General features: G+C 40.8%; 2 protein-coding genes across 2 annotated transcripts; one reads left to right on the forward strand and one right to left on the reverse strand.

The window, feature by feature from the left end:
• Positions 1-307: 307 nt before the first annotated feature.
• LOC124280464 (protein sel-1 homolog 1-like) lies at positions 308-37,070 on the reverse strand. The gene is given in 20 exon segments (XM_046716400.1): positions 308-547; positions 1,210-1,335; positions 2,049-2,221; positions 2,642-2,716; positions 3,499-3,664; positions 4,066-4,214; positions 5,991-6,078; positions 6,464-6,526; positions 9,377-9,454; positions 10,635-10,703; positions 11,275-11,331; positions 11,625-11,779; positions 12,304-12,385; positions 13,831-13,890; positions 14,966-15,022; positions 16,086-16,248; positions 16,479-16,542; positions 17,223-17,294; positions 31,360-32,213; positions 36,821-37,070. Coding segments are annotated over 19 exon segments (2,634 nt in total). The 5' UTR covers positions 32,165-32,213; positions 36,821-37,070; the 3' UTR covers positions 308-415.
• A 5,770-nt stretch (positions 37,071-42,840) lies between these two features.
• LOC124280442 lies at positions 42,841-52,324 on the forward strand. The gene is made up of 3 exons (XM_046716381.1): positions 42,841-43,692; positions 48,142-48,319; positions 50,646-52,324. Exons 1-3 carry the CDS (start codon positions 43,513-43,515, stop codon positions 51,521-51,523), a joined length of 1,236 nt encoding a protein of 411 aa, XP_046572337.1. The 5' UTR covers positions 42,841-43,512; the 3' UTR covers positions 51,524-52,324.
• The last annotated feature ends 19,765 nt before the right edge of the window (positions 52,325-72,089 follow it).

Genomic DNA, 72,089 nt, shown 5'->3' on the forward strand with positions numbered 1-72,089 from the left:
GTAGATCACCAGCATGATCAGGTGCCCGATCCATAAATCAATCTGTGTTTGTCTTCGCTTTACAATTTCCTAGGAATGTTATCTTTTGATATTTCAGGTTACTTGCAGCATAAATGTTCCTTCATTGACTATAACAAATACAGTAACTTTCTACTTTAAAAAGAACAGTGTAGAAAAATTGTAATCAGATTATATTTTTCTGAATAATTTAAGGCAATATTTTAGGACACATTAAGCAAGATGTGGAATAAAGTGCACCTAATTTCACAAAGAAATAAAATCTCTCTCCACATAGCAAATCTTGTACAACAATAAAATCTGTAATTCATTTTCATGTCAGTATTTACATGTATTTACAATGTACAAAAATGCAAATTTACAGTTATCAGCGCCAATGTATTGCTTCCTATCTGTGCTACCTAGCACGTCGCAGTAAAATGAGAAGTCCAAGTACCAGAGATAGAAGCGTAATGATGTAGAGATCCCAGTTGGGTCCCAGGTACAGCCGTGGATCCAGGTGTTGAAATATACCTTGGTAATACTCAATCTAAAACATAAACATCTCACAGTAAAGCACGGCCAAACATGATATCATTCAGTGGCATTTAGAGGGAGTGAGTGAGTGAGTTTGTGAGTTTAGTTTTACGCCGCACTCAGCAATATTCCAGCTATATGGCAGCGGTCTGTAAATAATCGAGTCTGGACCAGACAATCCAGTGATCAACAGCAGGAGCATCGATCTGCGCAATTGGGAACCAATGACATGTGTCAACCAAGTCAGCGAGCCTGACTACCCGATCCTGTTAGTCGCCTTTTACGACGAGCATAGTCGCCTTTTATGACAAGAATGGGTTGCTGAAGATCTATTCTACCCTGGATCTTCACGGGTCAGTGGCATTTAGAAGATGGATGTGTAGATAATGACAATTTGAGCGAATGAGTATGGCCTTATGCCACTTCTAGCATAATCCAGCAATATCATGGCAGAGAACACCAGAAATATCAAATGTGGGAAATATCAAACCCGGGGCTTCGGTGTGACGAGAAAATGCTTTAACCACTAGGCTACCCCAGCTAATAATAGAAATGAGTGAGTGAGTTTGCTTTTACCCTGATAACAGAAGGAATGTAACCAAATGTATATCACATAAATCTTGATGTTCATAAACCCTAGTGAATTAATGGATTCAATCCACACGGTATTCTCACCTCTTTGTTGAACACATCAAAGCCATAGAAGAGTCCAAGTTTGACCAGTGCCAGGGTTACTGGAACCTGGGCGTCCATGCTCGTCTCTGCTGCCAGGTCATAGAAGCGTTTTGCCAAATGTACATCCTGAAGTACAATCAATCAACCATTGGCAACATTATATTTCAATTGTTCTGGTGGCGTACAGTCAAACATTGTTTATCCAGACATTTGCATTACCTCACCTACCCAAATTCTGCAATGTGAAACCTCATAGTACCTCGATGTAGAGTGACTTCCCTTGGTATTTAAAAGTAGTGCTTTCATTTTGCTTCACATACCATTACCTGGATTTATGAACCACATACATTTAACTGTTAAGAGAGTGCAGTGCCTTGTGTATTGAGACCTGTCATATATTGCTGCAGCCACCTGTCTCACTCTTATGACTAAAAACCTAATCCTGTGTGTGTTATTATTAGTCAGTTGTACATTTATCTTGTACAGCTATTATACTCATTATTTCTGTACATACTGACTTCCTGCTTTGCCTTTGCATTTCAACTTTGGAATCAATACATTACAATAAATATGTGTACCATACGAAAAGCACACAGCTGTAACAAATCAGTCGGCGAATCTTTACCAACATATCTTTACCACCTAGGCTCCTGTGAGAGTTTTCTGTAAGATTCCAGTAAAACACTTGGATATCCAGACCATGACTTAATCTGTATTTCAGAGAGATCATACATGAAATCTGAACATGTATGCTGTACATATACCAGTAATTGATATGAACCTTTCCATCTGTCAAGTGTCTAATGTTTCCTCAAGATGGACACTGAAGGGTACAGTACCTGGCGGAGTCCAAGGCCTCTCTCGTGCATGTAGCCCAGGTTGAACATGGCCTGTGCATTGTGCTGTTGCTCCGAGGCCATGCGGTAGTGGTTGGCTGCCGACTCATAGTCGATGTCTGTCCCAAACCCATAGTAGTGGTAGTCCCCCATCTTCACCCGCGCCCATGTGGAACCTGCAAGACAGACGCTATGGTTTCAGTCTGTGTTCTTAGATAAATCCAGCAGTTTGGGGCATATAGAATACAGATTGAAATTATCAGTCAGGGGCAATGCATTCAGCCACTGGAAGGGAGATAACCCTGCGATTACTGACTACAGTATTTAACAAGTCCGAACCACATTTTTCAAAGTATGAAATATTACACTTATCTTAAGGTGTTTTATTGAAGAGCAGAATAGGTTTGGGCAATTTAAGACTTTCCATGCCTGCACAAGCCCAAGCAATACACCAGCTATATCATAACAGCCTGTCATTTCAGTGTCAATATTACAAACAAGATAAATATGTCCAGACAAACTGTAGTCTCTAACAGATCACTAAAAGACCTCAAAAGCAGCAAGCATTTGTCAAGATACACTGATGACCGCACTACCTTGAGATGCTGCCCGTGTGTACTGCAACAGCGCCCTCTGGTGCACCTCGAAATCCTCGAACAGCTTACTCTCACCTGGAAACAACATCCCTTGAGTACAGGCAGTGGAAGAAGCACAATAGTAAAGACAGGAATGCTAGTGTACACTTAAGTCAGCTTTACTGCAGCGGCAGAGAATTACATAGTGGTTATCCATCCATGTAATAATTGCCTCCAGAAATCATTCATGCACAACTAAAGGTTCCAATCCCATGGGTTTTGTCATTTGTGTCACGTGCAGTACAATTATATCCTGCAAAAACTACAACCAATACACTGGATACTACAATGGTGCTTGAGCTGCATGTACTCCCAAATTTCACAGTCCTTCAGTAGAAAGTGAAAATTGTACAAACTGTTCTCTTCATATACATGTGCTGGTTATGTTTTGTGCTGTGCTCTCAGACAGATGCAGCTTGTTGTAATACTACTACATCAGGAGTAACAGGACCTAACATCCCAACAACATACTCTCCCTTGTTCTGTTGCTTGTTAATCACTGTTATATCCAGGATGGGAAAAACACCATTTTTTAGACAATTAACAAGTTACCTTGTGTCAGTCAATCAAGTATGGCTTTGTTCACTTGCTGACCTGAGTTGTAAGCACCCATGACCCGACCCACTCCTTGAAACAACTCTTTCCCTGAACTCCCCTCCCCTTTTAAAATTAAGGAATCCAGTTCTGCATCTGATCACCTCATTGGTTGGTTATAACATAAGCATGACATTGCTGAAAAGTAAACTCCACCCAGAGACTAAGAGTTGTTGAGCCAATTTACCAATTAAACAATAAAATGTCTTATATTTTCCACTTACCATTATCGAGAATGTAAGCGACATTGGACTGTGCTACTTCATATCCGAGTTCTGCGAGGAAGGTGTATTTAATGAGAGCAGCATCTACTTGTCCTTCCTTGTACATGCGATGAGCATCCATCAACATCTCCGACCATCGGCCTCTCTCAGCAACATTCTTAAACAGCTGCAATCATACATGCATTCCCCTTAATGTCACATACCACATGTTCCACAGAGGTAATGATCAATATATCAATAACTTATCTGCTTAGATACCATCTAAATCCTGGGTCAGTAGAGTAAGTCTGTATTCTATGATCTTGTTTGTTTGTATATTTACTGTTTAACGAGCACTCAGCAATATTCCAGCTATATGGTGGCAGTCCGTTAATAATCGAGTCTGGACCAGACAATCCAGTGAACAATAGCATGAGCTTCGATCGCATAATTGGGATACGATGACATGTGTCAGCCATATCAGCGAGCCTGACCACCCGATAACGTTAGTCGTCCCTTACAACAAGCATGGGTTGCTGAAGACCAATTCTGTCCCGGATCTTCACAGGTCAGCATTCTAAGACTCACCTCTACAGCTGTGTGGCAGTTCCGCAGTACTCCTGTTCCTGTAGCATGCATCTGTGCCAGGTTGTAGTAAGCCAGCACATGGCCACCTTGTGATGCCAGGTTGAAATACTTCACGGCCAGCTTGTAGTCTCGTCTCACTCCCAAACCACCTGCAAACACACAGACAGCCATGAAATACTTCACAGCCAGCTTGTAGACTCGTCTCACTCCCAAACCACCTGCAAATTTTCTAAGGTCCATGTCAAATGATTAGGAATAGATTTTTATAGAGTGTTCTAGGACTTCACTGTGCCTAAAGCACATTCTTTAGAAACAACATAAAATGTATGTGTGTATTCCACAGTAATCTCCCTTTGATCATGCCACATGTGAGTGAGTGAGTATAGTTTTACGCCGCTTTTAGCAATATTCCAGCAACATCACGGCGGGGGACACCGGAAATGGGCTTCACACATTGTACCAATGTTGGGAATCGAACCCGGTCTTCGGTGTGATGAGCAAACGCTTTAACCACTAAGCTACCCCAACGCCCCGTCATGCCACATGTACGTTTCCTCATGAGGCCCCTGTTACTCAGTTGAGTGAATGTTTGTGCTGTACATATAGCATGTACATCACAGCAGAGTGGCCACAATTACTAGTACTTTTGCAAGTGCAGTCTAACCCGCTATCTTGTCAGTCAAACCATTGGTCTACAGACTTAACAATAATCCTTGCTCTTGTATATGATGACGAATATACAGTGTCATAGAGTCAGATATTGATTCTCTTCAGTTTACCAATAACATTGAAATACCATTCTTTTATTGACAACAGAGTTTTTATGCACATTTCAAGGTTCTTCAAGTCAAGTCAAGTGAGTGACATGTTGCCAGCCTGGGACCCAGGTGTTAATGTCCCAAGCCCTAAATGTATTACAGAGAGGTGAGGTGAGGTGAGGTGAAATTGGATTTAACGCCGTGCTTGAGAATATTTTGCTCATATGACGATGTGCATGCGTGTGTGTGTGTGTATGTGCGGCTGCTTGTACTAGCCCAGACTTAAGCTGGTTTTATAGTGCTAGCCCACTGAGATACCATGCCGCAGTGAAGCATGGATACCCTACTCAGACACATTATACTGACTCCGAGCCGACCAGTCCTTGTTGCACCCATTAATGCGGAGCGCCAGGCAGGGACCAACAAGTACCATATGTTAACATCTTTCGGTATGACGCGGTCGGGGATCGTATTACAGAGAGTAATCTGGACAACCCTGCTCACTGTGACCTAACAACAAGTCTGGAGCACTGGGGATATTGTATGCTCCACACAGGCCCCATTGTTAAAGTCCCACCCCCTAAATGTATTACAGAAGGTCCTCTGAGTATCCCTGCTCACTGTGACCTAACAACAAGTCTGGAGCACTGGGGATGTTGTATGCTCCACACAGGCCCCATTGTTAAAGTCCCACCCCCTAAATGTATTACAGAAGGTCCTCTGAGTATCCCTGCTCACTGTGACCTAACAACAAGTCTGGAGCACTGGGGATGTTGTATGCTCCACACAGGCCCCATTGTTAAAGTCCCACCCCCTAAATGTATTACAGAAGGTCCTCTGAGTATCCCTGCTCACTGTGACCTAACAACAAGTCTGGAGCACTGGGGATGTTGTATGCTCCACACAGGCCCCATTGTTAAAGTCCCACCCCCTAAATGTATTACAGAAGGTCCTCTGAGTATCCCTGCTCACTGTGACCTAACAACAAGTCTGGAGCACTGGGGATGTTGTATGCTGTATGCTCCACACAGGCCCCATTGTTAAAGTCCCACCCCCTAAATGTATTACAGAAGGTCCTCTGAGTATCCCTGCTCACTGTGACCTCACACAACAAAACTTTGGCACAGAGGACCTATTGTGCCCCACTATGGGGTGTCATCAACTTACTGAAGTGCATAATCCCTAGCTGCAGCTGTCCATCCACCCAGCCCTGGTCAGCTGCCATGGTGAAGAATCTCACGGCCTTTGTCAAGTCCTGCAGAAGACTCACACTTGTCAAATACTGTCTGTCAAGGCTTCTTTATATATAACATGTAATGTTATTACAAACATTTCATCTAAGATTTCAAAATCATACAATGAGTAGGTTTTGTTGACCTGAAGAACTAAAAATAATTTAGTACAATCCCAAACATCTGTATCCAAAATTAACATAAAGGGTTGTCCTTGGGACAATGAGGTCTTCTATCATATCAACCCCCTAAACTTTCATAGCTGATTTAAAAAATAAACATCAATAAAATGTATCCTAACATGCTTTCATAAAACATATCAGCTGATCCACATGATTCATAATCCAGTCAGTATTAGGGGGATCAGAATCAACCAGCTAGCACTAGGTTAGGAGAGCTGTCTCTTACCTTGTCCACTCCCATGCCATTCATGTACATCATCCCAAGGCCAGTCTGCCCTACTGGGTTACCCTGTAAAACAAATAGCTCCAGTGAATGTTCAGCATTAACTCCAACAGAACTCCTCTCCCACAACCTGGTACATGTGTTTGTTTGTTCATTGTCGTTAAATGCCACAGTGTTCAAACTATGAGATGGATGCCTGCAGGTACTGATTCCTGGACCAAGCAATCCAGTGACCAACATTGTGAGTAGTGATCCACACCATCATGGTAAACTTACATGCAATCAACCAAGTCAACTAAAGTCTAAACACCCGGTCCATATGGACCCATCCCCCAACCAGCATAGGTAGCTGTGGACCTATTGGGTTTTCAAACCCATGACCCCCATGAGAGACATGTCGATATGTAAAGATCATGAGAGACATGTCGATATGTAAAGATCATGAGAGACATGTCGATATGTAAAGATCATGAGAGACATGTCATATGTAAAGATCATGAGAGACATGTCAATATGCAAAGATCATGAGAGACATGTCAATATCAAAGATATGCAATGCAGATCATGAGAGACATGTCAATATGCAAAGATCATGAGTGACATGTCAATGATCATGAGAGACATGTCAATGTAAAGATCATGAGAGACATGTCAATATGTAAAGATCATGAGAGACATGACATAAAGATCAAGAGACATGTCATTATGTAAAGATCATGAGAGACATGTCGATATGTAAAGATCATGAGAGACATGTCGATATGTAAAGATCATGAGAGACATGTCAATATGCAAAGATCATGAGAGACATGTCAATATGTAAAGATCATGAGTGACATGTCGATATGTAAAGATCATGAGAGACATGTTGATATGTAAAGATCATGAGTGACATGTCGATATGTAAAGATCATGAGTGACATGTCAATATGTAAAGATCATGAGTGACATGTCAATATGTAAAGATCATGAGAGACATGTCGATATGTAAAGATCATGAGTGACATGTCGATATGTAAAGATCATGAGAGACATGTCAATATGCAAAGATCATGAGAGACATGTCAATATGCAAAGATCATGAGAGACATGTCAATATGTAAAGATCATGAGTTGAGGTGAGGTGAAATTGGGGTTTACATCGTGCTTGAGAATATTTTGCTCATATGACGACGTGCATGCGTGTGTATGTGTATGTCTGTGCGGCTGCTTGTACTAGCCCAGACTTAAACTGGTTTTATAGTGCTAGCCCACTGAGATACCATGCCGCAGTGAAGCATGAATACCCCACTCAGACACAGTATACTGACTCCGAGCCGACCAGTCCTTGTTGTACCCATTAATGCCGAGCGCCAGGCAGGGACCAACAAGTACCATATTTTAACGTCTTTTGGTATGACGTGGTCGGGGATCGAACCCGCTTCCTTCCGCTCTCCAGGCGGACATTAAAGATCTTGAGAGACATGTCAATATGTAAAGATCAAGTCAATGATTTGATTTCATCAATTCTGTATAACATTTTTGACATGCTTGGAATATACATGTTTTTTTGTCATAAAATTTAACAGATTCTGTACAGTGCACGTGTTTACTTTACATTTCATATGAAGTGGGCCCATGGGTAATGAAACTAGTGGGACATTTGCCTTTGTAGGTGGGTCATCAGAAAAAAAGGGAGACAATTTATTCACTCAGTAATTTCAATGAGTTTATCATTCAAATTACAGCTGTTCAGTTGTATTATATAACTGTTAATCCAAACACTGTTAATTTAATGAGATGACCCTCAAAGTTATTATGTTGTAACTTTATATCTCAGTGGCAGTCTGTTTTCATTTTTATTCGTAGACTTATTTTGACTTTCACGGAACAAAAGCCACAGATATAAACCTTGCCATTTTGTTTGGTCAGAACATGACTGGGATGTCTTGCTCTCAGTTTCAACATCCACTACGCGTACAGTGATTGTGTCATTGACATTCAATGTTTTCGTTGCAATTTCTGAATTACAGCTGCCACCATTTGACCCCACAACTGTTCCCTAATCTTCTCTGTCACTTTTTGATCTTTTTGTTTGGAAAAACTCAAGTATTCGCGACTGTCGCTTCACAACAACAGACGATTTTGCCCATGGCATTTTGATTCAAATAATTACCTTCAAATTCAGTTACCGCCCTTCGATACAGGAATTGAAGTCTAAGGGGTATAACTCTTATGTATAGACACACAACATGACTTGAATAAGCTACGTATAAGCTCCATGCATTGATTTAGGCGCCGCACTGGATGTTGGAAAGCGCGCATATTATAACGAATGCTGATTGAACGCTAGAAAATGTGAAAACAAGTTAAAAATATTGGCTATGCAGGCTTATGCATGATTGTTACGAGTCGTTTTATTTTTATGGTGCGCCAACCGGACCCACCAAGTCAAGGAATTCTGCGTCATTTTTTACTAACATGCGTCAATGGCGCAATGGCGAAGTCTAAAATAGACTCTGCATGTACATTTGTCAACATAGAATGCACGCCATTGTTTACTACTGCATTATGAATCTAATTATAAGTTAGAAACCTTAATAATTATCCGAAAGATCGATCATATCTAAATGAATGTGGAAGGAGTGAAAACCTTATTAGTTACTGTTAATCATGAAATAAATGTCACCATATTATTTGTAAATGCCACAGCAACTTGTAAATAATCAAGACTTGCGCAAAAATAACAGTGGTATATATTCTGAACAATGCCACTCCACTGTTACTAAATGACATGTAATCAAACAGTCATCATATGATCCAATTTGTCATCTCAAGAAGACAAAGTGATAGCAAGGGGAAACCCAATGGCTTGTTCTGTTGACAATATGTTTGGGTATTTCATTGTGTTTATAACAAATTCTAATCAGGCATTACCTTGTCTGCAGCGTTCTTGAAGTAGTGGAAGGCTGTCATGTTGTTCTGTGTCACCACCGGGCTCCCTTCTGTGTACATCTGTGGAACACGACAAGGATCATATACAAGTACTGGGATCACATACTGCCTACTACTAAACAACAATGGCTCAAACAATTTCAATACTGGGGTCATATACTACTACTGGGATCACATACTGTCTACTACTTATCAACAATGGCTCAAATGGCTCTACTACTGGGATCACATACTGTTCTACTTATCATCAATGAAAAGTCGAACAATTTCAATACTGGGCTCATATACTAGTATTGGGATCACATACTGTCTACTACTTGTCATCAATGGCTCGAACAATTTCAATACTGGGGTCATATACTACTACTGGGATCACATACTGTCTACTACTTATCAACAATGGCTCGAACAATTTCAATACTGGGCTCATATACTACTACTGGGATCACATACTGTCTAGGACAAGTCAACAATAATTCAATATCCCAGTACTGGGATCACATACTGTCTAGTGCTTATCATCAATGGCTCGAACAATTTCAATACTGGGCTCATATACTACTACTGGGATCACATACTGTCTAGTTCAAGTCAACAATAGTTCAATATCCCAGTACTGTGATCACATACTGTCAAGTACTTGTCAACAATAGCTCAATACCCCTCCACAGGGAATATATGCTACTACTGGGATTACATACTGTCTGGTATTACCAGAGTACACACAATACCAAACACTCATCAACAATGGCTTAATACCCTCAAACTGTGATCTCATGATATGAAGAACTTGTCAACAATGGCAGAGATGACAAACCTAACTCGAACTATGGAGTAACCAGTGGGGTAAAAAACACTTTGTGAATTAAAACCATAGCTCTCATTTCTCAAGAATTCTGCATGTCAGTGGTACATAACTATTTGATCTCCATGATATTGTATGTGTAATATAAATTGAGCAAAATATTACAAATATTACGATTACAGTTGCAAGATTACAAAAATTACAAGGGTGCCGGACAAGCATCCAAGCATTATCACATTCTCAAAAAACCCAACTATTACAACATCATAATGTTTTGCAAGTCTGCAATGGCTAGAACTTACTCAGAGTAATTGGATGAATATCTTATCATTTATATCTTATAAACTGCAAACTCCCATAACAGAGTGGAACAAGTGATTCTTTCAGTCTTTAACAATTCCACTATAAAGGACAAGTGTTTGTTGGTTGACATACCTTGCCCAGGTAGGCTAGAGCGTTGGCATTCCCAGACTCAGCAGCCATCAGGAAATACTGGAGGGCTTGCTGCGGAGACAGAGATAGAGATGTGAATATAACCATAGATGGCAGGGCTCCAGATAAGGGACGTATCGGCGTATGTACGGATGAACAATTTGCACGATACGGTAGGAAATAATTTATTAAACGTAGCAGATACGCACCACGGCAATGGTGTACGGTCTTAGAATCATTTACAGACGTATTTATCTGAAAAAAGTATTGTTTTATTGTATATTGACCTGTTTACACAAGACTAGCAATGTCGTGGTGCATATATGAAACGAAACACAAGGTTACTGATACTCCATTAAATTCCATTCAGTACTCTAAATGTAGGCTTAAGGTTTTCGAGTACTCCTATATTGAAAAAATAAGGACTACGTACTCCTGGTGTTCAAAAATTATCTGGAGCCCTGGATGGGACATACTGAGCTACTTACTCGGGGTAGGATGCTGTCTTACTGAATTGTGACAGCCTGTTTTCAGGAAATTTGATTTGGTAAAATCCTGAAGAAATTATGGTGCATGACAAAGCAGACAAATCCACATAACTGTACTATGTGATGCAACTATGAAAACTGTTGGATTGGCTTACCTCATGGTTGATGGCCACTCCTCGACCTCCCTGGTAGTACAGCTGTCCTAGAACCACCTGAAATAAGTACAGCATTGTACAGATGGTGTACGACATAGGGATGCTACAATACTGTACAGATAGTGTATACCATGAGGATGTTACAGTACAGTAAAAAACAGCACAGGGACACTACACTGCAATGACAATAACATATAATTCCTGTCAGCTTTAAAAAAATATACGACAATTCTTGATACCTCAGAAACCCCATAGCATATTTGCAACTAAAGACAGACGAAGAACTCAGGCTCTATGTACTTGAGATCTGTTCCAGGGTCCCCCAGGAGTATTTAGGACTAAAGACTGACCTGTGCCTGGACGTCCCCCTTGTCAGCCAGGAAGTGGTAGTACTGCAAGAGGTCATCATCCAGGAGGGGGCTGTTGCCTGTCTGACTCTCACTCTCCTCCTGGAGACGGACACGCTGCACTGTGGGGCCGCCCGACAGGGACACACTGTCGGCCACTGTCAACACAACAAAACAGGATCAGTTTCTTCATCGTTAAACTCTGCACTCAAAAACATGTCAGCTATTTGATGGAGGACTATACATGAATAATATATTGATTGATCTTATGATAAACAATCCATGGGGGAAGAGTACATGGAATGAAGGCCAGGAAATACTGTATTTGTTTTGTGCATAGTAAAACTGCTATTTGGTGTATTGAGTGAGTGAGTGAGTTTAGTTTTACGCCGCTTTTAGCAATATTTCAGCAATATCAGAGTGGGGGAACACCAGAAATGGGCTTCACACATAGTACCCATGTGGGGAATCGAACCCGGGTTTTCAGCATGACGAGCGAACGCTTTAACCACTAAGCTACCCCACCGGCACTTTCTCGTGTATGGTGCCAAGTCAACAAATATGTTGTATAGTAGGAGGTAAAGAAACAAGAGACACATTGTATCAATATTTGTCAAATTACGTGTATTTCCAAGAAATAAATGAGCAAACATTCTTTCTTAGGCAATATGCTGGGACTCACCTGTGCCGGCTACCTTCTTGTAGTGGGTGAGGGCTGACTCACATTTGGCCTCCACTCCAACACCTGCCCAGTAGCGATAACCCTGCACATATAAACACACATCAATACACATGAACACACATCGATATACATTAACATCACATCAAACCAAGCCATTATACAGTTTATCAAAGTTACTCTAAAATGGTAATGTAAATAATACCTAAATTTGATTAACTCTAAAAAGGAGCGAGCAATTAGAGTTTCATGATACATTTTGCGATGTTCCAATATCATATCCTGGACACAAGACATCAGCTTCACACATTTTACCCATGTTATGAAACAAATCTGGATCTTTGGTGAGATAAGCAAAATACTTTAAACATTTTGACAAGGACACTATTGATTCCATTAACTTGTTCATATGCTAAGTGTTTAGGACATATCAGACCAAAATTCCACTGCCGCAAATTATCAAATCAAACTTAAAAAGTAATGAAAGTTTATTAAGATGAAGTTAAATGTCAACAAAAACATGACCAGTCAACCTCACTTGATATCTTGATCTATATTTTTCAAGACTGACTTTGACCTTGACATGAATGTCATAGTGTATGAAATATGCAAAAATGGTACTAAAGAAATTGCTTATTGAAAAAAATTCAAGGGAAGTCTTGAAAGCCTATGAAGAAAATCCAGTGACATCAGGTTAACATGCTGAAATCTTCAAAGTGCCCCAGTGACCTTGAAAATTATGTGAAGGTCACCAAAATCAACTGGGCCTTGCACTTTCCCTAGATGAAGCTTGGTGTCAAATATGAAGAAAGTCCAGTCAATGGTTCTCGAGATATCTTGCTGACCATCTTAACATGCAGGTTAACACACTGAAATCTTCAAAGCGTCACTGTGACCTTGAAAATTAAGTGAAGGTCACCAAAATCAACTGGGCCCTGTGCATTCCCTGGATGAAGCTTGGTGTCACATATGAAGAAAATCAAGTGAATGGTTCTAAAGGGTATCTTGCTGACAAGCATAACATGTAGGTTAATATGCTGAAATCTTCAAAGTGTCGCCATGACCGTGAAAATTAAATGAAGGTCACCAAAATCAACTGGGCCCTGCACCTTCCCTAGATAAAGCTTGGTGTTTAATATGAAGAAAATCTAGTGAATCTTGAGATATCTCGCTGACAAGGGTAAAACGTTAAAGTCCCCTTGTGACCTTGAAATTAAGGTCAAAGTCACCAAATTAAGGTCACCAAACCTGATTGGGACCTTTCTTATACTGTGATGAACCTAGGTACCAATTATGAAAAGAATCTAGCCATTGATTCTTAACATATTCCAAGCCTAATACTATATCCCCCGCTTCGCACTAAATGTGTGGCGGGGGATAATAATAAAATGACAGACAAAGTATGGAAGGTGGAATAAGTAAAGCCTTAAGTGGGATCATTTCCATAAAATTATTCCATGGTCCAAAACCTGCTAAATAAATTGAAAACACAAAGTGAAATGATGTAAGATCATGAGCGGATCATCTCACCATTGCCATCTGTGCCATTGGGTCCCCTCCAAGAGCTCCGAAAGTAAAGTAGATCAGCGACTGAATAAGCAAGAAGACTGATATTAAATCCAGCTCCAGTCTGTACCAAGTGCTTTCAATCAACTAAGAATCTAAATCATTAACATGGTGAAAATACATAATAAATGTAAGAAATTGCCCCCTATGTATCAACAGACATCTAATTTTAAAGATACTGCTAATTGTTTTATCACCTGCAGGAACTCAATAACAGACCTCTTTTAATTATCACAGTCATATTCAAAACTGAATGCTGTCAAGTTTAGGTTTCTGACGTTAAGGTGATAAGCACGGTTTCTCACGAAAAGCTGATAATTTATGTCAAGTTAAATGAAATCACACGTTATCAAATTTCAAAATGAACAGATCATGGATATCTTTCAGTGTCGCTTAGCAACAAGACATACAACAAGATATATCAACTAGTCGAGAGACATTTCAGACAAGTGACTCATGCCAAGCAATAAAGTTTGGAGGGGGAAAAAGTGCAGTTGCCATTATAGATGCCAATGGCACCCAGAGACTTCACAAAGGGGGATAAAATTGTTGTCTGAGATCAAGCAATACAAACAAATGCTCTGCCTGCAAACATTGCAAACATATTCATCTCAATGTTGTTCAATGACCACATTTAGAGCAGGAGTTCACTGCAGTAAATATGGTAGCACTTGCTGATTTCCACTAAACTACCCCACTAAAGTACAGACTGATCCCCGACCGCGTCAAACCAAAAGACGTTAAAATATGGTACTTGTTGGTCCCTGTCTGGCGCTCGGCATTAATGGGTACAACAAGGACTGGTCGGCTCGGAGTCAGTATAATGTGTCTGAGTGGGGTATTCATGCTTCACTGCGGCATGGTATCTCAGTGGGCTAGCACTATAAAACCAGCTAAAGTCTGGGCTAGTACAAGCAGCCGCACATACACATACATACACACGCATGCACGTCGTCATATGAGCAAAATATTCTCAAGCACGACCTAAAACCCAATTTCACCTCACCTCACCTCACAGACTGATCCCCACCAGTAATGTAGAGCTCATCTTCTCATGGACTACCAGATTTTTATGTATCTGTATGCATTGTCTGTACACCTACCCTCGCTGAGTCGAATTGACACCAAGTCCCGAACTGTACATGAATCCAAGACCCTGAAGGAGCAGATTGGAAAAGAAGTGTCAAATATGATGGACAGCATGTGGAACATTTAGTTTGTTGTTCAACATTTCAGTATCCCATCAGTCTCATCTAGTTTCCTCATTCTAGGTTGTAATTAATCAAAACAGTGAGTGAGTGAGTGAATGAGTTTAGTTTTACGCCGCATTCAGCAATATTCCAGCTATATGGCGGCGGTCTGTAAATAATCGAGTCTGGACCAGACAATCCAGTGATCAACAGAATGAGCATCGATCTGCGCAATTGGGAACCGATGACATGTGTCAACCAAGTCAGCGAGCCTGACCACCCGATCCCATTAGTCGCCTCATACGACAAGCATAGTCGCCTTTTGTGGCAAGCATGGGTTGCTGAAGACCTACTCTACCCCGGATCTTCACGGGTCATTAATCAAAACAAACTATAGCAGAGTGAGTGAAGTGTTATTATCACAAACAAACACAGAGGCTACGAATGAGAAAACATTTAGCAAAAGAAAACTGCAATGTGTTCCTATATTTCTTGCTACTAGTATATGCAATAAACTCATATCAAGGTGTCTAAATTAGATATATACTATTATTATTTATTACTATAGGATATTTCTATAGCGCACATATCCACTCTCAAACACGCAAACTAGTACTTTGTCCAAGTTTACTGCACACTGCTGTACCCACAACTAGGTGTTTACACATATTCATGTGGCCACCATCTGGTCATATACCAACGGATTTGTGGGTTCTTTTAAGTGCACAAGCTTGTGTACTGTACACTAGGGGTTTTGACAACACTGAAAGAGTCTGCACACAAAGTTGACTCTAAGGTTTTTACACTCAGTCACAGGTGGGCTCGGTCCCGACAACTCAAGCTCACTGGATCACTAGCCTGGCGCCTTAGATTCCTTGCCCACCACGCCCCACATATACCAATGTATGTGTATAGTCTGACTTGAATAGTCCTTTTTTCAGGACATAAATAATATATTAATGTTACAGACAGAAACATCAACATTTCCCAGAGGAACACAAATCCTCTGTGGAGACCACCTCGACATACCAGTTGTCCCGTAGGAGACCCCCTCTTAGACAGGTCTTCGAATATCTCCTTGGATCGGGACAGATTGTGAGGCAGGTAGTCCCCAAACAGATGGCCAAAGGCGACCTGCTCCAGTGACTTGGTGTGGTTTTTCTCAGCAGCTTTCAGGAAATGGATGTATGCTCTGAAATCAGATTTGTCAGGTCAGGGAAATTGTTTGAAGATTATCTTTTCATAAGCCTACCCTAGGATTTGACAGTATATTAGTGTCATTACAATCAGTTTATGACGCCCATGTACAAGGATGCACAAGATATATGGACAAAAAACATCTGGTTTGGAGCCCAAATCCCACAACAATAATGTAGCAAGACTTGTGTATCATAATTTATGGATGCTGAAGCATTATCTCACCTTGTGTAGTCTTTTGAGAATGTGCCGTTGATCAAAGCTTGCCCTTGTCTGTATATTTCGTCCGCTGAACAAATACAAGAGGAAGTTTTATGTATATGTCTTTAATATTTATCTTGAGTTCAATTTCATGCCACAACTAAATGCTGAAGCATAAAATAGTCTGCTATCACAGTTGTCTGCAAAATGTGTAGTCAGATTCCAAGAAATAAAACTGATTTGGAGAGAAATCATAAAGCATGATCACCTGGCTTACAAGCACAGCTAACCAGACAGTTCTACCCCGGATGATCAACAGATCGTTGGTGTGGTAAACACACTGTTATATAACACATGCATGACAGGGAAAAAACAGACATGTAGACATATACTCATGGAAACAAATAAAGGAACACACTGAAGTGCAAGTGTTCCCATACTCTTTTCCGAGTTTCTTATGCTCTATATTGCACTGTGGGTAATAATCTGGAAAAAAATAAAGGATAGGATATTTATATATATAGCGCACATATCCATGCAACTAGTGCATGTTCAAGGCGCAGGTATTTTTTCCCTCGATCATTGGATGTCAATCTCAACAGCACATCGTATTATCAATCTCAACTCCCTGGGGAGTATACAACTCTTGCTGCCACTAGGCACACCGAGTTATTGTGGCTTTCTCATCCTAACGAGGAACACTTGTACTTTCATGTTTTCCCTTATTCGTTTCAATGAGTATATATACAAACAGTTACTTCCCCTTACCTTCTTTCTCCTCTGGTGTGAGTTCAATTTCCTCTAAAGGCTCCTCTACAGACAGATCCTCATCTTCCTCATCTGCCAACACAAGTAATTTGATTTTTCCATTAATTGTAATCTTACAATATCACCATCATGTACAGATGGGTCAATTACTGTGTCACAGTTGCCCACTGTCTGTGCCTAGACGCTGGCAATCAATAAACTGTTGGCAAACAAAAGCCTACTTTAATAACACCTTCCTTGTCTTGCTGGTGTACTAGGTGTACATTCGGTACTAGGTCAATATTGTGGACAAATCAAGCAATCTGCCAGACGTTCTTGGTTACCATGGAATCAAGAAACATTATAGAGTGCAATCAAGAGCCAATGATTGGTTATCTGGTACAGCTAAACAACATCTGGCTTACATGTACATGATAATTCAGTGTAATTAGTCCTTGAGCTTAACCTTCAATAAGTACTTAAAATACGACTCTTACATGTTTTACTGAAATCTCAAAATTCATTGCTGTAACATGATGAAACGACATACCAAATAGAAATAATTATTTCTGAATTTTCAAAATAGGAGAGATTGTGATCAAGTGAGGAATACTGTAAAAGTAATAAATCCCCTGCCCATGGAAACATCACACTGGTTAAAGTTGTTAAAAAAAAGTGGGAGGTTGAAAGGGTATCAGATATGTTGGAGAGATGCTGTGCTCAACTGGTAGGAAGAAAAAAGGTACCAATGATGATGTTTTCATTCAATTTTCTGACAGATTTATGTAGATCATTTCACAAATCGATACATTATGAGAAATCATGCACTTGTGAATTTGATTTTGGGGGGCATTTTCTGTTTTGGGGTTAGTTTGTTTTTGTTTTTTCCACTTCAATCTTTGTAATAGGACATCACTGACTGAGTACGGTTTTACACCGTTTTAGCAATATTCCAGCAATATCACAGCGGGGGACACCAGAAATGGGCTTCATACTAGGACATCAAGAGAACCAAGCTGCTGTCATCATGTATGACAGAGAGGATGACATATTTGGAGCCAGGTGACGTAGTAAAATGTCCCGGCATAAGCTGTACTGGCCGATGACCAGCTAGCTGACTACCAATACAGTGTGTGACATTTGCAGAACACTTACACTTGTGGAAGTTTGATATGGCTGAGGATATAACAAAATGTGCAGCAGCAAAGGCCTGTAACAGTCTTCCTGCTATGTCAACAAGAATACACTGAATACATAACAGGTGCATATCCTGTAGCAAATAGGGGCCACAATAAAGTCAGTTGACCTTAATTAGTGTCATTAAGCAAGAAGGTCTGCCATCAAGCAAGGATGTCTGTGGACAAACCAGCAGAGCCTGGAGAAGCGACTTGGATCCTGATTCACGACTGACTGACCGACTGAGTTTGGTTTTACGCCGCTTTTAGCAATATTCCAGCAACATCACGGCGGGGGACACCAGAAATGGGCTTCACACATTGTACCCATGTGGGGATTCGAACCCCGGGTCTTCGGCATGGCGAGCCAATGCTTTAACCACTAGGCCCCTGATTCACGAAGCGCTTGTAACATAACAACATTCGTATGTCTATGATAGTGTATGTGGTTACAACAGGTTGTAACGTTATCCCAAATTAAAAATATGTTGTGGTTCTGATTACACCTCTTTAAAATTGAGGGTAGATAGGTAGGATTTTATATATTTTTTAACATTTTTTTTAGAAGTAAAGTACAAACTAAAAACACAAATTAACAATTTTTAATTGTTTATTCAATCAAGCTTGCGGCCATCAGAATGGCCAATGTCCATTGGTGCCAAAAACAATGGTATCTGAAAGCTTATTTTATTCATACCGCTTAAAAAAATAGGGTCGGCACCAGAATTCAAGGGTTGGTCGGGTAATCAGAACCACAACGGGTTTTTTAGGCCTTACGAACACTTTGTGGGATTAAATTAACACCAATCATTTACTTATTCTTAATGTCACACAAAGTGGTAGTCACATCAGCAACACATGGTACTGAATGTTTGTGAAATAATTAATATTAAGGTTTCATAAATATAGGCTAATACATGATATACATGTGTAGGTATCAATCTCAGTACTTCAAATATGTTTAATTTGATTACAATTCTATGTTAAATGAATGATACATTTGTGCATGAGTGAGAGAGATGAATAAAATACTGAGGAAATGTACTGTTTTAATAAAATACAAGAAAGGACAACTTTATAAAAAATAGCACTGAAACATGGAAATGGGGAAAACATTGTGTGCAACAGACACAGCCCAGGGATCAGGAAAAACAGCATTACAATGCCATAACAAGGCCATAACAACACAGGTAACAGACCCACAGATGCACCATCCAAAATACAGGTAACACTGTGTAACACTGCATTACACATATGCACTGGTGTTAAGGGCAAACACAGCAAAACACTGCAACATGTACACAGGTGTGGGATGGGGGTAAAAGTGAGGCATTTCCATAGTCACAGTGTCTGACGCTTCACACTGTCAAGCAGGCATCTGAAAGTGGTAATGCATTGTCAGTTACCAGCATGACTTGTTACCATGGTTACAACATCTATGCTTGACAGTGTTTGAAGTTAAGTCTAAATCCCTGTCACAGATTTCACATTAAAACAGGAATGAGCGAGTGAGTGGGATTTCATAACATTTGTAGCAAATATTCCAGCAATATCATACTGGAGGAAATCAGAAATGGGCTTCATACATTGTACCCATGTTGGGAATGGAACTCAAGCCTTGACTGACTTAACCACTTGGCGACCCCTTATTAAAACATGAAGATTAAGATATTCCTCGACTGGATTAAATCATAATTCTACAGAAGAAAACGTGAAGGACCCAAGAACCTTAATTTCAAACACTGTCAAATATATATTACAAAGAGATGTAAAGAACACCTGATTATGTTTTTTCGTGTGACTACAATTAATCGGTCATGGTTGGTTGCTATGGCAACCAACAGCCTTTAACTTGTTTTGAGTAGTATATTAGCAGTGGAAGAGTTTAGGGATTCATGCAAACTAATTGAGTTACTTAGTGGTTTAGTCCTTTATTATTTCTATCATTAATACCTCACTGTATAGTTTCTACTGTGTGATACTTACGCAACTTTCTGTAACAATAGACAAGTGCCGCGGCAGGATCTCCAAGAAAGGGCATCATTTTCGATACCCAAGCTTGGAACCAACTGAATGTTTTGGCCACCCCCGTAAACCCCATTTATACTGAATGAGGACACTAACAATCGGAACTGAAGACAGATTGTATACTTCTCAGTGAGTTTGCATTAAACTCCCTTTCATTTCCAGACTGGTTTAGTTTCTAGGAACCAGGCTAGCTATTCTCGAAACGTTCGTAGCCCTACGAAATTCTTAAGCCCATTCTTAACACATTGGCTACGACCAAAGTTACGAATTCTTAGCGCTACGATCGTATCGAGAATCAGACCCATGGGTACAATTCACAAAGCGTTCGTAGTATTAAGATATTCGTAAGTCTATTGTGAACTGTATACTTACGATTGCTCATAACACTACTAACATTTGCGGATCCAGACCCTTTGAAAACTTTATCTATAAAGGTTTTATTTGAATTAAATTAAATTATATATTATTCAAATTCGGTAATGATATACACTAACAAGTGTGATTTTGTCAATGATGGCTACAGTTGATGTGTGGTTTGACTATAGTGTTATGTAGCATTCAGCACGCTGAAGTCAAGCTTATGTTTCATACAACAGTACCGAAAGCGAAATCTGATGAATTCTGTATCAGTCATGTTTATCAGTTTATTACAAGTTTCAAGTGAGTGAGTATGGCTTTACTCCACTGTTAGCAATATTCCAGCAATACCACGGTGGGGGACACCACAAATGGGCTTCACACATTGTACCCATGTGGGGAATCAAACCCGGGTCTTCAGCCTGATGAGCCAAAGTTTTAACCACTATGCTAACCCACTGCCCACAGGTTTCGAGTATGCAAACCGTGTGCAGTATTGTATTGCCAATTGTGCACCACTTTTCTCCCCACCTCTTTGCAGAATTATGGACAGGAGTTTAATAAATGATACATTTTTTTAATTCTTCTTTACATCAGATAAAAATAATTGTTCATATCAAGTTCAACAATGATAATCTTAATAGTAATAATACATTAGCAAGACTGGCAATACATCACTGATACATGCATGGTGTTAACAATAATAAACAATAATCATAATAATAAAAATAATTCTAATTCACATAGTACAAATTGTGCTCTTTGTAACAATCCTAGATCTAAGGCTATGCTGTTTTGATTAATAATGTCCTTGCGATTGAATGCAGTCAGTGTCAAAGTTAAGTAGCACTGTGGTCATCTGTAGTCTGTGATGTAGCTAAAAGATGTTGGTGAGGACAGATGTTTCAGGTGTAGCAGTAGGATCAATAGCATCACATGCTAGATACTTATCCCTGTTGGCTGTTTCAGTACACTACTGTATCTATGGGTCATTCATGTAACATATTGTACCATCACTAGGGCTGTATTGATGCATTGTACATTCTGTGTATCATATATGTATTATCAGTATTTCACGAGACGCAGGAATCCTTCCTAATTCCACAATGACAATTCATCTTGGAGTCGGGAGCACCCATATCTATACAAATATACAGCCCAGGGGTTCAAAATTTGTTTAAAAAGCCACTTGCCACAGGGCAAGTGACTTTAAGAAAGTAACTTGTCCTGACTCATTTTCCACTTGCCCTGATTTTATGACATAATCATGATAATGTAATGATGAAAGAATAAATCAACATGGTATTTGATGTTAACGTTTACTGGACTATTTATTGAAAAGTGATAAATAGCAAAGAAAGATAACTCTACTTTATTATCATTGCAGAATTTAAGGGCTACATTTTAATATGAAATTAAATCCTAGTCTATTTGCAGTTTGAAACCATAAGTGGAAATTATCTAGTAGCCCACGGACAAGTAAGATACCATTATTTGATTGCCCGAAATGAAAACTGACTTGTCCCGGGCGTCGGGCAACGGGATTTTTGAATCCCTGTACAGCCTACATTATATCCTACAGATCTGGCCAATAACAGATGTGTGCTCATTTCATCCAAGAGTGTTCAGGTGTATAGCAATGAACAGTACTCCTATGCAAGTTTGACAGTCTATAAACATGGCCAAGAAAACAGATGAAGATTGGTTCTTTTTTAACTAAAATAATGACACATAAAGGTTTTAACACATCAGTAATAGTAATCACATATTGTACCCATATGGGGAATCGAACCCGGATCTTCGGCGTGACGAGCCAACGCGTTAACCACCACCCTACCCCACCGCCCCAAATACATAATAGTATCCGTGGTTCAAGACGTACCATCACAAGGCCTGAATCGATACATAATAGTATCCGTGGTTCAAGACGTACCATCACAAGGCCTGAATCGATACATAATAGTATCCGTGGTTCATCAAGAGGTACCATCACAAGGCCTGAATCGATACATAATAGTATCCGTGGTTCATCAAGAGGTACCATCACAAGGCCTGAATCGATACATTATAGTATCCGTGGTTCATCAAGAGGTACCATCACAAGGCCTGTATCGATACATAATAGTATCCATGGTTCATCAAGAGGTACCATCACAAGGCCTGAATCGATACATTAATAGTATCCGTGGTTCATCAAGAGGTACCATCACAAGGCCTGAATCGATACATAATAGTATCCGTGGTTCATCAAGAGGTACCATCACAAGGCCTGTATCAATACATAATAGTATCCGTGGTTGATCAAGACGTACCATCACAAGGCCTGTATCAATACATAATAGTATCCATGGTTCAACAAGAGGCACCTTCTCGAGGCCTGTATCGATACATAACAGTCGATACACAGTAGTATCCATGGTACATACATGTAGCATGCTGTACCATACACAGGGCTGCAGCACTACACAGTAGTATGTGTGAATCACCATACTCCATGTAGCGACACAGCCACCATTACAAATATTTTAAAGACTTGTGTCACAATACAAATAATGTGTCATTAGGTCATAGACTCATACAAAATGACACATAAGCAAGATATGAAAAACATATCATTTGACATAATATGAAAAAGCCATTGATGCATCATTCATTATCTGATGGTATCTGCCAAACCATCTCTCCGTCCATAGTTAGTTCCACTGACACCAGCTTACTGATTAAATCTCTCATACTCCTCCTTGACACTGATCCTAACAATGACAACAGAATATGTCTCTTCAGCATGCTAAATGTGAAATATCAACATTGTCCATGGACAGAAGAATGACCGTACTGTACAGAAATGTTTCTAATCATGATACCATTACATCCAATAAGGCTATCATCACTCGGATGACGCCACAATTACCACCAGACTCAATCCTACAGACGAGGACAATTGCGATATATGGTGCAGATATGTACCTGTATGTTTACACCACCATAACCATGATGACTACGCATTAATACTGTAAAACATATCAATAACAAGTGATTACTGATTCATATTAGTCTACCACGACTGCTGATTACTATTACTCTACCATCACCATATATTACTGTTATACTACCATATTAGTCTACCACGACTGCTGATTACTATTACTCTACCATCACCATATATTACTGTTATACTACCATATTAGTCTACCACGACTGCTGATTACTATTACTCTACCATCACCGTATATTACTGTTATACTACCATGAGTGTGGACTACTTCTATATATTACTCCGTCACCGTATATTACTGTTATACTACTGAGTGTGGACTACTTCTATATAGGTCCGTCTCCTTTTCTTGCGGGTTTCCTATTCTCTCGGTAAACACGTTTTCTGGCGAAATCGCTGATGCGCGACACTTACCGGTTGTTTACATCACCGACTGGTAACTAGGAAGTGGACCAAGTCTGTAAGTGATCAAAATCTTGCAGTGTCACGAATATTGGGAATTTTATACCAACTTGCACATCTCATTACTTTTTCCCGCCCTTTACCGGCAGGATTGCTCTTACATACACTCAATAACGTTAATTCCTGGTAATACCGCGAGAATGGGAGAAGCCTCGTTTCATCAATGGCGGATCGTATTGTTTATCACCGGGCTCACGAGTGGTAATTCACCTGATGGATCTGGCAGCTGATAGATGTAGATGATAGAGGAAAAGGCCCTTCATTTAAATACAACAAGCATTCATACGATAAGGATTGTTTGTGTTATTTTTTCAGCAGATATCCGTAAGTACCGCGAGAATAAGAAACGCCTTCCTACTACCACAACTCCAGGATACTATTAGACTACCATGACTACAGATTACTACCACAACTACAGGATACTATTAAACTACCATGACTACAGATTACTTCTATACTACCACAACTCCAGGATACTATTAAACTACCATGACTAATCAGATAATATTAAAGTTGTTCCAAAGCCACCAAGACATTGACAGTGCAGAAAAATCACGACACTGACCAACGGACACACTGACCATGACATTGGCTCGTGAAAACGTTTACCAGTACACTGGCTAGTGCAGATAATTAACATGGCTCGTGCAAACAAACACAACACTGATCACATGAGTCAGAGCTCCCACTATGCCTATTCTACAGAGCAGCTACAGGTGAAGAGTTAGCACTGTGGGTTTCAACATGCATGCTCTCATGCAAGTCCATTCAAAAAGTGTTAGGATCATAATGACAGATGCATATCATATTTCCCCTATTAGTATGTAATCCTATAACAGTTACACTACATCCCACATATTCTACACAGTATGATTATCATTAGTTTGTATTGATTTCCACCTATATAGTAGGACTGCTTCACTGCAATACTTTTTAAATGATGTATTGTAACATCTGGTGTATTGTTCTGGTATAAAGGGTACGAAATATGTAACAAGTTTTATTACTGATTGTATCAATTTCCCCTTCGAAAATCACTGATAAAACGATGGAATTGTGTGTTTTCCTCTCTCATTGTTACCTCCCCAGTATTGTTAACTATAAATGCCTGCCTTTGATGCTGCAATACTTACTTACAGGATCTGCATGTACGATCGGTAAAACAATTTAGCTCCCAGTGTATCACATCAGATACCTATATCACAACATATTGCATTTCTTTTTCCAGTACACAGCCCTACTATATAGAATAATATATTGAGTGTTGCTATGGTTACATGGAGTCCTTGCTAGGGAGAGCTCTGACTGTGGAAATAGTCAGGATTTATCTCGTCATACCCTGGGACCAGCAGTAGCACAACTCGCTATGATGGCGACTTACATTTTATAACCTTCATTGTAAGTATTTCACATACAATCTTCTGCAAACATGATGAAGATGTGAATTGAAATGTATGGCTCCCAGTCTGTCTAAGATCTAATAAACCCTGAGCTTAATTCCACACTGAGAAATGACAGACTGAAGCACATCAGTAACATCTGTTTGTGAGGAATGCACCACTGCTACTCTATACAGGACGTGCCCATCAACACTGAACGTCCCCTCACCTTTCAGCCGAGCCATTTCTGCAATTAACTGATCCTTGTGTGTAACAAGCTCAGGGAAGTGTTCCACAACCTCTGTCCAGAACTCGGTATGGACTGTTCCATCTGGCAGGATCTTCTGAATGTATGTTGTCATCTTTATAAATCCAAACTCATCAGGTTTGAACAGCAACTGAGTCTTTTTGGAGGTTGTTTCGGTGGTAGTATAGATCCGCTTCACTGTAGACATGTCCATAGTTTTCTTGTCATAGGGCCTAGGTAATGTTTCAGGTGTGAGTGACCTGGCTGTTTTCTCCAGTCGATGCTCGACCTTCACCTTCTGTGATTTGTCCTTGGCTGTCCTTGAGAACTTTGGTGCTATGGTGTCCGTGTACCACTGCCGCTGCTTTATTGGAATGTAGCCAGTGTCTTCATCTTCATCAGATTCAATAAGATTTACTTTCAGATCATCTTCCTCTAGAACCTTCTGTTCATCTTCTTCTTGGGTCTGTGGATTAATCTCTTCCAGTGTTTCCTGAGACTCATCTGCCTCCTGTGATTTAACTTCCTTTTGTCTGTCACCCTGTCTCTTAGTCTCAGTGAAGATATACCGTTGCCTCTTCATTCCAGGATCATAGTTCCATTGTTCTTCTTCATCGGTTTTGCCAGTATATCGGGCTAGTTGTCTTGGAAACATGATCCTCAAAGTGGTTATCTGTAACAGAAACATATTCTTGCCCCGTCAGACCAGAGTCCTCCTCCCCACAGCATGTGCGGTCTCTTCCTTCCACTGTGCCACAGCAGATGTGCCCATAAACATAGGATCAGCAGTGTTTCTATGATCAGTTGGTGTATATTTTAAAGATGTCCTGTTAATGTATATTTTTCTTCCTTGTAGTAATAATCTTGTGAAATAAAAATTATATTTAGATTAACAGTCTCTGGGTTTTTTCCTTTCTCTTCCTACTGTAAATGTTCCTGAAGTATATGAGTTTCACAGTTTGGTCTCTTTTGGCCATAGATGGTACACTTCACTGCCCTCTAACCTTTCTGCATACAACTTGCGGTTTGAAAATAACAATAATTATTTTTCTGATGAACATATAAGTCCTCTTTTGTGTGTCTGATACTTGTTGTTGTGGGTCTGTTTGTTGGGATGCATGCTGATTTAAGTCAGTGTTGTGTTGTGTAAGCCTCATACCTTGGATCTGGAGCATATTCTGAGGCCTGCGTACAGTTTGGTCTGTTTCCCTTGTCGTTTTTTCACTGATTCAGTTACCCATGATTGTTTGTACGGTGTGAGATCTATCAGTTGAAGTTTTCGCCTCAGACTGAGCATACTCTGTGGCCAGAGGGCACAACATTCTAAGCCATTTCTGGTCTCCTGTGAGCATTGGGATGAAGCATGTTCTTTTACTTGAAGTCTTGTGGTCAAACTTTGAGTTCTAAGTAGACCCTCACATCTGAGCCAATGTTGTTCTGTCAGCATTGCTCCAGTGAGTGTTCTTTTATAAAATTGATTTCTTTTATGATGTAAGTTCGCCTGCTTGAAGGTTTTGCTTTCGACTTTGCATTCTAAGGAGACCCTGAAGTAGTACATGTTGTTCCATGTCAATGTTTGTGTGTTTTATGCTCGTGTACATATTTGTATTCTATACAAGTGTTAGTCCTTTGTGACTGTAATGAACCAGTCCTGCTACCTTGTGCGTGTTCTAAGCCTTGCTTGAGTTCATGCCAGCAGTGCTACCTTGTTAGTGTTCTATGCCACTGATGGTCCCTTTGGAGTGTTTGGATGATGCACGTTGTTTCACATGAAGTTTTTGCCTCAGACTTTGAGTCCTAAGCTGACCCTCAGACTCTAATCCAGCTTCTTTGTCATTCTTGGTCCCGAGAGAGTGTTCTCTGTCAGATTTCGTCCCTAGAGGATGTTCCATGTCAGATTTGGTTCTTTGTGAGTGTTTGTATAATGCACGTTGTTTCACTTGAAGTTTTTGCCTCAGACTTCGAGTCCTAAGCTGACCCTCAGAACCCAATCCAGCTTCTTCTATGTCAGACTTGGTCCCTAGAGAGTGTTCTCCGCCAGCTTTGGTCCCTAGAGAGTGTTCTCTGCCAGCTTTGGTCCCTAGAGAGTGTTCTGTGCCAGCTTTGGTCCCTAGAGAGTGTTCTCTGCCAGCTTTGGTCCCTAGAGATGTCAGTTCTTTGTAGTGTTTGTATGCTGTTGGTCCCTAGACTTCGAGTCCTAAGTTCTCCAGCTTCCACTATGTCAGACTTGGTCCCTAGAGAGTGTTCTCTGCCAGCTTTGGTCCCTAGAGAGTGTTCTCTGCCAGTTTTGGTCCCAAGAGAGTGTTCTGTATCAGCTTTGGTCCCAAGAAACTGTTTCATGTCAGCTTTGGTCCCTGGAGGGTGTTCTCTGTCAGATTTAGTCCCTACAGGGTGTTCCATGTCAGATTGGGTTTTTTGTGAGCGTTTGTATGATGTACGTGTGTTTCTCCCGAAGTTTTTGCCTCAGACTTCGAGTCCTAAGCTGACCCTCAGACGCCAATCCAGCGACTTCTATGCGACCGTTGGTCCTTTGTGAGTGTTTGTATGATCCATTTTCTTTTACTCCAAGTTTCTGCCTAAGATCCTTTAGTACATCTTGCCATTGTTGTCTCTTATGTTCAGCATTGACCTGTTGCTTTCGTGAATGTAAATCATGCAGTTGATGTTTCAAGAAGTGAACATACTGATCTTGATTATGTTCACAAACCACACAGGCTTTATAGCCTTCATGTTCGTCTGGTTTGTCAGGATGTGACTGAAACTGATGCTTGATACGGGGAGCATTTATGAAGACCTTGTCATGCAGAGCAGAATTTTCATATTGATCCTGTCTTGGCATTGGGTCATTACGATGTTGTTGATGTGTTTGAAGGTGACGGTTGTGTCGAGACATAGCCATCTCCTTGACAGGATCTTCATGTGTATGCAGTCTCCGGTAGAGATCATGGCTTTGTTCAACTGTCAATTTGGCCTGTCGGGGTAAATCGTCACGATGCTGCAGCTGAACGTTCTTGTGAACTAGACCCTGCCTGCGATGCAGTGACACGCCTGGATCTGGTTTCGTTTTTGTGTTTGTCTGGGAATCGTCACGATGCTGTAGCTGAACGTACTTGTGAACTAGGCCCTGGCTGCCATGCAGTGACACACCTGGATCCTGTTTCAAGTTTGAGTTTCGCTGTCGTTTCAAGTCTTCCCCATTCACAAAGTCATGCATACCCTGTTGTTGCTCTTTACGAAAATCTGCATCATGCTGTTTTGAAAATTTCTTTTGCTTAGGGTGAATGTCTGAACCTGCAACAACATCATGTTTATGCTCAAAGTGATGAGCATGTTCTCTCTTTACACTCATGTCTTGGTTTAACTGTCCAGCTTTAATGTTGTTATATACAATTTGGTGTGAATCAGCACCGGTATGTGAAACAGACGCTAATACTCTTGGCAGATTCCTTGCATTGTGTAATTTTGGTTGATCAGTTGTTCCCGTGTCTTGTGTTCTTTGTTGTAAATTGGGCATGCTGAGTTCCAGGTACTGATCTGAAGACAGTTGATATGCAATCCTCATCATATGATAACTGTTGTTTCTCTTTAAGCATGTCAAGTACACCACGATATATTGTCTACTGCTACTTCTAAATAAACCAATGCTGCAGAAGATGGTTAGGGTCCATCATCGTCATCATCATCATCATACTAAGGTTGCTTCATCTACACACAAATTGATTCCTTGTCACCACTGGATGACATTCCCAATATAATAATTAAGTTGGATAAGATAGATAATATGTGTGTCTCTTGTTACATATTATGAGGTTATAATGGGCTTGTGTGTATGCGAGTGTCTGATATATTCGTATATCTGGACCATGTTGATATCCTGGGTTGATGGGGTTGAAACTTGAACACGAGTTGATACAAACTAAGCTGAAATTAATTCACATTGTTAATGCTTACATCATGCATTGCTTATTGTTTCCTTACATTGCTGCCTGTCCATATACTTTATTATCATGATTATAGTTAAAATGGATAGAATCATCAGTATAACGCCTGCATGTTATCAGAAATGAGTGGGCCACTGTAACTTGATAAATCCCCCAAATTGCTTGATGATGGGCCATTATCATGCCTGTTGTTAGGTGACGTCATAAGGAGCTCAGCTCTTGATGCTCAATCACCTATGAACTTCGGTTCAATATTGACGATATTTCTGACGCACATTCATCACATGTACCTGTGCCATTATGCACTTTCTTGACGGTGCCAACCTTAACAATTGTACCATAAATTACAACATGCAACAATGAAAACATCAACTGGAACTCTCACGTTGTTGAGCATTGAAAAAAAAAGGCGGCTGGTAGTATGGGCAAAGGTCAAGGTCGAATGTCATCACTCTCAATAGTGACGTCATCTGTTTTGTTCTATGACGTTTCCAAATTTGTAAAAAGTGTGTCAGTGACCTCCGTCGTTCTTTGTTCGCAGTAAATGCTTCAAAACCAATACCATTGTTTGTTTTTATTTTATTAAAAATTCTATCCATTTTAGCTATAATAACGGTAACACTATTTTTCAGCGCATTATCATTTGCAGAAGCGCTGAGTCTTAGTGAAAGACTTTAGGCTTCTGCAAATGATAAATAGCATTACCATTATATTCTCTTCAACATTTTTGTGAAAACACAACTCTTATCTTATTTTCTTATCTGCTAAGTTGACTGATGAATAATACAATGTTTGTTGAGCAATGTTAGTTTTTTCACGGAAATGGCATACATAGCAATGTTTCAGAAACAGTTAACATTTCTAAAAGCTTCAACATGCTAAAGCTCTGAAAAATAGAACTGTATACATCATGTACACAGTATAAGAAAATATGGGGTAATGGAAACAGCTGTCTTACATTGGTTTAAGTAACTGCAATATACAACTGCCATGTTAAAACCTGTAAAATGAAGACTTTCTCTGTGTTCCGTTGGTGCCCTTGTACCATGTTTTATTATTGGTTTAAGTAAACACAATATACAGTTCCCATGTTAAAACCTGTAAAATGACTACTTTCCTTGTACCATGTTTTATCGGTATCATCAATGGACTTGTTCCACAATCATGACAATGTCCATTGTGTGAACATGTCATTCAGGAGCATTTTAGTTAAGTTTACCATGTCTAACATGGCCTAAAGAAGAAATGTTTCTATGTATAAATACACAATAGATCAGCCTTAACTTAATGGTAATACATCCTTGTGTAAGTACATGGACTTCCTTAAGAGCTAAACATTATTCTGATGAGAACATACAAACAAGAATACATTTGAAGTCATTGTGTTACAAAGCCAAATTGTAAATTATTTTCAAAATGTTAGTAACTGGCCTGTCAGCTTTGCTTAGTTTAACAATGCTTTCTGGGAAAGTAGAGACACTAGCCATGATTTTTCACCTCTACAGTATATTTTCTATATCTAGAATACTGCAGATTTAGAAACTTGAAAGTACTAGAATAGAAAGTTAACTCACCTGCTCCTAATGCCTGTGAAGAGAGCTTTCCAGCACCATCAGTGTCTCCCTGATGAAGCTGAGCATCTTCTCTTTGTCCTCCAACTGGGAGCTGAGAACTTTGGGGTAACTGCTGAAGCGGAGGGATGTCCGACTGGGAGGAGTGGGAGGAGGAGGACTGAGACCCGTCAGAGTTCCCCTCAGAAGAGTCAGGTATTCCAGGAGAAGAATGAGAACTTTGCAAAGACTGAGAGGCATGATCTGCAGTTTGGGATGGGTGGGAGCTTTCTAAGGATGGTGGGATTCCTTGTTCATGATCTGGTGAAACCTGGCCTGTAGGAGGGACTCCCTGGGCTGCCTGGTCTGGACTTTGGGCTTTGGGGGATTGTTTGCTAGGTACATTATGATGAGGTTCTTGCTGAGCTGGATGGACATGGGTATGATCAACAGGTGGTGGTTGATGAGGTGGAGGTAGAGGTGGTGGTTTATGCTGAGCTGCCTGGTGAGCCTGGGAAAGTCTGGGATCAGGCTGGGAATGGGGCTGGGACTGGGATGAGGCTTGGGAGGCAGGCTGAGATGCAGACTGGGAACTGGCTGGAGCCTGCTTCTCAGTAGGTAAAGACTTCCTACCTTCTTCATCTTCTTCAAAATCCTCATCGTAAAGGTCATCCTCATCATCCTCTCTATAGGAACTGTGCCCTGCACCAGTTCGGTCTGAATGAGCTCTTGCCTGGTCATACTGTACACCCTGAGCTTCAGTTAACTGCATGTGGATGTGCAAGGTACTCAGCAGACCCACTATCAGTAAAGTTCTTGTCACTTTCATTGTGGATTATCACACCTCTTTAGGCACCCGTCTTTATACTATGTGGTAGCTGCAAAACAAAAAGATACTCCTCTTAATGATTGCATTGGCATCCTTGAGTTGCCTGAAAGTACTAGTACATTCTCAACAAAACAAACAGACACAAGGCCCAGTAGCTTCACCTGAAGTAATAACTATTTTGGTAAAAATTTCAAGTGTGAGTCGAAGAAAACTTTGTATGAAACACTCTGGAGAAAGGAAAATTTTCTATCTTGGCCACATTTTAGGGGACAATTAATGTTGAAAGCAAATAATGAGGTGACAAACAAAGTTGAATCTTCTAAGAGTTATTACTTTCAAAAATAACGTTTAAAACCCGTGCCCAGTGGTTCTTACAAAAGTATTCAAGACAAATTGACTTTTTCAAAATTTTGATCACAAGAAGAAACGTGCATTCCAAATTTTATCACTCAAGCAGTATCAGAGGAGCTTTTTCCACTGCAAAGGTAAACGTTGGGGTTGCCAGTAGTCACAATTTCATATGCCTTCCAAGTTATCAGTCACTGTTGGTCTGTCGTTCATGGACATTTGGGGCTGGCTTGAAGCTGTTTTGCTATTTTCATTCAATATCTCTGATAGTCTCTCCCCAAAAACACACAGTCAGTTTTTATTCAAATTTGGTTTCCATAGGTGAGTGACACTGCTGATAGACACTTATGACTTTAATGATGCCCATGAGTTCACTATATGCATTTGTGTATAGGACTAATACACAATCATCATTGACAAGCACATCCTCGATTAACTAGGGGACACAACCCTACATTACATAGTTGTGCTGTGGAGAGTTCTGGTGAGGTGCTTGTCAAACTCCCAGACTGTACTAAAGTACTGTCGGAAATAGAAGCAGGGGGGAAATAACCCATTGCCCGACTCCAGTGTTTTTTTCTGTCGGGCAAGCAAATTTGTATATCACGCTGTACCGGTGTCCAGTTGACTTTCCAATGTTAATAATGTTGTTTATTTAAAAAATCAACAAGAAAACGGCCGGTATAGTGAAAAAATGATAAGGGCAAGTGATTTTACATGTGCCACTGTACCGGAGTACACTAGCAATTTTAAAGTTATTTCCACCCCTGAGAAGGCTGTTACTCTGTATAGTGTATCCCTAAAATTTACACAATTGCAAATAGCATATGGATGTTCAGTGGGATGCATAATAGGATATCCAGAAAAGCATGTTTGCTCGTAAAATCGAGCAAAACTTAAAAAAAATATGAATAGCTGCTGAAAAGAATAGATCAGACTATAGATGTCTTTCTTTCATAAAGTTATGTTGAGATATGTAAATGAGTATGAAACCCATAGAAAAGTTTAAATCAGCCATCATATTGTCTCAAAACATATGGGTGGCATGACCATCCGAAGATTGACTGGACTGGATAACTCGTAAATTCGGGCAAACCTTAGAAAAAATCTGATTATATAGATGGCAATTACGACGCTCAGCCAGGTAGACGATGTGCAGTCGACTCACCTGGCATGACATGCATGTGCTGCCAACAGGCACAAGGAGTCATCTCAAAGATATTTTATGCCTTTTCTTGTGTGTTGAATATGTCTCATCTATTGATTAAAATCTTACATGTCTTTCTTTCATAAAGTTATGTTGAGATATGTAAATGAGTATGATACCTATAGAAAAGCTTAAATCAGCCATCGTATTCTCTCAAAACATATAGGTGGCATAACCACCCGAAGATCGACAGGACTGGATATTATTTGTAAATTGTTATGACAAACCGTTTCCTTCCCCAGTTTAATTCCCCTAAAGGATTATCTTATCTTAGCTGTTATCTCTATCCCCTAGCCTGACCCCAACCACCATCTGCGACACCCGTCCTGGTTTTGGTTTTGAGACGACCCCTCCTTCCTGTTTGTTTTTATAGTGATAGTGAGACTCAGTGGTAGCTACATCCTTAATAGTTTCAGTATTAAACTTATTATTTTTTTACGTCAGCCATCATTTATAATGAAGCTAAGTCTAATTTCAAAAATTTGCATTCAAAAATTGTCCTTTGTAATGCAATATCATTGCAAACTAATTTGCATAAAGTCATGGTCTGTTCCAATAATGTCGCTATGGCTCTAATTTCTCCTCAGTAAAGTCCCTTTTTTACATTTCCTATCTTGACACCACTGAGACTGTAGTTAGGCCAAACTTAGGTATTTCACACTTTCAGTTTCACATATTAACTACACAGTGTTCACGAATGGTGTTTCAAAGTAACAGGACCTTGGGTCCTGTAAGTTTCAGATGTCTGTCTGACCCATTGAAAATTCACAGGACCCATAGAATAAAATTAAACTCACATTTCAGATTTAACATTTCTTATAATTGGCATTGAAATTATTAACAAACATAAGATTTATAAACAGCAATAAACAGCAAACAACTGTCACATGTCACATATAACAACTTCAGTCAAAGTCATTGTGAAATATACAGTCGGGACACTGGGGCCGGTGGGTTGTAGACTTCTATTGGACCGTTGGCAAATCTACCTCAATTGTCAGAGGGTCCGACGCTATTCGTGAACACTGAACTACATGAATTGAACATATAAATGTGAAAAGAAAACAGTTTTTTTCTATTTCTGACAGTACTTTAGTGTTATAAAGTCATGGATGACTGCAAACAAACTAAAACTTAATGAAGATAAAACGGACACTCTCTTAGTTGGAACTAAACAACAACTTAGAAAGTCAGATGTTGAATCCATTGCTGTTTCAGACTCTGAAATTACACCATCACAGTCAGTGAATGATCTTGGAATACTCTTATAAACAACTTATGCAGAACATGCTTCTCTCATCTTGGCAGTGATTGGCAGTATCCGTCCTCTTGTCACCACAGAATCTGCTCATTGCCTTGTCCGTGCTCTCCTTCTCAGCAGACTAGATTACTGTAACAGCCTCTATATTGGCCTCCCTGACACTCTACTTGACAGACTTAAAAAGTTCAAAATACAGCCACCCGCAACTTCAGCCGAACTTCTGAACACAGCCACATTTCCCCAGTTCTAAAGCAGCTCCATTGGTTACCCGTGAAAGACACTGTGTCTCACTTACAAGTCCGTTCATGGCCAGACTCCACTTTACGTTGCAGATCTAATTAACCCCTACAGTCCAGCTCGCCAACTTTGCTCACAGCAGCAAAACATTCTCAACTACAAACATAAAACCTTTGGCTACAAAACTTTCTCCTACATTGCAGAGTCTTGTGGAACTCTCTCCCGCTTGACCTGAGACCCTCTGAATCTCTGGACTCTTTTAAAGCAAATCTCAAAACATACCTCTTTACTCAATATTATCATCAATAACATAGCCTTTATAAACTTTTATGCATTATTCATCTATTCCATTGTAGTTTTTCTTAATCTGTATATTTTATGTACATTGTATATATTTTAATGTAGCGCCAATAGCATGCTTACGAGCGTGGATATGTGCGCATTATAAATATGCACTATTATTAATAAGCAAATTATGGTGCTCTAGACCATAAGCAAACTGATACAGGGAGCCTGTATCAGGTTGGATCTTTAAAGTGATGGCAATCTGATATATTTCACAAAAACAGATGTAAGAAGCATTGGTAATCTACATGTACATCTTGGCTGTTATCATGATATCCACAGCTTAAAAATTGAAGGAAGTTATTAGTGCATGTTAGTCTGTTCCAGTTGGCTGCACAACAGCAAATATCACTATCCGCATCAGAAAAAGTTAGCTTCACAGCTTTTCAAATTCACCAAAGCATGACGAGACCAAGGTCCTTTAGATGTATCAATTGGTGCATACTCCCTCTTAAACTGACTCCTGGATACAACCTGAGGGTAACATCCATCTCACCTATAACTCTATGACAAAAGTCTCCAGAGATGACAAAACTTTATGGATATCAACTTCTTTATCATGTTTATAATTATATTCACAATAGTGACATTTCTGTAGAGCTTCTTCTACCGTTTTCAAGCATATGCTTGAAAACGGTTAGACTAACAACTAGTCTCTGAAATGAACAGAGACTTTCTTCATTTGGAAATCTAGACTTGCCACATTTTCTAGACTAACGTGGGATTTCTTGGATATGTTTGCTTCAGGGTCTGTATGAGTCGACACACTAGAAAACGGTATAAGAAGCAATACCGAAACGTCGCTATTGTGAATATAAAGAAGTTGATCATCCATAAAGTTTTGGGGAAAAGTTCCTCCCATTCCCCCATCCCAAATAGTATTTATAAATATACTAAAATTATTAACAAAACTTAACACAACAATTACTAGAGAACTCACAAAATGACTAAAGATCCAAAATTTAAGTTAGGGTTAGGTTTAGAGTTAGGTTTAGTGTTGGGGGAACGGAAGGAACTCTTTCCAAGTTTTGTCATCTCAAACAAATAAAAATAAGTGTCCAGTTGCATGTTGATAAATTGTCGTCTGGTTGTTTCCGACATGTTCATCGTAGCAAAACAATCATGAAATTGTCAGTTATTATCACTATAAGCTACGAGTGCACCTGCTCAATGAAGTTAAAATTATCAAACCGTCACAAATCACATAAATCTCTAATCCACATTATTTCTAAACAACAGACATAAACAAATGATTCACCATTCAATGTGAGACGAATAGAAGACGGCTGCAGCTGAATAATGTCGGCATCATTACGATGCGTTTCCCATGCTGAAGTTCACAAAGTTGCAATATGTTCACTTGTTGGAGTATTGCACTAATGTGGTGTGATAGCTTTAGAGAAGATAATCCGCCGTGAGGTCGCAAAATACGTAAAGAATTCCGGTTGTGCCACGTAAGGTATAGATATTTTCATATGGATGCTGCCATTTTGGGTCATGCGAGGTCGTCGAAATGACACAAGCAATTTGATTGGTTCGTACGAAAAAAGTGTAATCAGAGTTACCTCCCCTTGCCAAGATATTAGAAATCAAAACAACGATAGTGTACAGCAAAATCCTCGTTGCGTCAGAGTATGCGTGTATAATATTTAGCATTTACGTTCCAGACATATTTGCACACATCCTAAGGAATAATAAAGCGAACGAATCGAACGTAATGTTTTGACTTATGATACTGTTGTCAGAATATTGTTGAATCAATAAAAATAACGATCAATTTAAAGACTTAACATTTCATAAAATCTAAATCTGTTGATTCAGATTCAGATTTAGATTTTATGAAAATCTGCAAGTGTTCATATGGACTTCTTAAGTTGACAGCTCTCCTTCTTGTGTTCTCAGTACAAAAACTCAGTCTAAGTGGGTAAAGGTTTTACGCTACTTTTAGCAACATTCCATAATTTGAGCTTCAAACATTATTGTCATGTGGGAAATCGAGCCCGTGCCTTCCTCTTTAGCACCAGTCAATCCTGCCGTCCAAGTCTGTTGCTGTTTGAAGTTACGTTTCCCTTTAAGGGGAACAGTGCTCCTAGAGGTGCCACACCACCTGTTCTCAGCCTTTCTCCTTCTTGAACTCTTGTAAATCAATCTGGTATGGTAATTCCTGTCGCTTCAGAATGATGTGCGTATTTCGGGAATATATTTTAGAAATAATTTTTTTCTCAAGCATTTCTTATGTGTCGAATGATAACGAGTTGTCTTTATATCTTCAACGATTAAAGTGAGTGACTTTAGTTTTACGCCGTTTTAAGCAATGTTCCGCCAATATCACAGCGGGGGACACCAGAAATGGGCTTCACACATTGTGTCCATGTTGGGAATCGAACCCGGACCTTCGGCGTGACGACCGAACGCTTTGACCACTAGGCTACCCCACCGACCTTGAACGATTGAAAGCTCCAAACCTGTTACATTACTTGACCACTGTAAATACTTTTTGTGTTTTAGTTTATATCGAAACTCTAACTGAAATTGTGACCAGTAAGGACGGTTTTACGTCTTAAAATACTTTAATGGTTTTGTGAAACCATGTTGTTTGTCTAAAGTCTAGCATCGCTGAACGTTAGCTGTATGAAATATTTTGACACTGTTAAGAGAAACGGATCGATGAAATATTTTGACACTGTTAAGAGAAGCGGATCGATGAGTTTGACTCAATAAACAGTAACGTATAACATCTTTTGTTTATGCCGTTTAGATACATGCGTAACTTAACAGAATAAGATAGATTCTGTATTTTTGTGTAATTATGTACACCGTGTAGTGCGTCAGTGTCAACAGAGGTGGCGAGTTTGTCCAGCCAAGATACCCTATAAGCCCCATAAGGACTAATTGATAGTGAGTGAGTTTAGTTTTACGCCGCGCTCAGCAATATTCCAGCAATATGACGACAGTCTGTAAATAATCGAGTCTGGACCAGACAATCCAGTGATCAACAGCAAGAGCATCGATCTACGCAATTGGGATACGATGACATGTGTCAACCAAGTCAGCGAGCCTGACCACCCGATCCCGTTAGTCGCCTCTTACGACAATCCAATTAATACAGAAAACAATGTATATTAAACGCACTGAATTTGCTTAAAGGGAGAATAAAGCGAAATGTAACCTTTGCGTCTTGAAACTAAATAGTTGTTGTGTTACTTTTTAACAAATAACTGATTATTAAATGGACAAAGGTAGGTCACGTGATACCAAAATCACGCAAACAACCAATAGGGACACGGATGAGTATTCAGGGGAAATTCTTCCCTCGAGAGTGTCCAGTTGCGGACATAGATGGCCCTGACGCGTGACCCTGAATTATGAAGACGGCATTGGTCAGTAGAACGGCTTTAATTCAAACCCAAGGTTATAGAATATATATTACAACTGGGAAAAAGAAACGTGAGTGATGAGAGTTTAGTCATTGCGATATTGCCGACTGTATCCAGTAACCATGTGGGGAAACGAACCCGGGTTGTCGGTGTACGAGCGGACGCTTTAACCACTAGGTTACCCCATTTCTAGAAACCATTAATTCGACGAATTTCAGTTTCTAAAGGAGGTGTACCGGTCCTAAATTCAGCAGGGCTAACCGGGGTGTGATACCCGATACCTACCCCACCGATTCGCCACTGATACATACACTTGAAGTAAGCATCTCTTTATCGGTGACCTCGATCAGTGTTATTTTCACGTGGTGTATATTTAGCCACGTACGTGTCAAGGACCGGTTAAGTGGGGCTTGGTCGGGTCAGCATGAATCAGGGAGGGTCACCAACATTATGAGAGTTTCAAAATCATAAAGATTTTACACATATAAGCGGCTGGTGATATAAAAATCGACATTTTAAAATTAAATCTAAAATGCATCTTTTTTTTTTTTTGTGGGAGTGGGTAATAAAAAATATGTGCAAGGACATAGCGACACATTCAAAACTATGACCAGCAGTAAAGGCGGTCATTATTTCCAGCATCAAAGTTTATAAAACATCCCCGCACCTTTCATAACACATTAAGGGCGGTGGGGCAGCGTAATGGTTAAAGTATTCGCTCGTCACGCCGAAAACCCGGGTTCGATTCCTCACATGGGTACAATGTGTGAAGCCCATTTCTGATGTCCCCCGCCGTGATATTGCTGGAATATTGTTAAAAGCGGCGTAAAACCATACTCACTCCCTCACTCATAATGCATTATCAGTCCGTTATTGCAATTGTTATCATAAAGATATTATGACAGCGAATGAGACAAAAGTAGCATGGCATTCAAACGAATAATCAAGGATGAAAGTTAAAACAGCAGACATATTTTTCGTCAAAACGTCAACATCGAAGGATGAAAATAAGTGAGCTGTTCCCCTGATTTGGTCACTTACTCTATTTTTTAAATAACAAGTATATAATGTGTATGAATTATTATTCTCTTTTGTCTTTCTGTCCTTAAGATTGTAATACCGCGATCTGTGATTGTGATCAAACGGACAAATGGACGAATGGTAGGCTGCATTATGCAGTATCGACCTGGCGGTGTGAGACTGTGGATGAACCGTCTGTTGGTACATTTGTACAGGGCGTATTTGTCACATCTATTGTTTCATGGTTTTATTAAAGTCGTGTTCGTATTGGCAATTATTGTAATTATACTATTTGTATATTTATTTGTTCGTTTGTTCGTTCGTTCATTCATTCATTCATTCATTCATTCATTCATTCATTCATTCATTTATTCATTCATTCATATATGTAATCTTTTTTCTTGGGGGTGGGGGACGGTGGGGTAGCCTAGTGGTTAAAGCGTGGGGTGGGAGGTACTGCTATTGCAACATTTATAAAGAGTTCAAGGATGTCAACTCAAAACCGTCAATATAATTATTCTTTTCATAGTACTCATATCTTCGTTTAGAGGAGTGGTTTTGAGGAAGTAACCACATGCGTTCACTCTCCTGTCCTTGATGCCTTAGGGTATTGTAAGATATGACCAGATCTAACGATTCTGAAACCCGATCTTGCAACGTAGCAACCACCCCACCGCCCTGGAAGTCTCCTGTCCTTGAGTTTAAACGGTGGAGGCCATTAGTTACACATCACCCATGGTATTGTACAGATATGCGTCCATTATTGCTAATTTGTATGATGATGGTGGTGGTGGAAGCGCAGATCTAACGAGCGCTTCTGGTCAAACCCGATCTTGATTTCGTTTGACGTGACTGAAAACGAAGTGATTCTGAGCGAACGAGTTTAGTTTTACGCCGCTTTTAGCAATATTCCAGCAATATCACGACGCGGGACACCAAAATGGGCTTCACACAATGTACCCATGTGAGGAATCGAAACCGGGTCTTCGGCGTGAAGAGCCAACGCTTTAACCGGTTTAACCACCCCCACCGCCCTGGAAGTGATTATGGTCAAATAAGTGAAGTAATACCGACAGCAGAGATCTGTTAATAAGTGAACATTGGCTGAACATTGCTGTGAGCAAGCTACTGTAAGCATGGATGACAGCTGTTGTCATTAACGCCCATTTCACAGAAAATGATCAACTTCACGGTTGTCCGCTCATAATTGAGAACTTAGCATCCCAGATAGTGTGAAATCCACGAGCACGCCATCGTGGACACCAGAGTGAGTGAGTGAGTGAGTATGGTTTTACGGCGCTTTTAGCAATATTCCAGCACTATCACGACGGGGGACACCAGAAATTAGCTTCACACATTGTACCCATGTGGGGAATCGAGCCCGGGTCTTCGGCGTGAGGAGCCAACGCTTTAACCACTTGGCTACCCTACCGCTCCTGTGGACACTAGAAACAGTCCATATTAGCAATATGAAACAAGAACAATATATAATATATCCGATATAAGTGTTTATCTCTTCAATGGTTTGTTCCGAAAGCATACAAACCGTTGGAAGATATTGTTTTATCGAATTTTACGGTTTTGTCCCTAATTTTTTGTTAACGTTTTGTGAATATTAACCCTTAGTCTGATAAAATATTAACTGGTTCAGTCTCGACCATGGACTGGCGTACCAAGGATTATAGTGTTCCTGTTTGTACATACACTTTCCTAACCGTTATTGTCCGGATTGTGGGGCGTTCGGTCTCAGGAGGTCCATATTAACGAGATTTTCATGTATACCTGCAACAGATATTGAATAAAATGCAGCAAGTCAACTACACTGCTGATCTCCGCACATTGCGCCAAATACTCGTAATAAGTTTAACGGGGCGGTGGGGTAGCCCACTGGTTAGAGCATTCGCTCGCTCGCTCGTCGAAGACGTGAGTTCGATTCCCCACATGGTTAGAATGTGTTTTCCCTGCGTGATATTGCCGGAATATTGCTTTAAGCAATACCCAATACATGCTTAACTTTACTTTGCTCAGTATACCGGTTTGTCCTTGTCACGGACGACACGGCTAAAAACATCCACGTGAGATGAATACTGATCGAGGTTACTGCTATAGAGATGCTTACTTCAAGTGTATCAGAGGCGGGTTGGTGGGGTAGGTATCGGGTATCATACCCCGGTTGGCACTGCTGAGTTTAGAAGCGGTACGCCTACTTCCAATAAACACCCTTCTCACCCCTCGTACGTTTCTATAAGGGGCGATGGGTTAGTCTATTGGTTAAAGCGTCCGCTCGTCACGCCGAAGACCCGGGTTCGATTCCCCACATGGGTACAATGTGTGAAGCCCATTTCTGGTGTCCCCCGCTGTGATATTGCTGGAATAATGCTAAAAGCGGCGTAAAGCCATACTCAGCCAGTCAGACTTTGAAAGCCATGCCGACATCTATAGCTCCAGTATGTACGAAACAGTTCATTGCCTGTCCCATGCATATCAAACGGAGTGACGTTACTTACAAGTACTTCCAGTTGCGACTGGTTTGCGTGACTAATCACAGAGTGGCACGTCTCTGAGACCGCAATATCCCTTAATGGCGTATTTGTAAAATGGCGTAGCATCAGAAGTGAATGTCACATGCACAACCGCCGGGTTGAGTGGAATGAAGCAATCAGGATGATGTTCCTGCCCTTCATTTATGTGGCTGACGACGTTGAAGGGTAACATGGAGCTCGGCCCACGTCTCCAGAGGACAACACTTGGGGCTGCTAACGAGTGTGTTTGTTTGGGTGATAATTGATCACACGTGGTCTGTGTTCAGTAAATGCTGACGTCAGAGGGTGATATTTTTCACAAGGAGCAGACGACATTGTTCGTGTACCAGAGTTGGACCGCAGACGGCGGCCGCATGAACGACGTTCAAATGTAGCAGCTACCTATCTACCATTGTTTTGGTGAAGAGACGATTATATTCTTATGTGGCAATGATTTCACCCAGTGTGTTGACAGCATCGTCTGCGGCAGCGTGATTTAAACTGATGTATATAGGTAAAGTAAAGACCTAAAGTAAAGTGAGACAATGATTCCATTTTAGCAAACAGGGACATGTCTTCAGGATTCTTCTAAGTAAAGTCGATAAAAGGTTAAGTAATCACCTCAACACTGATATATTCACAAAAGCAAAAGCAAATACGAAAGTGATCTCTCTGAGGTAAAAGGCACCATTCACGGATTTTCTCTCTCCATTGGACACGGATATAAGAGCGTCTGATTCAGTTCAGTCACGATATCTGACTGAGTTTATGTTTGCATTGTAAAAGATTCACCTTCTTCCAAGTCACGCCAAACCCTTACCATCAACAACAAAGGATATTGCTGGCATCGTGGGTTGAAGGATTTGGAAAACTATTTGATCATTTCAAGACTGCCACTTCTCAACACGGCACTGATCAATAATATATTCCCGTCGTATACCATACGACAGAAAAAACGACGGTATTTAGTCAGATCCAACAGTGCTCCACAACCCACTTCACCAGGACGTCTGCTCCTTCCCGCGCTAACTATGGCAGGGGAGAGGAAAAAGAAGACCAACGATCTATCTGACCAACAACAACTCTTTCTGGCGCTCCGAGAGGGTCGGATTAAGAAGACACGGATCATCCTTGAAGCGTCCGACGAACAACTGGACTCCGCTCGTAACGAGGATGGACATACTTTACTCATTGCTGCCTGTCACATCAAGGTAGGTGTTATTCCATGGTTACATTGGCCTTAGTGCAAGGTGTTATTCCATATTTACATTGACCTTAGTGCAAGGTGTTATGCCATTGTTGCATTGGTCTAAGCGCAAAGTGTAATCCAGTTGTTACTTTGGTCTAAGTGTAAGAGGTTATTCCATGGTTAAATTGGCCTTAGTGCAAGGTGTTAGTCCACAGTTACATTGGCCATAATGTAAAGATCTATTCCACAGATACATTGGCCTTAGCGTAAGTGGTTATTCCACAGTTACATTGGTCTTAGTGTAAGTGGTTATTCTACAGTTACATTGGCCTTAGTGTAAGTGGTTATTCTACAGTTACATTGGTCTAAGTGTAAGTGGTTATTCTACAGTTACATTGGTCTTAGTGTAAGTGGTTATTCTACAGTTACATTGGTCTAAGTGTAAGTGGTTATTCCACAGTTACATTGGTCTAAGTGTAAGTGGTTATTCTACAGTTACATTGGCCTTAGTGTAAGTGGTTATTCCACAGTTACATTGGTCTTAGTGTAAGTGGTTATTCTACAGTTACACTGGTCTTAGTGTAAGTGGTTATTCTACAGTTACATTGGCCTTAGTGCAAGTGGTTATTCTACAGTAACATTAGCCTTAGTGCAAGGTGTTTATTCCATGGTTACATTGGCCTTAATGCAAGATGTTTATTCCATGGTTACATTGGCCTTGATGCAAGGTGTTATTCCATATTTACATTGGCCTTAGTGCAAGGTGTTATGCCATTGTTGCATTGGTCTAAGCGCAAAGTGTAATCCAGTTGTTACTTTGGTCTAAGTGTAAGAGGTTATTCCATGGTTAAATTGGCCTTAGTGCAAGGTGTTAGTCCACAGTTACATTGGCCATAGTGTAAAGATCTATTCCACAGATACATTGGCCTTAGCGTAAGTGGTTATTCCACAGTTACATTGGTCTTAGTGTAAGTGGTTATTCTACAGTTACATTGGCCTTAGTGTAAGTGGTTATTCTACAGTTACATTGGTCTAAGTGTAAGTGGTTATTCTACAGTTACATTGGTCTTAGTGTAAGTGGTTATTCTACAGTTACATTGGTCTAAGTGTAAGTGGTTATTCCACAGTTACATTGGTCTAAGTGTAAGTGGTTATTCTACAGTTACATTGGCCTTAGTGTAAGTGGTTATTCTACAGTTACACTGGTCTTAGTGTAAGTGGTTATTCTACAGTTACATTGTCCTTAGTGCAAGTGGTTATTCTACAGTAACATTAGCCTTAGTGCAAGGTGTTTATTCCATGGTTACATTGGCCTTAATGCAAGATGTTTATTCCATGGTTACATTGGCCTTGATGCAAGGTGTTATTCCATATTTACATTGGCCTTAGTGCAAGGTGTTATGCCATTGTTACATTGGTCTTAGTGTAAGTGGTTATTCCACAGTTACATTGGCCTTAGTGCAAGATGTTTATTCTATGGTTACATTTGCCTTATTGCAAGGTTGTATATTCAACGGTTACATTGGCCTTAAGTGCAAGGTGTTATTCAGGGTTACATTGGCCTTGATGCAAGGTGTTATTCCATATTTACATTGGTCTCATGTCGAGGTGTTATTACGTGGTTACACTGGCCTTAGTGCAAGGTGTTATTCCATAGTTACACTGGCCTTGGTGCAAGATGTTATTCAACGGTTGCATTGGCCTTAGTGCAAGGTCTTATATCATGGTTACATTGGCCTTAGTGCAAAGTGTAATCCAGTTGTTACTTTGGTCTTAGTGTAAGAGGTTATTCCATGGTTAAATTGGCCTTAGTGCAAGGTGTTAGTCCACAGTTACATTGGCCATAATGTAAAGATCTATTCCGTGGTTACATGGTGTAAGGTGTTATTCCAGGGTTAGATTAGCCATAGTGTGAGGTGGTATTCCATGGTCACATTGGCCTTAGTGTGTGGTGTTATTCCTTGGTTACATTGGCTATAGTGTTACGTGTAATTCCAAGATTGAATTGGTTTTAGTGTTGGGTGTTATTTCATGGTTACACTGGCCATAGTGTCTAGTGTCATTCAATGTTATGTTACTCGGGCAATAGTGTTAGATGTTAGTCCATGGTAATATTTGCCAGTGTTATATGTTTTACTTTGCTGTAGTGTAAGGTGTTGTTCTGTGCTTGGATTGGCCATATCGTTTCATTGGAAGTGTAATTCCATGGCTACATTAGCCGCAGTGTTGGCTGTTCATCCACGATCATATCAACCATAATATTGGATGTAATCCACAGGTTACATTCACCAGTGTGTCGGGGTTTAGTCCATGGTTACACTGGCCAGTGTGTTGGATGTTCGATGTTACATTGGCCCTAATGTTAGGTGTTAGTTAGTATGTAATGTTTTATTCCATCGTTACACTTACTGCAATGTAGGGTGTTAATCGAAGGTTAAAGTTGCTCTAGTGTTGGGTGTTATTCCACGGTTACATTGGTCATAATGCTAGGTGTTATTACATTATAACGTTCGTCCTGGTTTTGGGTGTTATTCCAGGAATATATTTGCCTCAGTATGTTAGAGTTTAGTCCAACTGTTATATCGGACACAGCGATAGGTGTTTTTCCATTGTTATATCGAACAATGGTAGTTGTTATTCTATGGTTACATAGGCAATTGGTAGCTGTTATTCTATGGTTACATAGGCAATTGGTAGGTGTTATTCTATGGTTACATAGGCAATTGGTAGGTGTTATTCTATGGTTACATAGGCAATTGGTAGGTGTTATTCTATGGTTACATAGGCAATTGGTAGCTGTTATTCTATGGTTACATAGGCAATTGGTAGGTGTTATTCTATGGTTACATAGGCAATTGGTAGGTGTTATTCTATGGTTACATAGGCAATTGGTAGGTGTTATTCTATGGTTACATAGGCAATTGTGATCGGTGTAATTCAATGGTTTCATTCGCGTAGGTCTCGGTTGTCATTCCTTAATTATGTTGGCCACATGGATGGTTCTTACAATGTTACAATGATTTATTGTTACAATGAGATAGGTGTGATTTATATTATCCATAGTACAAGATCTGATTGTATACACAGTCAACACTAAAGTGTTAGGCATTATTCCCTGGTTACATTGGCCACAGAATGGGATGTTTTGGTTCCATTTACCAAAATTATTATTATCAGATGTTATTCCAAGATTATATTGAAGACAGTGCCGGGTGTTATTCCATGGTTACATTGGTCACAATATTCGGAGAGATTCATTGGTTGATTGGCAACAGCGTTGGGTGTTATTCGACTGTTACATTGCGCGATGCAAAAGCATGTAATGCAATATGTATTGGTTATATTGCGTACCAAAAACTACTTATAATCGAGTTAATGCTTGATTTATAGAGCAAATACACAGCAAAATCACTATGCTTGATTAAGCTTTAATAACAACTTTTATTTATGATTAAAAATAAAAATGGGAATAATATTTTGCAATATGAAAAAGGAAATATCCGAAGATTTCCGAGTGTTACGAAGTTTTCCGAATGGCAAGTCAAAATACCGGTTTTCGATCAGCGTATCGCAATACGTATCGTTTTCATGTCTGAACCACTACCGGTAAACCGGTTATATTGGGTCTGATTCTTTCGTTACATTGGCCACCGTGTTGTGTAAAATTCCATGGTTACTTTGATCTCCGTTCTGGGTGTTATTCTAAGGTTACATTGCATACATCGTTGAATGGTGTGATTCATCTGAATCTTTGGCCATAGTGTAATTACATGGTGTTACATCGGTAAAAGTGTTGGGTGATTCCATGGTTACATTGGTGAAGTTGGGTGTTATTCCATGGTTGCATTGGTGAAAGTTGGGTGTTATTCCATGGTTACATTGGTCAAAGCGTTGGGTGTTGTTCCATGATTGCATTGGTTAAAGTGTTGGTTGATTCCATGTTTACACAGGTCAAAGTGTTAGGTGTTATTCCATGGTTTCATTGTGACAATGTTGGTGTTATTCTATGGTTATATTGGCAAAAGCGGTTATGTGATGCAGATGGTTACACTGGCCATATTATTCCGTTGTTACATTTTCCAATATTGGGTGTTAATCTTCGTTATATTGGCAGCAGTGTTAGGAATTTTTGTTCAATGGCTGCATTAACAATGGTGCTAGATGTGTTTCTTTGGTTGCACGAGACACATTTTAGATGTTATTCCATAGTTATATTTGCCATAGTTGTGGGAATGATTCCAAACACTTTGACAGAACAATAACAGAACGTATTCCATGCTTGCCTTGCCACAGTGTTAGCTTGTATTCCATGTTGAAATTGACAATTATCGCTTTCTTATTAACTCCGTAACTAACCAACCATATTTCACCCCGTGAACGCTTGGAATTAGCTGAGATATTAAAGTTCTGTATTTTTTTAATGAAATACTGTTTATTCCATAATTCTAATGAGCATCTGTTATTACATCAGGATCCATCAAGGAGGCTGCACATGATGGAGATGCTGGTTGAACGTGAACCGGAAATAAACCGTCGCGACCTGAGGGGCAGGACCGCACTCAGCCACGCTTGTGAAGTCGGATGTTGTGACGTCATCAACGTACTGATCCGCCATCACAGCGTCGATCCAGATGCCGTCGATTTTAAAGGTAATGTCGCTTATATTATCTTATGTTAGAGTGTTATTATTTGCATATGAACATTCGGAGTGAGTGAGTTTAGTTTTACGCCGCTTTTAGCAATATTCCAGCAGAATCACGGCGGGGACACCAGAAATGGGTTTCATACATTGTACCCATGTGGGAACCAAACACGGATCTTCGGCGTGACGAGCTAACGCTTTAACCACGTATGGTTTATTGATTTGTTTATGTCGGTGACAAAGAACACAGTTTCAAGATACAGTTACAATAATGAATGAGTCAGATATGTGTGAAATTGAAATACTATTACAAGTGTCAAACAAGTCAGCGAGCCTGACCACCTGTTAGTCGTCTCTTACGGCAAGCATGGGGTGCTGAAGACCAATTCAAACCCGGATCTTCCCGGTTCCCAAATCGAAATAAATAAGCTAACAATTGATTTTGTAGAAATTACCAAAACGTAAAAACAATTGCATTGAGAAATAGATATTTGCAGGTGTTCAGAACATAAATACTTTGTTGGACGTACCATAGGAAAAATAGATTGTTCTAACAGCAACATCCAGCTTAAATGTTGTGATCAAGGTTTATGTCCAGAGGCTGAAAATAGTAAGACTGTAGTAAGTAGTATATCATGAAGGTTGCCAGCCTGATCAATTACGCGAAGACAATAAATAACAACGCGTGTAGTTTAAAATACGTTATCGAAAAATAGGAATAGGAACGTTGATATGGTTGCTCGAGAGAGATTAATGTAGCACACATGTTTTGACCTTTGTTCGACCGAAACATATAGTATGTGAATGGACTCTGTGAATGGACGTTCAAAACCCAGTAAGCTGTAGCTAGTATTGACAAATGAACAAATACGTGTTGCCACATTCTCTACAAACCTTGAACCATGAAATCAAATCGTTTTGATTTGATAGGTATCATATGGTCTTGTTACTACCGCTCCTAATGAATTCATCTTGATTAACAATTTGCTTTGGGCATCATAACGTCATGACCTGTGAAGATCCGGGTTAGAATTTGTCTTCACAACCCATGCTTGTTGTAAGAGGCGACGAGCGGGATCGGGTGGTCAGGCTCGCTGACTTGGTTGACATTATCATCGCATCCCATTTGCGTAGATCGATGCTCATGATGTTGATCACTAGATTGTCTGGTCCAGATTCGATTATTTACAGACGGCCGCCATATAGCTGGAATATTGCTGAGTGTGGCGTAAAAACAACAGAGCAAACAAAAAACGTCATCAAGTGTGGTTTCGGAACATGATGGCCAAACCTAATGTCGTCACATTGCATGATCTCACTGATTTAAACCAAGATCTCATCACTATTCATTCTGGATTTAGCCAAATGTCTGATAGTAATACGCCAGACTTTTTAAACCATGTAATTTCCTTTTTAAGAGTCGTAGTTGAGCATGGTGAAGCAATTAGTCGCATACTTCAGCGCAATCCAAATATGGTTAGTCAGTGAAGAATGCGTGTCCATACCTTCCTGTTTACTGCATGAAACAGCGAGATTGGAAATTGTTGGAAAATGTATCCGTCATGAATGTTTTTTGTAACGTCTTTCTAGAATTAACGTCCAAAAAGCGTGCCCGCCATGATATTGCTGGAATGTTACTAAAAGCGGCGTAAACCCATGCTCACTCCAATTAGAGTGCATCACAAAGTCATTGACACACCATCGTCTATCTCATTGCATGTCAAGGTCAGTATGGCAGTGTGTCAAGGTAGTCGTGTGGTTAAAGCGTTTGCTTGTCACGCCGAAGTCCCGGGTTTGATTCACCATATGGGTACAATGTGTGAAACCGGTTGTGGTGTCGACGCCGTGATATTGCTAGAATATTTCTAAAAGCGGGGAGCGGTGGGGTAGCCTAGTGGTTAAAGCGTTCGCTCGTCACGCCGAAAGTCTGGGTTCGATTCTACATGGATACAATGTGTCAAGCCTATTTTTGGTTTCCCCCGCCTTGATATTGGTGGAATATTGCTAAAGCGGAATAAAACCCAACTCACTCGCTATAAAAGCGGCGTAAAACCATACTCAGTCATCTGATATCGTCGTCATCACCACACTCTTCGTCATTAAGGGTCCATGGCTTAGCTTTGGTGTGAAGCGTCCGGTCTAGATTCTCTGAAGCCCTTTCTTTACGTCCGCCACTACGATAGATGTAATATATGTTCATAGTAACATCCTCTTTATCGTTTCAGCTTATTTTAATTATTAATCTTATAATGAATGATACAATTATCACCATCGTTGTAGATGATACTTATGAAAGTACAACATGGATCATGATATTATGATTACTATTGTAGGTGATACACCTCTGATCCATGGATCAAGGCAAGGCCAGCATGAGGCCATTACCCTTCTCTGCCAGACGTTCCGTCGCCTTGGGCTAAAGGTGGATCACTTCAACGATGAAGGTTTCTCTGCACTGCTTATTGCAGCCCGTAATGGTAACCTGGAGTGTTGTCGAGTTCTTGTAAACACCGGCAAGGCTTCTCTCGGCCTTCGAGACAAACAAACAAATCTTCTCCCTATTGAATGGCTACAGCAACAGCAGTTTGACCAGGCCTCCATTGAATTCCTTCGACCGAAAAGGAAATTCTTCCGCGTCGCTAAGCTGGCTACATCTTTGGCAAAGGCCAAATCAATGTCTGTCTTTGACAAGAAGTTAATACCGCCACCAGCAAGACCCTCGAGGTCGTTGGTTCCAATCACCAGAAACGCATCCATCGAGAAGAAGTCTCAGTCAGTTTCTGGACACAGGGTCAAACCACAGCGACAGAGATCTACAGATGATGACCCTTCTCGTCTTGGACGCAGGGGATCACAGCTGACCGCTGATGCTGTGTACAACTGCACCCCCTTTACGTCATTACTTCAAGCCAACTCGCCAACCAAAGAGCAGGCACCGGATATACTGAAGAAAACCCTTCAAAGACGACCCAGCGACACCAAGCCCAAGGCTAAGCCTCGGAAACGCCGCACGAATAAGCCACGCGGTAAACTTTCCACAGAGACTTCTCTGGATGCGGAGAAAGACGGGATTACGGGGATGAAGAACCTTTCTGTTCATCCTGACCCCAACCTCAAGGCCTCGTGTGAGAGTCTTTCTTCCGTGGTTACTTCTACGGACACCACCTCTTTGTCGGATGATGACACACCAGAACTGAAGGCAGAGTCCTGAGAAATGGTCAAGCGTTACTATGGAACAAGGTTTACCTTTGCCTCGCCTGATTCTATTGGTATTGTGGCAGATATTGACCTCGTGTTTTTTTAAATGCATGGCAATAATGAACTGTTTATCATTTCGTTGACGAATTTGATTTAACTTACAATGATCGTCTTTTACAACCTGAAAACTCAAAGGACGTGACATAACTTACAATGTGTCAATTTATGCGGTCTGTTTCATCAGTGATTCATCAAGTTTTTACCACCGACCTGCAATTTACAATGCATTATTCTCATCTCATGATGGGAATATTTTACGATGCAACTTTTGTGAAAGCATCACATGATATTATGTGAGCACAGTCAGTACTGATTCAGTATATTATATCCACTCATTATCGACTCTCGAACTATGGTACTCACGAACTATAGATTAATATAGATCTTAGTTTCGGTTTAGACGAAGTGTACTCTCCATGTTACTATATAATCATAAACACGCTGGAATCTATCTCGAATTTCAGAAACAGTAAGTACTTTTGCTCTTGTACGTATAGGTTAGTTTTAGTGAGCATTTATAGCGAGGAATGAAACATTTCACTTTACAACTTTATTACCATTTTACTCTTTTATGCATTAATAAGTGGAATAAATTTACAATACTATTCCCGAAACATATTGCACAGGATTCAGGCTGTATATGAACATATTTCTCTTTTATGCATGAATAAGTGGAATAAATCTACAAAACTATTCCCCAAACATATTGCACAGGATTCAGGCTGTATATGAACATATTTCTCTTTTATGCATGAATACGTGGACCAACAAGTACCATATTTTAACGTCTTTTGGTATGACGCGGTCGGGGATCGAACCCACGACCTTCCGCTCTCTGGGCGGACGCTCTAACCACTACACCACGGAGGCGGTCTCTAAACTTGAGACACATTATAACAATATTCCACCATGATATTGCCACAACATTGTACGCACTCTGTACATATAGTCACTGTATCGATTAATGCCATTACGCTAATGAGCAAAAACGGAAGCATTTAACTGACAGCTCAGTGGCCATTGACGATTTATCCCCAAGGAGGCAAATAACCGACCTATTATATTTTGTCGAAGCAGGAAAAACGGACGTGTTTACAACAGTTCGGTGTTGATTTCGCAAATGACACAGAGTATTCTCTGTAGTGTGTAGTGCCTACAATGAATTGCAAATATGTCCATGGCCTGTCAATGAAAGCCATGTTGATGCCAAACAGCCTAACCACCAGAATTTAGGGTAAGTCAAACTTCAATAATGTTAGGTTAAAATTGAAAACAAAAGGAAGTGTTCTTAAGGTTTGGGGAGATACTTAGGCGCGTTAGAAACTCATATTGCCAATAAAAATAGTATTTACATGCCCCTTGTTATACGACGACGATAATCATGAACTTGAGGTGACGTTGTATTAAAGAGATGATCGGGGCGGTGAGGTAGCTTAGTGGTTCAAGCGTTCGCTCGTCACGCCGAAGATGCGGGTTCGATTCCCCACATGGGTACAAAGTGTGAAGCCCATTTGTGGTGTCCCCCGCCGTGATATTGCTGGAATATTGCTAAAAGCGGCGTAAAACCAACCTCACTCACTCACTCACTAAAGAGATGATCAATGTGCCCGATTGTATTTGTTGGTTTTCTTTGTGGGAAAAATGTTTTCCGAGAAAATAGTTAATGCAGCTTTACCAATACGTTTATCGCATACGATATTCCGTAAAGGCACGATATTTTATGAATGATACATTCCCTTAATACGATGCGACGTTTCGGTATGGATCCGTACACCGTTGTCTTGCTTGACCCCAGATTATATCTATACTGAAAATAATATAATAGAACAGATGACGTTGAGGGGAGAGATAGCATCCATAAACTATCATGCCTTTACTGTTACTTACCAACATTAATACAAGACAATCAAACAGGAAAATATCCTGTAACGGGGCTGCTTGGGTTTTGAATCATACCACAACCATGGATTCTTAATGAACAGTTTTAATCAATTTCGGGTTATGCTGGACAGCTGTACAATCCCACCTCCTCTTCGTGTCCATAGTAAATGTGAAGTAGGGTGTAAATTTGTATGTTGTCATGTTTTAGCCGCACTTACTGCAACTGGTACTATAGGCACTACATATCATCCTGATATGTCAATAAATAGCAAACTTTCTAATTTACAAGCCGTGAAGTGGTCATTGAAATATACTTGAACGTATGTTCGAGGCATGAATTCAGTGATGTAAAATCGAAATATATATTTCTTAAGTATTTCCAGTATCTTAATTTACCTAATCGTCTAGTAACGCATACATATGTTTCGTTTTTACACCAACATATTTTTGTTTGTTGAAGTTGTACCCTAATATTTGTGTTATACGACGACGGGCTGTAAGTAATAGAGTCTGGGCCAGACAATCGAATGAGCATGGATCTATACATTTTATAATATATACTTTTATATTGCACCCTCTGCTACTGTATGTATGTAAAATGTACTATAGGCCTACGGCCTCTTCAGTACTGTAATAAAGATTGACTGATTGATTGATCTATACATTGGAATACGACGCCAGCAAATCTGACCACCCGATCCAGTCAGTGGCCTCTCAGTCGAAGCATCGTAGCTGAAGACGTCAAACCCTGATCCGCATGCACTGTCTATACGTGATTGTAGTTACTCAATGGTTACTAGTATATCAGAGACAGCTATATTACATACGCTAGAACAACGCTCATATTGCTTCTTTCCTACAACACATCTCATGCATCGTCACAGAGTTACGTCCCTTGGATAGTGGATTCGAATCCTGATTCACCCGATTATGTGACTAAGTTTGTCAGCAGTACGTGTTTGTTAAAAAAGTAGCATACGCCTGAGATCTGCATCATTTCGCATTTTCCCCAACATTTAGCTGACACGCTGTTGGAATATTGTTAAAAGATGTGAAACACATGTTGTATTTACCACGTGGAAGCTGCGATGGCTGAGTGGGTTAGACGTCTGTTGTGCAAACATTGAATATTGCTATATTTTCTTTAATATTTATAAATGGTAGTATGGAAGGAAATGCTGGTTTTGTTATGTTGTAGGGAAAAATGCACTCTCATTACACGCTATTCAACTTTACTCGACTCAGCAGAAGTAAAGACACTTCCGTGTTCAAGAGAGAAGTAGTGCGTACGAAACACGTATGACGTGGTCACATAAGCTCCGCCCACTCATGTTTATTTATGATTACTCTGCACTTAAGACCATTGTAGGTTTTAGGGCACCACAGACGTCTGACTTTGTGTGCTGGCGATTAGGTGCCTGACTCCGAGGGTGTGGGTTCGAATCCTGGATGGGAGTCAACCCAACAAAAGTACAAGAACCTGTACTTTACTAAGAAAGTGTAATCCCAAATATAACATGTGTTGTATTTGACCACTTTCTAAAAATGGCATTCAGTATTCATAGAAAGATGTGATAAATACATACATCGCTCGTTCATTGATTCACAGACACGTCTTGGCATCACTGAAATACCATTCAAAACGGTAAAACGAGGACCACTCTGAACCACTGACATTTTATTCCATATATTCTGTTCACAAGTCGGTCATCTTGACCAATTCCATGTATGATGATATAAATAATGAGACTTTAAAATTTAACGCACTCACTAGCATGAATAATGAATAACTATATTCAGTTGATTTCAACTGAAATCTCTTGCTATCAAGCGCAGGGTGTGCCAGTCAAAGTAAGGCGCTGTGGTAAGTGGCTTTTGAGAAATTGAGATTTACCCCAGGGGTAATCAAATATTGATGAATTGGTCCAGATTCGTCAGCTGGAGTCAACAGATGGCCGAACTCTGATTGATGCACCAACACGCGCTCAGGTGTCTGCGGAGCCAGACCAGATAACAATCTGTCATTCATTTACACTGGGGACCCGTGAAACTGTGGGTTAGAATTGGTCTTCAGCAAACCATGCTTGTCGTGGGAGGCGACTAACGGGATCAAGTGGTCAGGCTTACTTTGTTGACCCGGGTCATCGTATCCCAATTGCGTGGACCGATGCTCATGATGTCAAGCACTGGATTGTATGGTCCAGGTTATTTACAGACGCTATATAGCTGGTATGTTGCTGTGTGTTGCGTTACAACTCGTGATTTGTTATAATTCAGGGACTGACTGACTGACTGAGTTTGGTTTTACGCCGCTTTTAGCAATATTCCAGCAACATCACGGCGGGGGACACCAGAAATGGGCTTCACACATTGTACCCATGTAGGGATTCGAACCCGGGTCTTCGGCGTGACGAGTCAACGCTTTAACCACTAGGCTACCCCACCTCCCACATCAGCAAGAGCACGAGCTTTGTTGTTCCTGCAGAGAATGTGGGGTAGCCTAGTGGTTAAAGCGTTCGCTCCCGGGGTCGATTAAAAGCGGCATAAAACACGACTCACTCACTCTGTGTAGTCCTTGTGACATTGTCATATTCACATGGCATGTCCTATCTGTTTGCAGCCAAACTGCGCCTCTCTTCTACCGACAGATGGGGTTTGGTAGCGTAGTGGTTAAAGCGTTCGCTCGTCACACCGAAGACCCGCGTTCTACTCCCTACATGGGTACAATGTGTGAAGCCCATTCCTTGTGTCCCCCGCCTCGATATTGCTGGAATATTTCTAAAAGCGGCGTAAAACTAAACTCACTGTACTGCAGGTATGGCCATTACATTTCAACTTTTTCCTACAAAATATTGAACCAGAGATAGTCATGCATCGGACTTGCATTAATTAGATCATGTATGGATTCTTTTCAGACTTGTCAAGCTCACAATGTAACACCAATATATTTTACACCTTTCACAAATAGCTGCAGTATACGCGTAGGATACCTTGCAGTGCACACCTCCAGACTGTTTCTATCGATACATTATAAGGTATGCAAAGCAAAGGTTCTGGTATAAAGCGGCCACAACAGCGACCGAAGGAATTGGTTTACCTCAACGGCAAGGATCGTGCTTTGCGATATCTTAGAAACATCATCTGATTTTTCTGGCTGAGTCTCATTTTTTTTACAGGCCGCCCCCGCAGAATTGAATACCACTGAGTTCGGCGTTAAACAGCAAACGATAATAAAACGCGTTGTGATAATGCCAGTATGAGAAAGATTTTTTTGTTTGTAAAAGAACACAAAACGTATTTTATTTTATAACAGATCTATTTATATGAAAACATTATTAACGAAAATATATTTTGAACGAAATGAGTGAGTGAGTTTAGTTTTACGACGCTTTTAGCAATATTCCAGCAATATCACGGCGGGGGACTTGTGTCAACCAAGTCAGCGAGCCTGACCACCCGATCCCGTTAGTCGCCTCTTACGACAAGCATGGGTTGCTGAAGACCAATTCTAACCCGGATCTTCACGCGGCGAAGCCAATCATGAATGCAGCAGCATTGTCACAATGTCGTTGTAAACGTCATACTGTCGACCCCTGAAGCTTCACAAATATGCCGGCCAATTTCAGAGTACATCCCGCTGCTGTTAATCATGGTTCTGAAGTCCTTGTACTGGGGTACTGGTTTTGGCCATGTTATATGTACAGACAGCGTATCGTTCCTCCAGTCAAAGGGGTATCCTACAGCGTCGTTTTCTAAGGGTTGTATGTAGCCCGGGATCCATGTTGGATGGCAGGTAGATCCCCAACACATCACCTGAAGGCGATGGGAGATGTAGACATTCTGGGGGTATCGTTCATAGGTTCTGTAAGGCATGCGTATAGGGTTATAATCCCACCAGTACTCAAAGTAATTCTTACGATACGTTCTAAGAAACGCTGCCAGGTATTTAGAATTGGCTTTGGCTAAAACGATTCCTAAATTGAGCGATTCTGGCCACAATTCTCGCCTTGGCCAATCGTAGGTCAGAACTGTATCGTAAGCCAATAGTCTGTCTGGGATCCGTGACACCCAGAATACATCCGGGTCATGGGTCAGCCCGCCATATTTGAGCAGCACGTAGGCCTTGGCCACGTCGGCGGTATGTTGAGGGATATGCATGTGTTGGTTGTAGACGGTGTTGACGAGATCCATGAAGATAAAACTGACGTTATGTTCCTTCTCCAGATAATCCCAGTACATCCCCGAGGGCTTGGTGTCTCCGTGGAATAACACCCTATCCATACCTGCAATGTATAGGGAACTAAGAACGCTGAGCAAGTATGAAAAACCGAATGGCCTGTTCCCAAACCACATGATATGGGAAATTCGCGGAGCAGGGTTTCGGAAATCTTGAATTGGTTTCAACACTTTGGTTGTTCCATATGCGACCAACCTTGAAATTTCAGCTGATTTGTTGATTGAGGTGAATATATCCTTTGGGTAAAAACTGTTAGTGAAAACAAGACACGAACACTCATCTGGCGACAGTTCGTATCGATCCTGAAGGCAACAAATAAGATCCCCACTCCGACTGGAGTTATCTTTCCCTTGAGTAACAGTAAGGACACCTTCCACGCTGTCCCTTTTTACTAAAGCGTTAACGGATCCGGCAGCCCAATCGTTTGCAGTGAATTTCTTAATAAGTGTATTCTCTCCAACATAAATTCCGCCGTGTTTGAAAAGAGTCCCGAACACTGCCCCCATCCTGAGGGATCCATTAGCACAGATGTGATCCTTTCCAAGGTCGTCCAGCACGAAGTTTGGCAAATGTTCCTGAAGGTCTTTGAACCAGGTGTAATAGTTATCATCAATCGGGGCATTGGTGTAGTGGAATATTATCGTCATTGGTTGGAGCACCTTCACCACGCTTAGGACGCTCAGGTAGTTCTGGAACTCGAAGAACACGCCATTCTTGCACCAGAAGTAATGGACAGTTGATGGCACGAGATCAGTCCGCAGTTCACGTGGATTACTGTTAACGTATGGGGGACCGGGGTATGGCTGCTCCAGCATCCACAATGACCCCTCCATGTTGCTCCCATCTGGACTCTGGTCTTCTTGTTCGTCATCTCCTGCTGCACCAAACTCTTGATTCATTTCCCCCATTGTTCCAGGGTCCGAGAGAGAAACATACCTTTCTTCTGTCGATCTTTCATTACTGACATCCGTTTCGGTAGTGTCTGGGTCAATCAGGCTTTGCCACTGTGGTTTGGTTTCGTCTGTAGGCGTGTTGAAACTTTCGAGGGAGTTCTCAGTCGTTACTTGAATGGAGGATGCTGAAGTGGTGCTGCGTTTATGTAGTCGGATGTAAACAGCAATTATCAGGATGGTCATCACAGCGAGACATGTGGTCTTCAACATGTAACATGAAGACCTCATAATCTTACAAACTCCGATCGGGTACGATGTCCCTGAAAATAGCAAGTTAAATTATAATACAGGCAAAACATTTGTGGATGAAAGTTCCTTTCTTCTAATATGATACGACGCTTCAGTACTGAGACCGTTGTTTTGCACCCGTGAAGATCCGGGTTAGACGTGATCTTCAATAACTCATGCTTGTCGTAAGAGGCGACTAACGGAATCGGGTGGTCAGGCTCGCTGACTTGGTTGACTGCGTAGATCGATGCTCATGCTGTTGATCACTGGTTTGTCTGGTCCAGACTCGATTATTTACAGACTGAGGCGTTAAACAACAAACCAACCAACCAACCAACCGTTGTTTTGCTTAACAACATCAATCAAACTGGTCAGTGATGAAGCGTCGTAAAATAATTAGAGCTGGCTGTCGCTATAAACCGTAGAGATTGATATGTTACCAAAATATCGATCAATTATCGATAAAAATCAGAGAGGTAAATTTGAGCAAAAATGCCAAATAAGTCATGAAAGAAATTCATATCTTTCACACCATTGGTGAGTGGTGACCTATTTATGCATGGATTACTAACAATAACATCGTCCTGCACATAATTTAGAAGCAGCCCATTAATAAAATTCTAATCTTGTGTTTTGTGTGATTAGATTAGAACTTTAGTTTATCATAAAAGTGTAGGCCTATATACGATATTATCGATGACACAATATTCATAATTATTGATAATCATAAACAGGGTTTTTTTTCTATCGACGATATTTCCGATTATCGATCTTTGCATCTAGCCCTAATAATGATAGAATATAGAAGACGTGTGTTTATCGATCTTTGCAGCCACCCCAAATAATGATAGAATATAGAAGACGTGTGTTTATTTTACGCCGCACTCAGCAATATTCCAGCTATATGGCGGCGATCTGTAAATAATAGAGTCTGGACCAGACAGTCCAGTGATCAAAAGCATGACCATCAATCTACGCAAATGGGATACGATGACATGTGTCAACTAAGTCTGCGAGTCCAGCCACCCGATCCCGTTAGTCGCCTCTTACGAGAAGCATCTTCACGGGTCAATGCAATGACTATATGGATCAATTGACATACTCATTTTGAAGAACTCTCACACACAAATATTTCTTTCACTAGGCTACATACCGCGGCTAGTGAGTATTGTTTTAAGCCGTTTCATCAAATGTCAGTTATGTCACGAGCGGTAACACCAGTTTCACATATTTCAAACATGTGGGGAATCGAACCCGGACCTTGAGTGTACAAGCTTACGATTGAACCACAAGCCTTCTATCCATCATATGTACCTATGAGTGGTCAGAATTAGTATTTGGGTGTTTACATGACAAATGCTTTTTCATGGTACTGGTTGTGCTTCCTGCATAAGTCAGTGATGTACCGCACGGACGACATTTGTTTTTTTTCTTTTCATTATCCAAATCGAAATACGCCCATACATTTGACTTTTTATCCTTCTCCATCTCTGTCAATTGGCAATAAGATAGTTACCTAATCACTGTAAGAAGTGAAGTCTCAATTTCTCAAACGATGTCTTATATCAGATGTTAACAGCCGCTTTGCACAATACAAGGCAGACAGACAGTCTGACAACGTAACCCGATTAGAGTTATCTCCCCTTATCGAGTCCTCGAGTCCTAGAAAATGGACTCGAGTCCAGCTAAATCCGACTCGTGCTCGAGTACTCGAGTACCCGTTGAAGCCCTACCTATGATGTACTGACATAAAAAAAAGTTCAGAAAGTCCCATACCTGTACATAGAGGAGATCGCCTTCGTGTTCAAGGACTCGCAGTGTGTCCGTGAATACATGAACCATTTGCCTGCCGAAGAATGAACTGGTAATCTCGACAATCAGTTCAAAATAAAATTTGTCAGATGAGTCCTCAATCCAATATCTAATCCTCCGAGTCTACACCTATAACCAGCTGTATTCCGAAATCGACATCAATACATAGTAAAAGGTGACAATTAACCACGACCTCTCACCTCCAGCTGATTAATTAGAGAAAAAGTGAAGATCGACGGTACGCGATAAATGATCTGCGTTAGTGATAGTAAAAGCTGCTGCGTGGCCAAAGAAGTTTATAATCCTGCAGTTCATAGACCAGATGTCAAGGTGGCAGTTGACCGTAGCACCACTTACAGCACCGGTCAGTCCAGGCATATGGGTCACCCTGTATTGACACAGGGCATACTCTAACGATATCAGTTATGTAGCATTAGACGATGAAAGAATCAGGTTTTCTTACCTGAATAATCATGATTGGTTTCTTGAAATCAATGAACTTGCTACTGGCAATGATAGGTGGGATGGTGGTAGTTGCCTATCTATACATTGTACAGAGAGAAATTATTCATGTTCCAACTCCCGCCTTCCGTCATGACAAACCAGAAATGACGCCGAGAACATCTGCGTCAGTCAACTTCTGGCAAATTGGGTTCGTTTCCGAGCTGACAGATTTTCCACGTACAGAGAGCGATGCTCCAAGTTCCAGTGGTCTGGCAGAAGACTTCACATCTGATCCTGTGACAAAAACGGTTCATTATTTCTGGTGCGAGGAGAAAACGTTCCAATTTCAGCATTATGTCAGTGTGCTTAGCGTTGTAAAATCCCTCGAACCTCTTTCAATCATGATCCACTACTCACGAAGGCCACTGACTTCGTTTTATTACACCTGGCTTGACGATCTAGTAGAAGTCCTTCCAAACCTTGTTCTCCATGACTTGGGCCCAAACCATCCATGTTCCTTCAGCCAGCGCCTCCGAACCAACACAATACAAGATGCACTCGCCGCGAAGGGAGGGGTGTATGTTGGAGAGAACGTTCTAGTCACTGCAAAGATGTCTGACATTTTGAGGAGCTCCTCAAAGGCAGACAAAGAAACACTTCAAGATATTCTCATTCAATGTTGGTACAGTCACGCGACAGACTTGAAATCGGGCACTGGACTCAGCTGTTGCTCCCAAACCCGATATGAATTTGATTCAAGGAATTGTTTCTGTGTCAGTATTGATGGTGAAGTGTTCCCTAAAGACATCTGGACCTCCTCTAACAGGACGGCAAGATTAGCCAGACAGATAGCATACGGTGTCTCAGGCACGATATGGGCAAAACAAGATCATTCCTTTCTGGCACCAAGAACTGCACATTATGTAATTTACGACTCCAACAAGTTTGAGTTCTCTCACTACCTGAGTGTGCTGAGTTGTCTTCATGTTGCTGGAATGGAAAGGGTGATTCTGCATGGCAATGGCGAACCAACAAGTAAGTGGTGGAAATATTTAAAGATGGAAGAGAATGTTACGTTTTCTTACACCGACACTACAAACCAGATCTACGGCCAAAACATCACCTACCACCCCCAACATAGAGCGGACATAACCAAATTTTATATCTTACTCAAATATGGCGGTATAAGCGTAGACCCGGATGTGTACTGGGTCAGTAGAGTTCCTGATGACCTCCTGGCTTATGACGCCGTGTTGTCCAAAGACTGGCTCAAGAGAGGGGACTGGCCAGATACCCTGAATATAGGAGTAATTGTTGCAAAACCGAAAGCCCAGTTTCTGTATAACTTTCTAAGAGCTTACAGGAGAAATTACCAACCCCTGTTTTATATCTACAACGGAGGATGTGTGCCTTATAAGGTGTATGAGAAATACCCTCAAACCCTTCACTTGTATCCTCATTTACAGGTCTTGACCTTCGGTCCGACGTTTCATCCAACATGGCGGTCAGATTATTTGCATGAGTATTCAGGGAATATGGGAAACAACTCTTTTGATTGGCGGAAAGACACGTTAGCTGTGCACGTGACCGACCCGAAGCCAGCTTCCGAGTTTAGGAATGTGACACACTTATCAAAGCAAGAGGGATGTTTGCTGACATTGGTAGGTTTATTCTAGAAAAGGCTTTAAAAACTGACATCCTTTTCAAAGGCATCGTTGATCCAAGTTACAGTTCACGCACGCTATAATCAGATGAAAACTACATGGAGATTGTGGGTATTCGGAGCCCCCAGTGTTTCATTGTGGAGGCTGCAGGGTAGGAGTGTGTGACTCTGCTGAACTGTATAACTCCATACACCGATGACGTGGATGGGTGCTCATGATTTCAGCCACCGGTTGGTCTGATCCAAAAGTTAACGTGATATAATTCCAATGTAACTGCGGCGTAAACAACACTGACTCTCATCTACCTTTTTCATATGGTAAGCGACCGATCCAGATTTAGCCATCCTTACAGCACCCATGATAAACTTCGAACCTATTCTGACCCGGAATCCCCACAAGGATAATTGTCAAGAGACTCCATCCAGTTGCAGTAACAATGCCTCAGCACACGGCAAGACTACAACCTGTTCACATGTCATTCCCTTCAACACAGGCCTAGCCGTCAATCTTGTTAAGTGTGGATCTCGCTGTAGAGGCGCGTGTTATATACACAAAGAACTTAATTAAGCACCCCCTGTATGTTGGCAATGATAGTTTTTCAACACGTATATAAAACTTTTCGTGGTGACCGCGATGGAGTTTTTCTGACCCGTGTGATCCTTTGACCCATAAAAAAGACAAAATGGTTGGAATCCATGTTGATTTTATGATGATAATTGCAATTTTGTTTTTAAAAAATACTTATTTTCACACAAAACCATGTCTGTACAAGTATGGCCTTGGAATGTTTAATGTTGAATTTATTGGTGAATGTGGACATTTAAAATGTCATGTCTTATACGATTCAAGGTCAATATCGAGTGTAACCTCCATGTGACTGTATGACAGCCATCACACTCCTCCTCATGCCCCCTTTCAGCCTGCTGATCCTCTGAAGGGGCAGTCTATGCCATTCCTTGTGTAAAGCAGCTTCCTATTGGGCCAGGTTCTGTACAGTAGGACCCCGTTGTTGCACACGACCAAGGATGTCCCAGATGTGCTCCAAAGGGTTAAGATCGGGGCTGGTCCAATCGTGAGATATACATGTATCAGGGGTGTTAAACTAAGTTCTTTGTATATAATGTTGTGCCATTTAGAAATGGCTAAATGCAACATATGTTATATTTGGGATTACACTTTCTCAGTAAAGTACAGATTCTATTACTTTTGTTTTGTTGAATCCCATCTGGGAATCGAACCTGTCTGGGATTCGAACCCACACTGTCACAAAATGTCAGGGATTTAACCCAATCAGCACCGCGGCTTCCACAATAAGCATGTGGCGTGAGGTCCTCTGCACAGAGCTCAGGTCACAAATCAGTTGACTTAAGTTAAGCAACGTTGAGTGCGGAGAGTCTTGGATGAGTGACCGTGTTTGGCAGCTTGACTCCTGAGTGTTTGGTGGACTTCAGTCCTGCCCCACAACGAAACACATGTGATTCATGTGGTCTCACCTTAGGCAAGTGAGTTTGTTAAAAATTGCCTCTGTTCACCCAGCAGAAAAAAGGGTACCCGGTGGGATAAGTCATCTGACTATAATCTATAATAACGGGCATCTTGGGTTATCCGAGGAAATAATGTTGTGCTGTTTGCGCACACAATGAGCTTTCCCCTTTGTGGTGTGGAGTATTGTGCGGTATAAGTATCCTCATTATTAATATTAAAAATGGAAGTCGGTAGTCTTGATCATGTACTTTGAGCACCCCCTGGCGAGTTTGAATAGGGACGGCTCCCACGGCCGACACCCCTGGCGAGTTTGGATAGCTATGAATACTTAACGCCATTTAGAATTCCAATGGGGCGGTGGGATAGCCTAGTGGTCAAAGCGTTGGCTCGTCACGCCGAAGACCCGAGTTCGAATCCCAAGATGGGTACAATGTGTAAAGCCCCTTTCTGGTGTCCCCCGCCGTGATGTTGCTGGAATATTGCTAAAGGCGGCGTAAAACCAAACTCAGTCAGTCAGTCAGTAGAATTCCAATATAACATATATTGCGTGTTATGTAAATTACAGGCCACCACTTGCTTTCCATGGCAACCTTATAAAGAATAATTCAACAGCATGTACGTATACTCTAATTAAGGTCAATTTGGTGGTTAATGCATGCATTAATTGACACAATGTTGAATTACAAATTATTAAATAGTTTACTTTGAGCTTATATGGCATGTATCGTATCATTATAAATACGACAACACAGGGATGTAGCTTCTTCCGTTTATTCCACGGGCCAGAGCCCAACTGCCGAACTTCGTTCGGACCTCCCGGGATATCCCTCGCCGCTGACCTTCCCCGGTCATCAGCCGGTCATCCCGGGACTCCAAGGAGCTCAGCTAGCTCAGCCTCCCCGGCAGGTACACACATTAATATAATCTGTCTAATCTACACATGCACTAAGTTCTTAATTCTACGTTGCCTACTTTGTTACACTATGTTTCATTTACAACATTTATACTAAGCACACTAACATGTATATATAACCAATGATAATTCATACATCCATAATATTACCTATAACATAACATAACATATTATCTATAACATAACATCACTACGATATTTGCCCCTTGAAAAATTGTCACGTCCTCGTGACGAATGATATTGGCAATACTGTCTGTGGGCACACGAAAGTTTGTTTGACACACAATTGTCCAGGTACACTTTCCAAGGAGGCATTAAAATAATATACACTCTAAAAAGAATTAAATATGTTCACACGTCCTTTAACTAGGACGAAAAAGAAAAGAAAAAAAACAGATGGTGAGCACCGTGCGCATCACATTGCGCTTGGTACAACACAAACACACACAGTTGTCCGTTTCCTTTTTTCTTTATGATACGATAAGTGGTGGAAATGCGGGGCTCATGGCTTCCAAGGACACGGTGTCCCAACCATCTAATGCCGGTCCTGTAACACGAAGTCAAAGCCCACGGACACTGGAACCCAAGCAGAAACCTCAACCGACCATGGCCCAGGCACCCGAAGACAATACACCACCTGAAGACGAGCATAAGTTTTCAAACGGTTTAACACCACCTGCTTGGTCAGGAACTGACCAAATTGGAAAATTTTGGTTCCAGCGATTCGAGCGTTTCTCCAAATTAAAGAGATGGAACGATCAAGAAAAATGCAATGCATTTCCGTTGCTCCTGAGGGAAAAGGCGCTCACATGGTATGACGGTCTGCCACAAGGGTCTCAGGAATCTTGGGAGCGTCTAAAAACAGAGTTCCTTAACAGATACAGTGACACAGCCGCCACTGACATGAATTGCTTCAGCAATTCCACCTTTCGAAACAGGGACCAACCCAATCCGTAGATGATTTCGTAGCAGAAATCACGAGTTTGGCCAGACGCCTCAACCGTGACCTCGACCAAGTCCGCCAGGTCGTCTTGATGGGTCTCAAACCATCACTACAGTCAGCCGTCTGCATGACGTCTCCAAAGACACTGAAGGACGTAATTGAAGCTGCACGATTGGCCGAGAGTGTCCTTCCCACGACAGAAACAACGAACGGCCTTTCTTCGTCATTGGCGACGCTTCAGGCGCAAATGGAAAGGCTCACGACCCCTCGTGAACACACAAGTGAACACTATGGCCACCCAGGGTCCAGGTCACCATCTCCAGCCCCAAGGGTGACGTTCCCGCCAGTGCCCTTTCACCGACGACATCCTGCTTGTACACGCTGCGGTAAGTACAATCATTCCAAATCTCAATGTCCCGCACTGGGCAGACAGTGCTATACTTGTGGGCGCATAGGGCATTTAAGAGCAGTCTGCAGATCTGCTCAAGGCAACAGGCAAAATTATCAATATAGGAGATAGGGACGCGCACCTGCACAACGGAGACCAAGTTTCCGCTCTGTTAGTGACAGGTTACATGTACCAAAACCTCAAAATTCTGTTTTTCAAACATCAGTGTCAGATGTAAGATCTCAAAATCGAATCAATGTCAAAATCTCACACATCAGTGTTCAAGCTTTGGTTGATTCTGGTGCTTCAATCAGTACACTTACCGAAACTCTCTATCGGAAGGCTAAACTTTCATCTCAATGCCCACTTCAAAGATCAGAACTAGCTAATGTGTATGGTGTCGGAGGTCATGCTATTAAAGTGTTAGGTCATGCTTTTGTACCCATTACTGTTGGAAATTTACTTTTGGTACAAAAGTTTCATATCCTCTCAAAGTCAAATCAACCAGCAATATTAGGTTTAAACTTCTTACAAGATCAATCTGCTACCATAGACTTTCATACTCATATTCTAAAAATTCAAAATGGCATAACTGAAACTCCTTTAATAGGACCCCAGGCCAAGATTTTTACTGCTCATGTTTCTAGCACAGTTACTATTCCTCCCAGATCAGAAGCTGTCATTCCAATCACTGTTAAGGTACCGCGTAAACAAGCGCACAAATTGGGACTCTGCACACCCACATTTACATTTGCGGATGCTTCTAAATTAGTAGGAGCTAGGTGCTTAGTAAAACTTATCAGCAGACGGTCATGTTACAAGGTCATGAACCCTACACTTGCACCCATCACCTTGCACAGCACGCAGCAACTTGGAGAGTTCATGCCCCTCTCGGAGCAAGATGAAATAAATCTCATTAGTAATGCAGATTGGGGCGAGACAGTAAACGATGTTTCTGTTAAACCTAATAGGGCTTCCTCAAATCAAAATACATCTCGCGAACAATTGATACAAACAGCAATGAATCTTGGCTTTGATTTTTCTCAATCAGATTTAACCTCAAACCAGAAAACTGAAATCTTAGCCTTTTAGGATCGAACCGAGACATTTTCGCTACAGGTCTTAATGAGTTGGGATGCACAGATATTTACTATCACAATATCAATACAGGTGATGCCCAGCCTGTTCGTCAACCATGTTATAGAACTAGTCCCAAAATGAGAGAGGAAATTGATAAACAAATTAAACAACTTTTAGATCATGATATCATTGAAAAGTCTATTTCCCCTTGGCAGGCACCTGTAGTTATGGTTAAAAAGCCCTCAGGCCAATACAGACTACGTTGTGACTTCCGTAAGCTGAATGACGTAACACTGCCTTTGCCACGGATAGAAGATGTTTTGGACACTTTGGGTGAAAAACACGCAACTATGTTTAGCGTTCTGGACTTGTCTAATGGATTCCATCAGATAAAACTTGACCCTGACTCAAAACACAAAACTAGTTTCGCAGTCCACAACGGTCAGTATCAATTTAAGCGTATGCCTTTCGGATTATGTAATGCACCTGCTACATTCATGATTGTTATGACTGAAGTACTGAGAGGTTTGCATTGGAAATGTGCTATTGCTTATGTTGACGATCTCCTGGTCTACTCTAAGAACTTTGAACAACACTTGAAAGATCTCAGCTTAGTGTTCACAAGATTGAGAGAAGCCGGTCTGAAAGCAAAGCCCAGCAAATGTAACTTTGCAGCATCCCGAGTTACTTATTTGGGTTATGTTCTGTCAAAGAATGGCATCACTGACGACCCAAACAAGATCGAGACTTCAAAGTTTTCCTCAACCAAAGTCAGTGCATGAAGTACGTGCATTTTTAGGCTTAGCAAATTTCTACAGACGGTTTATAAAAAGATTTTCCCACATTGCGGCACCTCTAACAGCACTTCTCAGGAAAGATACACCATTTGTTTGGTCAGATAGATGTGATGCATCATTTCGTTCACTAAAACAATCACTTGTTTCAAAACCAATCTTAAAATATCCCGACTTTTCCAAACCCTTTCTTCTAACGACAGACGCCAGTGGCCATGCAATCAGTTATATTCTTGGACAGCGTGACGAGGATAATAATGAGTATGCAGTAGCCTATGGAGGGCGAGTTTTAAGAGATAACGAAAAGAAATGGAGTATCTCGGAACGCGAATGTCTCGCAGTAGTAGAAGGAATCAAACATTATCATGTCTATCTCGCTCACAATCACTTCGAGGTCATAACAGATCACAGTGCATTGAAATGTTTAAAAACGTGTAAGGACACACACGGTCGTCTCGCCCGTTGGTCCATACAACTGGCAGGATACCATTACACAGTTACTTACCGACCTGGCAAACAGAACACTAATGCCGATTCACTCTCACGTAGATCGTATGAAATTGGTAATCCAGATTCCACGGTAGATGAACAGCTTCCAGATATTTTCAACATAGACATTTTAGACACAGATTCCAACATTTCCAATCAGGAAACCACCGATGTATCAGAAGCACAATCCAAACTCACGGTAGATACCTCCCAAATCAAAACATTACAGAGATCAGACCCAGATGTTCTCAAATATATTTCATACATACACGACGGTTCACTTCCGTCTGAGGACAACGTGGCTAGACGTTTGATTCTCGAAGCACAGGATTATATCCTTGATGACAATGTGTTGTATCATCTGTATTACCCACGCGGTAAGGGTGACAAAACAGAACGCTTGATCAAACAGCTAGTAGTGCCAAAATCGCTGCGTGATGACATACTGATAAGCTTACATGATTCACTAATGGCAGGTCATCAGGGTGTAGAACGCACATACCAGCTGGTTCGTTATCGCTACTTTTGGCCGGGTATGTACAATGATATCAAAACGTATGTTAAAACGTGTATTGCATGTCAGAAATCAAAACGAATGCACAAAAACGTTAAGGTTCCATTACATCCGCTACCTGTCGGCAGTCTATTCTCAAGGTTACACGTTGACATCGTAGGCCCTCTCAAGAAAACGGCAGATGGATATCAATATGTCCTCGTTGTCGCGTGTGCTTTCTCTAAATGGGTGGAACTATTTCCCCTGAAGACAATGCAAGCAACTGAAGTCGCGAAAATCTTGTACAATGAGGTATTTTGTAGATATGGCTGGCCACGGGACCTTCTCACAGATAGAGCACAGAATTTCAATTCAAAACTGATTACAGCACTTTGCAAAATATTTAACATAGTCAAACTCCGCACTTCAGCTTACCATCCATGCAGTAATGCAACTGTAGAACGCTTTAATAGTGTTTTAGAACAAAGCCTTCGTGCATACGGCTCCGGTGATCAGGCAGACTGGCCTGACTTGCTTCCCAGTATTGCGTGTGCATATCGTGTTACACCCGCCAGCAGATCAACACAGTTTAGTCCATACTATCTGTTATTTGGCAAAGAATGTGTCTTACCAATCGACACCGCTTACACTCCAGACAATACACTGTCTGATACTTATCAACAACATCTTGACAAACTGTTCCATAATTTAGATGTTTCACGCGAAGTCGCCAAACAGAATATTCAGAAAGCTCAAAGAGTCTACAAAGAATACTATGACAGGAACACATCCGATTTTGTATTTGACTTAGGACAGAAAGTCTTGTTACATGATCCGAAGGTACCAGTTGGCCTTAGTCCAAAATTGCACAGAAAGTACAAAGGTCCATATTTTATCACTCGACAAGGTCCCAACGACACTTACTTGTTAAGGCATTGTGAAACCAACAAACTCCAGAAATCGCCAGTCCATGCCAATCGACTACGCATGTACAATGATCCGTCACAGCGCCTCACCAGCCCTTCTAATGAGCGGCCGGTTACGGCCAGTGTCCGACTGCTGACCCCCCCCCGTAATGAGGGAGGGAAACAGGGCAGCGGCAGGTCAGAGTGACCCCGTCAGGTCTCAGTTGGCTGATCAAACACGATCACCCAGCGAAACTGAACCTACCGATGTAGAAAAATTACTTGCTTCCCGTACGATTAACGGACGAAAGTATTACAGGGTTAAATGTTGCCTTTGAATCACAGGTAGACTAACAACTAGTCTCTGAAATGAACATATTTTACTGAAAAAGGTTCATAGTAAAAAATAAAATATATAATGAAAAGGAGCCCTGAGACTTTCCTGAAGCTGAGGAAATCTAGACTTGCCACATTTTCTAGACTTGTGTGGGCTTTCTTGGATATATTTGCTTCAGGGTCTGTACGAGAGACTAAATCACAGGATGAACTCGACATGCTCTCTTTTCTATTTGGAGACGAAACTGTTTCTAATGATACTGTTGATCAAGGGACATGGGAAACAATCATTTTACGATTTTCTTTATACATTTACCGAATAAGACGACATCTCCTACAATGTTACACTGATTGATCTCTGCAGATTTATAATGATATATGTCCACTGTTTTTTGTATAAAATAATTGTATACACTTATACATGTATGTTCTTATGTAAATTGTAGCTTTAGGTATTCATCTTGATTAATATAATTGTATATACATCTATATCAATTTTGTAACTTTGCCTGTTTGTTGTATCTACATGTATATAATATGTTTGATCTTCGGATGATCGTCTGGAGGAAATAAAGACTCTCTCTCTCTTCGATACATGCTCCACTGTAGTGAGTTTAGTTTTACGCCAATTTTAGCATTATTCCAGCAATATCACGGCGGGGGGACACCAGAAATGGGCTTCACACATAGGGGACACCAAGCTCATGAAAATCCTTGCTTTATGATCAGTCGTACATGTATCTGACAATGAGTTGATTTTTAACTAGACTGACGCACAGTAATATAATTTTGAAAGAAACAAATAATTTCATTTAAATTGAAAAGGGGGGTGGGGATTATGAACCTAAAATGTAGATTTCCTTTATTTTCTGTTGTTAGTATCATCATTATGCTAATATTTGTAAAGTGCCAATATACAGCTTAGCTGCTCAAAGGCGCTATGTTGTTCCACGACCATTGGATGTCAGTCTGAAACTGGACATCGTATTATCAATCTCAACTCCCTGGGGATGATACACCATGTTTTGGCATTGCAGAAAGGAATATAATGTGCTTCTGGGACTAAGAGACAGACGTGGGCACTGTAGATACTGTAACTGAAACAAACCGGTCTCCTGACAAAGTAAAACAATACATATGTTGTCAGATTTCCACGATTTAGACTTAGGCACATTTATCATAAACTAAGGGGCGTTGGGGTAGCCTGATGGTTAAAGCGTTCGCTCTTCACGCTGAAGACCCGGGTTCGATTCCCCATAAGGCGCAATGTGTGAAGCCCATTTCTAATGTCCCCCACCGTAATATTGCTGAATATTGCTAGAAGCGGCGTAAAATCATACTTGAAGTCGCGCTGGCTGAGCGGATTAGGCGGCTGTGTTCTAGCGATTAGGTGTCTGACTCTGAGGGTGTGGGTTCGAGTCCCGGATGGGACTCAACCCAACAAAAGTACAAGAATCTGTACTTTACTAAGAAA

Source organism: Haliotis rubra, unplaced genomic scaffold (assembly GCF_003918875.1).
Source record: "Haliotis rubra isolate DU_JTF1 unplaced genomic scaffold, ASM391887v1 Scf268, whole genome shotgun sequence".
NCBI lineage: Eukaryota > Metazoa > Mollusca > Gastropoda > Lepetellida > Haliotidae > Haliotis > Haliotis rubra.

Excerpts from the sequence above, each read along its gene's own strand:
- LOC124280442 (XM_046716381.1), top strand. The coding sequence starts at position 43,513 with ATGGCAGGGGAGAGGAAAAAGAAGACCAACGATCTATCTGACCAACAA. Across the intron at positions 43,693-48,141 it reads TTGCTGCCTGTCACATCAAG|GATCCATCAAGGAGGCTGCA; the intron begins GTAGGTGTTATT and ends TTATTACATCAG. Across the intron at positions 48,320-50,645 it reads AGATGCCGTCGATTTTAAAG|GTGATACACCTCTGATCCAT; the intron begins GTAATGTCGCTT and ends TTACTATTGTAG.